Below are 72,089 nucleotides of genomic sequence, written 5' to 3'. Positions count from 1 at the left end.
CAAAGAAAGAGGTGGGTGATAAACTGGGCTCCCTTGGGGACCAAGACAGAGAAAGGCTTTGTTAACTAATAAGGTAGATATCTCAAAACTCCGAGGGAAGCTACTTGCTAGTGCTGTGTGGTAGATTACAGCTTCAAAACATAATAGCATCATAGGTCTTTTTCTATTTCAAAGTGGCAGGTTTTCATAGAAAATTGCCTTATTTATGTCAGAAATAGGCTGGCAGATATTTTTGATAGCAATGGCTACAAACCTATATATTTTATAGTGCATATTAAAGTATAGGCATAGTGCATTAAGCAAAACTGTCCCATGTAAGTTGGGAAAACCTCATTTAGTGACAGCCAAATTGTCATTTTTATATTTCCTTCTAGTATGTTTTTGCTTTTGCAAGGTAGGATCTTACAGGCTGACCTGGAACTCACTCTGTAGCTCCAGGCTGGTCTCTGGACCCTGATGATCTTCTGACCTCAGCCTGCAGAGTGCTGGGACTAAGGGTGTAAACCACATACCCAGCTTAGTATTTTTCTTTGTGAACATGCACATATATGTGTATGTATGTCTTGTTTGTTTATTTTATAAAAGATGACTCAAATTATAGGTTTGTATTTTGTTCTGATGATATGTATGAAATTTTTCCATGTTATTACATAATCTTCAAAATAACATTATGATATTTCATTATCTGGATCTGATGTGCTATGTTTGATCATGTTTTTATTGTTAAATACTTAGATTGGGCTGGAGAGATGGCTTGGTGGTTGAGCGCTTGCCTGGGAAGCCTAAGGACCCCAGTTCGAGGCTCGGTTCCCCAGGTCCCACGTTAGCCAGATGCACAAGGGGGCGCACGCGTCTGGAGTTCGTTTGCAGAGGCTGGAAGCCCTGGCGTGCCCATTCTCTCTCTCTCCCTCTATCTGTCTTTCTCTCTGTGTCTGTCGCTCTCAAAAAAAAAAAAAAAATTAAAAAAATTACTTAGATTATTTCCATCTTTTTACTGGTTAAAAATAATGGTGAGTTGAGACCCCTTCTGTCAAAAGACTCATTGCTAAGGATTCTTTCATTTCATTTTCTTGAATTCCAGGTAGATAATCATATATGAAAATGAGAAATGTTGCTATATTTCACATTATTTTCATTAATTATACCACTTATTTATTTATGTTTCTTGTCTTATTGCATTGGCCAGACATTTCAAAGCAATATTAAATAATTAGGCACCTAGAGGGCATACCTGTCTTGTTTTAATTTTTAATCTACTGTTTCTTTGCCATATTTCACATGCTTATATTTTATTTAAGGATTTTGCATTTATATTCATGGTGAAAATTGGTCTGTAGTTTTCTTTTTCTGTTTTTCTTTGTCAAGTTTTGTAATAGGGTTATGTGAGCTGTGTGAAATATAATAGGTTTCTCTTCTGCAGAGACATTTCCTGTGTCAGGAGGAGATAGCAATTTCCAACAGGCAAACATGCTGGATATTTGACAGGCTGGTTGGGTTGTTTTCTTTCAAAGATGCAGACAGAAGATACATAATTGAATTCTTACACTAAGCTCAAACTGGTTATCCTGTCAGGAGGCTGGCATGTAAAATGACGGGCAATTGCTTCAATTACAAGAATCGAAGCATTTAGACAATTCTCCCTCTTCTGTTAGAGATGCAGGCTCTGCCTCTGAGCCTGAAGCTGTCAGGAGTCCAATTTATCCACTTTCAGACTCAAGGAGTTTGCTGTGGGCCCTGGCCCTGTTGCTACTATACTGCTACTGTGTTAACTGTTATCCCTGTAGAGAGACATCACTGACCATTATATGCTTTTGTGTGGGCTCCTTGCAGAGATTTGCCTGTATGTTTGTAGAAAAGACACTAAACAGTCAAAACTAGCCTGTTTGTAGGATTCTCAGAGTTACTCCTCAGTACCCATCACTGGTAGCTCTCCAAATTCCAGGTCAGCTCAGGTAGGTTCTACTCTTTGGCCAAGTGCAAATATTACAGCCATTATCATAAAAAGGAAAATGTGTCCAGTATAATTTATTAATTTGCTTAGCACTATGCATGCTCCATCCTAAATATCTCAGGCATCCATTCTCCCCCTCCCAGCCATCAGATAGTGCACTAACACAGCCTTTCTCACTGTCCCCACTCTTCCTCTTTCTCTAGTTTCTCCATCCTCAGATCACCATAGTTATGTTTCTAAAGTTATGTTTTTTTAAATTTTGTGTGTATGTGGGGAGATGCTGGAAAATTCTCCTATCTCTGCTTCCCTTCTTGTGGTCAGAGTACTGGGATTAGAGACGCCTGCCAGAGTTTTTGGCTTTTTGTGTGGGGTCTGAGGATCAAACAAGGGAATTCAGGATTGATGGGCAAGTGCTTTATCCACTGACCCATCTCCCTAGGTCTGTCCCCCCGCCCCACACAGTGATATTTCTAAAGTCATCAATAACCTGATTTGGTTACCTTTTTTTTCTTTTTAACCTTAGTGATTGTTCCCTAAGGGATTCCAGAAAAAGTTAAGATTCCTTGGCATGGGCTACCCACCGAATCTGAAATATTTCCCTTTATAGCCCAATTTTCTGCTTCTCCTTCTTCTTTAAAAATATTTTTATTGGGCTGGAGAGATGGCTTAGCGGTTAAGCGCTTGCCTGTGAAGCCTAAGGACCCCGGTTCGAGGCTCGGTTCCCCGGGTCCCACGTTAGCCAGATGCACAAGGGGGCGCACGCGTCTGGAGTTCGTTTGCAGTGGCTGGAAGCCCTGGCGCGCCCATTCTCTCTCTCTCCCTCTATCTGTCTTTCTCTCTGTGTCTGTCGCTCTCAAATAAATAAATAAATTAATTAATTAAATTAAAAAAAATTAAAAAAAAATATTTTTATTTATTTATGAGAGAGAGGAAGAGAGAGAGAGAGAGAGAGGGAGAGAGAGGGGATGGGTGCACCAGGGCTTCCAACCTCTGCAAATGAACCCCAGATGCCATTGTGTGCATCTGGCTTACATGAGTCCTGAGGAATTGAACCTAGGTCCTTTGGCTTTGCAAGCAAGCATCTTGACTGCTAAGCCATCTTTCCAGCCCTGCTTCTTCTTTAATGTAATCTAGCTTTACAGTTATTCTGTTTCTGCACACAATGCTTTTCCTAGCACAAGCTGATTTTCTTCCTGTTGAAAATCTCCTACCCAGTTAACAACTATTTCTCATTCACATCTCAACTTTGACATCAGTTTTCATGAATGTTTCCTGTTCCCTCTGAGTCTAGTGGCTTATTTTCTTGTGACACCTGGTTTAGGCATATATAATCCTACTCTTCTTGGATGCTTCCTTAAACATCGAAAAGGCAGAGAAGACAGCAGTCATGTGTTCTGTTTTCCCCAATACTTAGCACAGATCTTAGCATAAAGTAGGTGCTCAATAAATAGCTGTTATTTTTTTTTATTTTTATTTTTTTACTAAACTGTGTGTTTTAGGGCATTCTCTAGTGACCCATTAAAAAGTTGATTTTCTGTCTTGGAAGGTGATTTCTAAGTGTAAAGAGAATTGAACTCAATTTTAACTTTCAAGTCTGAAGGATAACCCTATAGATGTTTCGTAAATGAAAGGGTTAGGTTGTATTCAATGCCTGGCACAGTGCAATAGAAAATTTGAAATAAAAAGACCATTGTATCCCCAACCCTTTACTTACTGCAATCCTACACACCCAAACCCACACACAGTCACACATGCACATGTGTTTTATTCTTCTTAATATACATATATATATATATATATATATATATATATATATATATATATATTTGACAGATAAAGAGGGAGAGAGAGAGAGAGAGAGAATGGGCATGCCAGGGCCTCTAGCCACTGCAAACAAATTCCAGACACATGTGCCCCATTGTGCATCTGGCTAACGTTGGTCCTGGGGAACTGAACCTGGGTCCTTTGGCTTTGCAGGCAAATGCCTTGACTACTAAGCCATCCCTCCAGCCCCATGTGTGTTTTATTTGAAAGAGACATGGAGAGAAAGAGGGAGAGAGAGAGAGAGAGAGAGAGAGAGTGAGAGAGAGAGAGTGAATAGGCACACTAGGACCTCTTTCTACTGCAAATGAAGCCCAGGTGCATGTGTCAGTTTGTGCATCTGGCATCTGGCTTTATGTAGGTAATGGGGAATCAAATACAGGCCAGGAGACTTTGCAAGCAAATGCCTTTATCCACTGAGCAATCTACCCCCCCTCTCTGTGTATGTATTTTGGCATAGGATCTCACTATGTAGTACAGACTGGTGCCTGGAATTAAAGATTCTACTACCTCAGCCTCCTGAATCTAGGATTACAGATGTCTGCTACCACACGTGGCTTTTGCAGGTATAAATTTTGGACAAGTGTTATTATCCCCTACCATCTCAATGCCACATTCGGAAAGACAGGACCACAATCCCTTCTTGCCTCATAGGGTTACTGGACTATTGTGATTAAACACAATGTATAAAGTGCCAAGCATGATACAAAGAGAAGTCTTGGTGTTTGAGGACAGCATGATACATTAATTTCAGCTGTTCTTGGCTGAGTACTTGCTACATTCAGGAGCTGCAAATGAATCATTTTATTTCACCTTCCTGATCATCTCAGTTAAAATATGCCTTTCTTTTCCTGTGAGGTCACCAAGCTTCACAGAGGTCAAGTAACTCATCCAATTATCATGCAGCTGATAAATGGCTGAGCCAAGCTTCCAATCCAACTAGAATAGTGGAAAAGTAGTAGGAATTGTTCCCAGGACACTCAGACCAAGTCTTGTTTCTTTGATTTACTAGTTATGCGATTCAAAGACATATCTCTTAGACTCCTGAGCCTTGACTTTCCAATCTGTCAAAAGGGAATAAAATATTTACCACATAGGGTTGTTGTGGGGATTGTAAATAGTTGGTAATTTACTGGGCTGTGTACATTAGTGGCTTGCCTTACTATGTATCATTTTTTTCTAGCACTCAATAGAAAGAACAGTTGTTTCAGTATTAATAACTTATGTTTTTTTTAATGCTAGACACGCTGGGTCATAGTGTAAGATCTGGAATATAGACTATGGAAGACTCAAGTTCAAGTATTGATTCAGGAATTTGGAGGAAATTATTTAATTTCTTATGTTTTAGTTCATTTACTTTAAAGGGCTCCTGTGCTTTCAGCTTGTTTGCGAGGTCTGAGAAATGGAATATGTACATCTTTCATCAGCTCCTGAAACATCAGATGATTAACAAATGACACAAAAGCAAGGTCTAAATTAGAAGTCATATTGATACCTCCCGCATGTTTAAAAAACACTTTAGTGTGAACTTGGCCAATCTTAGTCTCAAATTAGCACTTAATATTGATATTGTCTATTTCCATTTTTATAAAAGAGAGCATCATTGCCCAATCAATCTGTGTCATTTCTCCAGAGTTCTCCCAGCAGGTCTTCTTTTTTTTTTAAAAATTTTTATTAACATTTTCCATGATTATAAAATATATCCCATGGTAATTCCCTCCCTCCCCACCCCCACACTTTCCCGTTTGAAATTCCAGGTCTTATCCCTACATTGGAATTTTCACTTTAAGAGCAGCACTTTTTCCTCCATGGCATGGAGGAAGAGAACCAGAGAGAAGTTCGAGGCACCCAGGAAAGATGGAAAAAAGAACTGCTCACTTGCAGCTTGTAAGAAACAGCTCAGAGATCAGAGCCTGTGAAGAAGTTTAGCACAGAAAGCAGGCTGGGAATTTTAGTTTCTTAAGAATGCTGAGAGAGTTATTGAGCCAGCAAAATTGTGAGGACAATATCCATATTAAAAGACCTTTGTTCTTCTCTCACATTCCTGTGCTATGACCCAGAGTCAGCAGAATGGCTGGGATGGTTCCTTGGGTGTCCATATGGAATTTTGCACATACAAAACTGGCCATCAACTCTGCTCCATAAACCCCCATAACTGGGCAAGGTCATAGTAGAGGTGAATGACTTTTAAGGATAGCTAAAAGATCATTTGTACATCTTTCAAAAGCACTGAGTCCAGTTTCACCTATGGCTTTGCAAATGCATTTTAAGGAGAACCGTACTCCTTGAGAGAGGGCCTACAATTCCTCAGTGTTGTATACCTTTAAATATTATTTGATATCAACAATCAACAGCTTTGAGTTCTTTAAATATGTGACAACTGGGGAGATTGTGTTGTTTTACCAAGATCTGGCTAAGGCAGAGCCAGTACTTAACTTGTACCTACAAATCCCCCAGGTGTGAAGGAGGGGCTTGACCCACTCATCTATTTGTGTTGCTGGTGAAATGGGGTAAGCTCTTAGGACTGAGCACTGGCTTTGCAGATCTGGTTGAAATTCTAACTGTCCACTTACTGGCTAGGTTTTTGGAGGGATTGAATTTACCCTCAATTGTCTCCTTGGTGAAATAATTGTACCTATTTTTTCTAGGGTTATTTCAAGTGTTATAGGAGAAAATGCATCTCATATTGACAATGGATACTTAGGATCTCACCAAATGAAATGTCAAATTAGTAGTCAGGAGTCAGAACTGAACCTCCAAGATGCTTTAGAGCTGTTAATCCTAATGTGTACGAAGCTGGAGCAGTCAGAAGGGCTTGTTCAGAGTAGGCTGGAGAGAGGGGTTACAGTGTGTGCGGCTTTCTAATGTATCCACAGTGAGTATGATATTCTGTAAAATGTCATGTTCTAAATGCTTTATGTGGTGTAATTCATTTTGCCTTTACAATAACCCCATGAAGAGGGTTTATTGTTAACCTAGTTTACAGGTGAGCAAATAGCAATTTGTGGACATTGGAGAATTCACCCATGCCAGGCAGTCAGTCAGCAGACTTAAGTAAGCATTATGGCTCATGAGCCTCTAAACTCAACCACCAGACTAGAGTATATCTCTAGTACTCATTAATGAACAGTTTCTTTTCCTCAGTGCTATGAATATCTTGGGCCAGGTAATTCTTCATTACAGGGGGACCTGTCTTGAGAATTACAGGTTGTTTAAAAGCATTAGGTGGCAGTGCATTTACCCCATACTAGTTGTAAATGCCCAAAGTATCTCCAGATACTGCAGCAGAATGGAGTAACATTGATGAGAAGCTTGGCCTAGCCACCTTCCACCTGTGTGATGTTGGACAAATTGTATATCTTCTCATCTCATGGGCAAAAGAAAGACATTTTATCCAGGAAGACCAGGGATTAAAAGTGATGCATGTAAAGTTCTTGGATATAGTAAATGCTCAGCAAACAGTAGCTAGAATTAAGACACCATGTGACTTTAATGTAATAGCACATTATTTCTTATCATGGGAGAGATTTATCACACTCTTACATACACTGTTTCAGTAATCCCATGAGACAAATGGGGATTGTGATCTCAGATCATGACATTGAGACCCTCCCTTAGCAGAGAAATGTGTCAGTGAAGTAGATGGATCCCTTCCATGATTTAGATGATTTCTCTCAAGCTATTTACTTTTACAAAGTGGAATTGGAATCTTCTTTAATTTATGGACATTGGAGCAGTATTCTTATTCTCATTTCTTCCCATAATAGCAAGGTTAACATTTATTGAACCTTTACAGTGGATCAGAACCTGTGCTTAAATTTTTTCATGAATGTATTATTTGTCCCTTACAAAAATCATGAGAGTGCTGGAGAGATGGATTAGTGGTTAAAATGCTTGCCTGCAAAGCCTAAGGACCCAGGTTCTGGTCGCCAGATCCTACATAAGCCAGATCACAAGGTGATGCATGAGCACAAGGTGGTGTATGTGTCTGGAATTCAACTGTAGTGCCTAGAGGCTCTGGTGTGCCAATTCTCAATCTCTCTCTCATAAGAATAAAAAAATAAATTAATTAAAAATACTGAGATTAACCTGGCAGTAGGCTAATTTTAGTAATGGTCCAAGTTCCATTATGGCATATGGTATCTATCTGCTGACACTGAGTCTGGTCATGTGATTGCTTTGCCAGTGGGAAACTACTAAATTTGTTGCTTTTGGAGGTCTGAGCTGCTATGGGGAAATCCCACACCACCCTGCTGACAATGACTGTCTTGCTGATGACTCGACAATCCCAGACAACTAGTGGCTGACTCCTGCTGCAAGAGGGAGAACTTCTAAGACCAGAAGAGCGCCCCAAATGAACTCAGTCTCCGTTGTCAACCTAGAATCATGACATCATACATAAGAGTTGCTTTCAGCTTCTATATTTGGGTATGGTTATTGAGGATGCAGAGAAAAACTCTGAAATGGTGCCTTTGACAAACAAGGCACACAAGGTCCAAGAGGTTCAGAAAGTTTCTGTGGTCACACAGCTAGAAAATGACAGAGCTGCAGAAGGAGTTGGTTGATTACAGAATCCACACTGCTCTGGCATCTGTAGAGAGACATGTTTAGGGGAAAGAACACCAGAACATGAACCAAGCAGAGAGGCTGGGATAATTTTGGGGGAGGAAAGAAAGCCTTAGCTGGGGAGTGCTCAGCTGCATTCTTCATCTCTTTCACTCTTCCCTGAAGATACTTCCAACGAGAGAGAGAGGTTATTTTCATCGAAATGAGCTATGGCTAGAATTTCTCAGACCTGCTGCAAGCACAAAGGCAGGCATCGCTATAAGGTTCCCTAGTAGAACTTCACTGGTGAACTTTTCTGCCACAATTTTATTTATTTATTCATTTTGGTTTTTTTAAGGTAGGGTCTTTCCTAGGCCAGGCTGACAGAGAATTCACTATGTAGTCTTACATTGGCCTCAAACTTATTGGGATCCTCCTATCTCTGCCTCTCAAGTGCTAGGATTAGAGGTGTGCGCCACCACACTGGTTCCCTGTCACAATTCTTAATCCTTACATTTCCCAGCATGTTAGCTATTCCAAGCTTCTATTTCCTAAACAAGAGAACCACATTCACTTCCATGTTTTAGATACTTTAGGAGATGAAAAGTTTCCCTCTAATTCTCTTATTTCCCATCTGAGGTTGGTATTCTTTTTCTTTTATGTCTTCATTATCTAGCCCAGAATGTAGACAGTATAACATAGATAGGTGCAAAGTATTTCTCCAACAATAAGGCCCGTGTTCAAATCTTAGCTCTGCTTCCTAGGTGTGTGACACTGGTGGGAAACTTTTCTGAGACTCACTTTTATCAGCAAGAAAATGAGGGTAATCATTGCCTCTTTGACAGGGGTTGTTGTGAAAATGAAGTGAAATCGACTGTGCTGAAACCCTTGGGGCATTGTAAACATTGAAAGAACATTATCTTTCATTCTTTTTATGCTAACTCGTCTATGAATGGGGTGCAAGTGCTGGGCTTCATGGATATCACCAGATCACTGGGCCAGTTCTCCTCAATTATATATCTCATATGTGTCTCATTTACATGTATCCATCCTCCCAAGGAACGGTCCCAGAGCTTGGTTTTCTCTTTTAGTTATATCGAGTGTCTATTTTCCCCAGGTGCTATCTCTGCGATTAATGGCTACAGAATTTCTAGGGCTCAGGCAGGCTGGTTTTTCTTAGGTCCTATTCTGAATTTGTAATCTCAGCTGTCATCCACTTGGCCAGAGATTATTAAGCATTTCACAGGAAAGCATTTTCTTTAAAATGGTTCTAAAGCAGCCATGATTGAGAGAAGCCACTTACCCTGTATCACACTCCTGCTCCCTTGCCTGAGATCCAGCCAAGAGTCACTTATGACCTTGGCAAAGAGGAGACAGTTTGCCTCGATCCAAGCTCAATTATCAGGAGATAACCTCTGAAAGTTGGCTAAATAGGATTTCTCATTCCTACTATTTCTTTTTTTCTAAGCTTATCTGACAAAGGATTTGCTGCAGATGGCAAGGACAAATATGTACAATGATAGAGGAGAGCTTTCAGTTTTGTTGCAGAGAGATTGTACATCATCAACCCATAGATGTACACACACATTCTACTGCCTCCCAGAAAACTTCAAAAGCCCACTCCAGAGACTTGCTCAAAGACAGCATGGCCCGTTGGTTAGTATATAATGTAACACTTACTTTTATCCTTATAAATATTTTAACTTTTCTTTCACTTAGGATTGCCTGTTTCAAAGCCAAATTCTCTCTTTGTAACTTTGAATATCACCTTCTACCCAGCATTGGAGCACTTTTCCTTTCTGCCTAAGGCTTGTATTAGGGGAAAATGTGTCTCCTCTCTGTACCTTTTCCCATTGCTTCCAACTGAGCAGCTCACTATGAGCCTTCAGGAATTTCTTCAGTCTCAGTTTTAATGTTTTAATCTTCTCCACTTCTGAACACTCAGTTCTTAAGTCCAGTTTTAAATAATAGTTTGTATTTTCCCCACTGTTTGAACTTTCTTAGAAAGGTTAATTCAACAGACATCAACTGGTGGCTTCTTAGCCTCTGTACTAAGAATATATATTATACAGATATAGATACAGACCTGTATACATAGATATACAGATATGAATATGGTAAAGCCTTCAATTCTCCCAGGAAACTCCTTGCATTTCTGATATATATATGTATGTGGCAGAATTTATCATAATGTATTGTGATTATATTTTTGAGAAGCAGTACAGTGCAGTGATTAAAAACACATATCTGGAATCAAAATATCTGGTTTTTGCATCTTGATGCAATTTATTTCCTATGAAAATCCGAGTTAGTTAATCTTTGTTTTAGTTTCCTTATCTTCAAAGTCAGAATAATGTTCCATACAGTATAGTGTCCTGAGTTGAAGATGAGAGGATAGAACAGAAACAAGTATAACACAAATTCTCATAACATTTGGCATTATTGTTCAAATGATCCGATTCTGTTGTTTCCTAACTTTATCATGCCTTGGTTTACTTGAAAAAAAAAAAAGATACAATTTGAATAGAACATTGGCAAAAATGTATGAAGATTCTTGTATCTGAGATGACCAAGCTGAGGGGCTTAACCTGCCTGTTGCAGTCAGGTTCACATTGCTGGTAGAAATCACCTGACCAAGAGGAGCTTGTGGAAAAAAAAAGGATTTGTTTTGGCTTACAGACTGGAAGGGAAACTCAATGATGGCAGGGGAAAATGATAGCATGAGCAGAAGATGGACATCACCCCCTGGCCTACATAAGGTGGACAACAGCAACAGGAGAGTGTGGCCAACACTGGCAAGGGGAAACTGGCTATAATACCCATAAGCCCACTCCTAGCAAACACTGCCTTCAGAAGGAGTTACTTCCCAAATCTCTATCAGCTGGGAATCTAGCATTCAGAGCACCTAAGTTTATGGGGAACGCCTGAATCAAACCACCACATCCCGCCCCTCCCCCCCATAAATGGGTAACCATCCATGATGTAAAATTCTATAAATTCACTCCATGTTTAAAAGTTCCCATAATTTTAATCAGTTCTAATGATGTTCACACATTCCTATAGTTCAAGATCTTTTAACTGAGCCATAATACCAAAAAGTCCCCCAAAACCCATAGTGGCACAAAATAAACATTCACACTGCAAAAGATGGCATTAGGCATGACAAAGAAATATTCAACCAATACAAAATTTAAAACACCAGGGCAAACATCAAACTCTGTAACTCCAAGTCCAACATCTCTAGTCAGTGACAAATCTTCAAGTCCAATAACTCTAACTAGTAGCAAGTCTCTGGAGTTCCAATTCTGCCCCTTTAGGTAGGCTAATAACCATCATGGGAAACTTCATGTGGGCCCAGGAGCTTTCCATAGCAGCCATATTGTGGTCCTAGCATCTCTACTGGGTCTCCACTGCAACCCACGGTCCATCCTCATGGCTCCATTGGGTCTCCACACAGGCATCCAGCAAACCTGCTTCACACTGCCCATGGCCATTTCCAAAACCCAAGACCATGTGGCAAATTCAATGACCCTCTCTTTCCTCCATTTCTTTTTTTTTTAAAATTTTTTTTTGTTCATTATTTATTTATTTATTTGAGAGTGACAGACATAGAGAGAAAGACAGATAGAGGGAGAGAGAGAGAATGGGCACGCCAGGGCTTCCAGCCACTGCAAACGAACTCCAGACGCGTGCGCCCCCTTGTGCATCTGGCTAACGTGGGACCTGGGGAACTGAGCCTCGAACCGGGGTCCTTAGGCTTCACAGGCAAGCGCTTAACCACTAAGCCATCACTCCAGCCCTCTTTCCTCCATTTCTTATACTCCACAATGCCAGGTGGGGTGCTAATTTGTAAATCCAGTGTGTGGGGGGGAATAAAGCAGACTTTGAAGAATAGGATACCCCTTGAGCTTTCAGGCCTCTTCAAAAGAGCCTATATTCTTCCTATTGCCCCAATGCTGGTCAGCTAGCCCAATTTCAAAGGTTGTAATCTCTTATATAATTGCAGCTGAAGGGGGAGAAGTTTCAGCCCAAAGATTTAATTTCTGTGCCATATCTCTCTGCTCATACCATTCCATTTCTATGCAAAGTAACTTTGCTCAAATTCTCAGGACAGAGGCATAACAGCAAGCCTCTTACACAAACTGCTTCTAGCCCAGTCCATGCAAAGTTCTTTCTCACCCTCATAAGACAGACCTCACACTCCATAGTTCTTAGTGCATTCAGGTCTTTCAACTCTGACCAGAATAGTCCATCAAGCTGTACTTACAGCACTGCAAGGCATATCTTAGGCCAAGGTTTCAAATCCTTCTACATTCCTCTTGAAAATCAGCTCCAAAAGGCCAAAGTCACACAGTCAGGTGTTTAGCAGCAAATGAAACCACTCCTTGGTACCAACTTTACTGTTGCAGTCAGGTTCACATTGCTGGCAGAAATCACCCGACCAAGAGCAGCTTGTGAAAAAAAGGGGGTTATCTTGGCTTACAGACTGGAGGGGAAGTTCCATGATTTCAGGGGAAAATGATGGCATGAGAAGAGGGTGGACATCACCGCCTGGCCAACATAAGGTGGACAACAGAACAGGACAGTGTGGCCAACAATGGCAAGGGGAAACTGGGTATAGTACTCATAAGCCCACCCCTAACAATACACTGCTTCTGGGAGGTGTTAGTTCCCAAATCTCCATCACCTGGGAACCTAGCATTCGGAACACCTAAGTTTACGGGGGACACCTGAATGAAACCACCACAGCCTCACAACCTTCCTGCTTGCTCTGATGGCCAAAGGGATTAGACTTCCAGCCTACTTGTGACCCATGGGTGGGAAACTCTGTAATATGCTGGACTGTTAATCAAACATGGAAATTACTAGGTCTCTTGGTAACTTGTGTGCCCAATATAACTTTGATCCTCATGCAGGTACTTTATATCTCTGAACAAATAGAGGAAGGTAGAAAGATCTCATCTTTTTATTATTTTCTTGGGTGATGTGTTCATTGAGTGGGAAAACTATTAATTTTATTTGTCAAAATAATGAATTCTGTATTTCTCAACATTACTATTAATTCTGTCAGGTCACTATTGGGATTGAGACAAAAAAGGCCATCTTGAACGATGATTTCTCAAAAAATATTTGGGTAGGTAGCCTGAACTTCACATTGGATCAGCCAGAAATGTTTGGTCCTTTGCAGAGAGGATGGTAAGACCTGCTGGGCATAAATACTAGTTCCTTAGTAAGTAGCCTCTACCAGTGCCACCTACTTTAAGAAAAGGGAGAAGCATTTTGTTCAGCTGTGGCAAGCTGATTAACATTTTATATGATCCATGTTCCAAGAAGTAAGAATCAGTTCCAGGTTATAGACCAGACAAGAAACTCAATTTGCTCACTGGCAGACCCCTTTTACAATGGGGCAGTTGTGGAGATCAAAATTCCAGATAACTCACTTAATTGAAATGATCAAACATGTTTAAAAATGGGAGAAAATCTATATCAGTGATAGAAATCAAGGAAAAGTGTCATCCTAATGTATGAAAATAGACTTTCCAAGAAAGAGTATTGGTCCCTATTGAGCAAACATAAAGCAACTTACTGTTTTAGTTTAAACATTATTTAAATCTTATATGAAAAGTGTAAGTGTAGTATAAAGCTATGTTCATATCCTATATTTAGGTTCATTTATTGTTGTTTTGCTACATTTGTGGTCATTTTTATCTCTATCATCTATGTATCTATGTATCTATGTATCTATGTATCTATGTATCTATGTATCATCTATCTATCTATCTATCTATCTATCTATCTATCTATCTATCTATCTATCTATCTATCTATCTATCATCTATCTATCATCTATCCATCATCTATTTATTTGTCTATCTTATCTCTGGTGGTTTGAATGTCGTATCTCACATTGACTCATGTGTTTGGACACATATTCTCCAGTTGGTGGTGCTGTTTGGGCAGGTTGTGGGACCTTTAGGAAGTAGAGCATGTACTGGAGGAAGTGTGTTACTATAGGCAGGCCTTGAGGTTTTTTAGCCTGATTCCACTCACTGTTATCTCTCTCTACTTTCTCTCTGATGATGTGATGATGTGACAACTCGTTTTCTTCTCTTGCCATGATGCATTCTGACCTCTGGAACTGTAAGCTGACAATAAACTCTTCCTTCAGCTGCTTCTGGTTGGTTATTTTGTCCCAGCAACAAGATAGTAACTGGTACACTATTCTCTGTCTCCTATTTGTGTTCTATATTTACCTCTATCTATCTCTACCTTCTGTTCTGTTTGGTTCTTTCCTCTCCTCTTTTCTCTCCTCTCATTTTCTCCCTTTTCCTCCTTCCTTATGTTCCCTGTTCCTTTTCCTTCCCAGTTTCCTTTCATTTCCTCTTCCCTTCCTGGCACTCTTATTCCTCCTTCCCCATCCCCTTTTCTTTCTTATCCAATATACAGGCTATAATACCTTTGATAATTGGGGTTATGGATGAGCTTATTTTATGTTGTGTTTGTAATCTTTGTGTATGTATGATATGCATGTGGTGTGGAGACCAGAGATCAACATCGAGTGCTGGACCTCACCTTCCACCTTGTTTGAAGAGGGCTCTCTGATTCACTAGCGCATTTGCTAGGGATTCCCCTGTCTACACCTCCCATTTTACCATAGCTGCACTGGGATTACCAATGCTTGTGCTTCTGTGTCTGGATTTATGTGGGTTCTGGGAATCTGAACTCAGGTCTTCATGTTTGCTGAGTGTTGCAGTCAGGTTTGCATTGCTGATAGAAATCACCCAACCAGGAGCAGCTTGTGGGAAACAGAGATTTATTTTGCCTTACAGGCTCAAGGGGAAGCTCCATGATGGCAGGGGAAAGTGATGACATGAGTAGAGGATGGACATCACCCCCTGGCCAACATAAGGTGGACAATAGCAACAGGAGAGTGTGCCAAATAATGGCATGGGGAAAATGGTTATAACACCCATAATCCAGCCCCCAACAATACACTGCCTCCAGAAAGCATCAATTTCCAATTGCCACCAGCTGGGGAACTTAGCATCCAGAACACCAAAGTTTATGGAGGACATCTGACTCAAACCACCACACAGAGTATGTGCTTTTACCCATTGAGCCACCTCTTCATCCCCATTAGTTTATTTTTATACTACTTGTTCAGGTGTTTGCTTCAACTAGTTTATATATTATTTATTTATTTGAGAGAGGGAGAGAGAGGGAGAGAATGGGAATGCCAGAGCCTCCAACCACTGCAAACGAACTCTAGATGCATGCACCACCTTGTGCATCTGGCTCACATGGGTCTTGGGGAATTGAACCTGGGTCCTTTGGCTTTGCAGGCAAGTGCCTTAACCATTAAGCAATCCCTCCAGCCCCTAGGTATTTTTAATTTGCAAGGAGAGAGAAAGGGCATGCCAGAGTCTCGATGCAGTAAACAAACTCCAGATGTATGCACCATTTTGTGCATTTGGCTTTACATGGATACTGGGGTTCCAAAACCAATGGACACATTTCTTCTCCTTTCTGTTTTTTCCCTCTCTTTCTCCTTCATTCTCTTCCTTTTAATTTTGGTTAGCATGTACTAAGTGTACACACTAATGGTGTGAGCTGTTTACACACATGCACATGGTGTGCCTTCATCTAATCCAATTTACCTTTATTCTTGTCTTTCCCAACTCCTAGTAGCAATGAACACTTTTTCTTTCCTTGTCTTTTGGGTAGCAGTGGGTCAGGGTGGGGACTTGCTGATTCCTCACATCTCTAAATTGTTGTATTATCTTTATCTAATGGATTATTTAGTCCTCAAGCCCCTGTTCATGTTTTCTTGGTCTTCTCATACTTCACAGTCTTCCTGGAAAAGATCAGTTCCAGTCATGGTTTAAGTACTTACAATATGTTGATGACTTTACGTATTGCTAGATTCCTGCTGGGCTCATGCCTAGAGATGTCAAGCAGTTTATACGATATAGAATCAGCAAGGGAGAGAGTGACCTTCTCTTACTACTCTCCTCCCAAAACACTCCCCTGCCATATTCTCTGTTTAGTAAATAGCATCCTGCTCCTCAAAATATCTGGGTGTGACAACTGGGAGTTCATGGGGATGTAGATCATTGTGGATGCCCCACAGTCATCGAGCAGTACAGAACCCACTGCTGAAACAGTCATCTTTTTAAAATGAGAATTTTAATACATTAATATAATGTAATTTGATCATATTCCCATCTTATTACCCACTTTTGTCCACCCCCTGCCCCTACTCTATTGAGCACTGTCCTCTTTCCAAGTACTTCTTCTGTTTTGATGTCTCACTCTTTTTGCCCTTTTCCATTTTCTTTGTCAAACTGTTGATGGGCTCAGAATTGTGCCAGTCTTGTGGGTGTGATGGCATCCACTGTAATGTCATGAGTGCACCAGTCAGTTTATGTTCAGAAGACAGTGCCCCAAAGTACTTCTTCCCTCCTTGCGGCTCTTACATTCTTTCTGTCTTCTTTTGCGTGATGGTCCCTGAGTCTTGAATGGTATAATTCAGATGTTTTATTTAGTACTGAGCCCTCAACAGCCTTTTATTTTCAGTTTGATGAGTCTTGAATCTCCTTTATATCTCTATTGCCACATCCATAGAGAAGCTTCTTTGGCCAGAAATGAAAGCAGGATTACTATTCTTTCCACCACCTCCTCTGCAGGGTTCCCTGAGCCCTAGTAGGTGTGGTAGAGATGTCTTGACTATTGCTGCACACTAGATGGTCTTCTTGATGAGTCTGGGTCTCCCAAGTATAAAGCACCATCTGCAAAAGAAGGTTTCTTTAACGAAAAGTGAGAACAACCCTAAGATTCATGTCATCTTCTCCATTTCTGCTGTTCTGGGTGAGTCTCCCATTTCTTGTCTAGATTATGGTGAAAGCCTCTCAATGGGTCCCCTATCTTTAACCCTTGGCAATTAATTTTCCTCACTGCCTTTGGAATGGTCTGCATTAAAAGTATGCTCATTTTTAAATTATATTTTATTTGTTTGTTTGATAGAGAGAAAGAGGGAGGGAGGGGAAGAGAGAGAGAGAGAGAGAGAGAGAGAGAGAGAGAGAGAGAGAGAGAGAGAGAGAGAGAGAATGGGCACGGCAGGGCCTCCAGCCACTGCAAATGAACTCCAGATACATGTGCCCCCTTGTGCATGTGGCTTACATGGGTCCTGGAGAATTGAACCAGGATCCTTTGGCTTTTCAAGCAAATGCCTTAACTGCTAAGCCATCTCTCCAGCCATGCTCATATTTTTTTTTTTCTCCTGAATTTAGTTCTAAACTAAGATGCTTTCTCTGACCTAGCTCTGGTGCACTTTTCCTGCCTCATTTCTTATCATTCTTACATAATACACCTTTCCTTACATGTACTTTACACAGTTCTTTATCTTCCCTAATTCTATATTCTTTGATGAGGTGACATTCTTCTAGTAGCAACAGGTCAGTATTTCTGTCTAAACACATAATGGAATTAATGGATTTTATTTTGTTGGTATGTGTATTTGCTTTATGTGATTTTGTATATTAAGTTTCCAAAGATAATGATATATTTTGTTTAGAACTGAATAATAAAAGAAAGCACTGTTTCCTTTCCCTTTATGTCATACATGGAAAACCAAGACTAGAAAGATATTTTTCCTATGTTTGTTTATCTTGGCAGGGCTGGCATAAAACCCCTGTCATTTGGCATCTAGTTCAGGCCCTTTACTGGATCTGCCTAGGGTTCCACTTAACAGACACACTGCATATTGGTTTGACTAAATAGAATTTCTTAAACACAACTCACTATAAATTGCTACCAGCCTGCACAAAAGGGCAGATGGCAGTGTGGCTAATTAACCCAATGATGATTCTCAGGCAACCAGGCTTCATTAATATGGGTTCTGGCTTTATTTTCAGAAGTATTTCTAGATTCATAACTGGCCTGGTTGGAAGATTACTGTGAGTTTGAGTCCACCCTGAGCCTGGCTACATAGTGAATTCCAGGTCAGCCTGGACTAAAGTGAGACCCTACATCCGGAAAAAAAAAAAAATGGCCTGGAACCTCCACAGCCCCCACCTCTGGGAATGAGAAGGGTCAGCCTGCTCTTCCCGAAGTTCCTGTCTCCTTTAGCAGATTCCTCCCCAGACCTCTTCCCATCCATATTCTTCCAGTTCTTATTGATAGGTCTATGTATCTCAGTTCCTTGCCCCCATCAGCAGAGCCCTGAGGCAAAGGATCTATGTAAAAGACCAACAAATCCCCATTTGGATGAATTAAAGTTCAAAAGAAACGGTCCTTATTTTCTAAAGACAGACCTTAATTTAAAAGCACAGAATTACATTGTGTACAGAGTGTTTGGCTTCTGTCTGCCCATGCTGGTTGGGCACTAGGAGAAATGTACTTTGATCCCTCACAGACATATGGTGCTTGTGCCCATCAAACTCAAGGGAAAAATGATGCAACTTCATTTTACACTTCTGGACTTCTTGTCAGAAGCCACTCATTATTGTTGTCAGTATTATTGTCCTAGTGATCTGTATATTTAAATTGGACCTATATTTCATAGTATTAACCCAAGGAGGAAGATTCTATATAGAAGAAAGGACATTTGTTTTTTTATTTTATTGTCTACATACAGAATCCCTTTCTTGTTAGAGTTGATGTTTCTGAAGCTAGCCTCCGTGGTCTCTAAGTTGGCATGTCTTTTAAACTACACTCTGGAGCCAGTCATTAAAGGTAGAGTGTGATTCTTGAGCTCTTTCCTTGGCTGCTAGACTGCTAACTAAACAGGAAGACCAGATTTCATCAGTGCACACTGTCTGCTGTGTGGAAACATCACATTGAACTCCATTAATATGTACAATTAGCATGTTGATAAAAATAAACTAAAGAAAGAAAAAAAATCCCTTGGCTTTGGATCCAAGGAGTTCAGGGCTGATCTTGACAAGCATCATGTATGTGGAGTTACAGAAGCCTGATTGCAAGGCACTCAGCAAGCGCTCAAGCAAAACTAGTGCTGCAGGCAGCCAAGACTCCTTTGTGAAGCAGCTGAAATGTAAAGTAGAGAAAATATAGCACACTATCTTAAGGAAAAACGAAGAAAAGTCTTGTTTTCCAATAATGGCAGATGCTTGTGTATGTTGAACATGTTTTTAGATGCTCATATCAACAACTCACCATCTAGACCTATTTCATGAATAAAGGTAGAGATTTAGTTAGGTGTCTAGCCACGGTTGGATAATCATATACTCCAATACCCTCAAGAAGCCAGGTACCATGTTGGATCTGTGGACAAGGAGATGACTGCCATGGGTTATCTAAGTAAAAGAATGAGAAAGTCAACCACCACAACAGCTATCTTACTGATTCCAAGGGAAGAAAAATAAATTTCAGATCAACACTAGTCAAAATTGATATCAAGGATGCCTATATCAGTCTGGGCTTTCAGATCATCATTGGCAGAACTCTGACTCTAAACACCAGCTACAAAGACAAAACCAATAAATAAAAAACAGAAACAGAGGGACTCAATTAACTGAAATATGAAATGTGCCATATGACAGAATGAATGGCTGAATCTAGGAACTCAAACGATAGCCTTTGATTTTGCTTTCCTCTACCCAGAGTTATTCTTAGGAATTCCTCTTGTCTTAGTTTAGGTTGCCCACCCACTTCTACTACCACCATCACTGCCACAGCTAACCACTTAAACCAGACCCTGCATACAGTTATTACTTGGGAAACATGAAAATGCAATATTCACATATTCTGCTGTTGGTGGACATGAAAATGCAACATTCAGCTCTTCTGCTGCAAGAAGCACAATTGACTGACCTACCCACTCTGACCCTACTGGATCCACCATTATGTTCAAGCCAAAGCTACATCCCTTACAGGCTACTCTCAAGCTAGTGAATAAGCATTGTGAGACCACTAAATTGAGAATTGGGAACTGACGAGTGGATTTGACTTGAGAACTCCTCTCTGGCCTGACCAAACTTGTCTTGGCATTATGTTACCATCTGTGACTTAGACTGCCCCACCTTCTCTTCTTCCTTCTTCTTCATTATGTGGGCCTTGTACTCTGGTCTGAGGCTTCTTCCCATCTTTTCTAGATCCCTCTCCCTTTACCTTCACAGGTGTTTCTCCTGTAAAGTTTTCACATGTCCTCTTTCATCCAGGAACTTGCTTCTCAAAGATACCCAATAAAGACAGGAGACCATCCCAGGAAGCAAAGTGCAGGGAATACGAAGGCTGAGATGGAGATGGGAGAAACCCAGTAAAAGCCATACCAGTGAGCCGGTGACCACAGAGGTCAAAGCATGCTTTGATCTTCTTAGCAACTATATGACGTGTGCTGGGGGTTGCTCCACTAGGGGTAAGGCCACTAAGGGACTTATTTGCTGCTTTCCATTTCCTGTTGGCTAAAGATTGCTTGAGTGTGCCAAATTTCTTACACTCGAGTGTTGCAAAGAAGGGCTTGAGGAACCAGTGAAAACTCTCTGGTGGAGAATACTTTAGGTTGGAAACTATTACAGTGGTAGGCAAGTAGATGTGGTACAGGGCATCTGAAGTGCCTGTGATGCCTGTGGGGAGGTAGGAGAATGAAGGAAGAAGAGGAGAAGGCTAGGTAGATAGATAGACAGACAGCTACTGATGGCTTAAATTACCCTCAGGTCAGCAATTTCAAGGAATAGTCTTTCTTAAGAATTCAGCTCAAAAGGGCTGAACAATAGCTCAGCCAGTAAAGTTCACCCATGTGAAAACAAGTGCAAGGTGTGGTGGTATGGCACTTGCAATCCCAGCACAGGGATGCAAAACAGGTGGGTCCTTGGGTTTTATGGTCAGCCAGGCTAGTCTTCTGAGGGCCTCCAAGCCAATAAGAGACCATGTCTCTACAAAGGTGGATGACAACTTTAGAGGTTGAACCCTGGCCTCCAAAGACCACCACACATACACACGAAAGAAAATAGAATTCAGCTGAAGCATTTGGGGTACTTCTGAATGGCTGAACGTGTGTCACATGAGCATCCTTGAGCTAATCACTATAGCTGTAGGAATGAAGTGCTCTATTACATTAAATTATATGGTTGGGCTATTTCTCTAATGAATATAATGAGAAATGGGCAAGGATGGCTCCCTAAAGGAGCTGTCAATCAGATGAAAAAATACTGTGATCACTACCAGATGTCTCCTATGGTTTACAAGATGGAGGAGTGTTCCTCCTGGAAGAGAATTCTGACCCGTGTTCCGAAACCTCAATATTACATGGATTGTGAGCTGCCAAGTTCATACCAAAACAAACCAGAAGCAAATGCCAGATGTCACTTACTGACAGGTACATTATCCTTTTCTGCTCGTATGTGGAGTTTTGGTTAGGAATCTTTCACTGGCTGTATGCTCATGGGTTTAGAACTTGGTGGCCCAAGCCAGCCCAAAGCATCAGTCTCTGCTGGTTGATACCCCTGGAGAAAGGCTGGGGTCTACAGCTGCTTCCCACTGTTTTCCTCAGCCAGGAGCTTGGAACCATGTCTGTGTTTGGTTTGGGAAGTGGCCTCGGCCCAGCCCCTGCAGTGGGAAACAGGAGAAGTGTACAATTAGCAATTAACAGCTTTATCTCTATTCACCATGGAGGAGACATAATTAGCTGGTTCCATCTGCTACTGATACCTGCTGGAGTCAGCCACTCACACCTCAGCCAGATATTACAGGGAGTAGGAGGGCTTGAGAAGGAAACATTTCTAAAATAGCTCACGTTTTGTTGCTGCAGACACCTTGCCCTGTGGAGTTGGTGGTATCTAACTTTGCTTCCTTCAGGTGCATACAATTTGATGTCAGTTGGCAAGTAAAGGTGTGAATGGAAGAATATGGAAGCTGATGGTATGTATGGTTTTTCAAGGAGCTTTGATTTAGAGTCAAGATTTGGTGCATTTTCTGGAAATAGTGGGGATACTATCCTAATTGGGGCTGTGTCACAATAGAGGAGTTGATTATAGATACTGACATAGAAATTATTTCAGAGGGTAAAACCAATTTTGTAGGGAGCAGACAATGAGCTAATGGCTTTGTGTCCATTGGAGTAGATGACTTGTTTAAAGTTATGCAGCTAGGAACACAATGAGTTGGGTATTGCATCTGAGACTTTTTGATTCCCAAGCCCACCTTTCTTCCTTCCCTTCCACCTTCCTTCCTTCCTTTAAAAATATTTTTATCTATTTATGAGAGAGTGAGTGAGAGAGAGAGAGAGAGAGAGAGAGAGAGAGAGAGAGAGAGAGAGCAGAGCAGAGCAGAGCAGAGAGAGGTGGTGAGTAGGAGCATACCAGGACGTTTGCCACACACATATGCACCATTTCCATTTTGTGCCTCTGACTTTACATGGGTACTGGGGAATTGAACCTAGACCAGCAGATTTGCAAAGAAGTGCTTATAGCCCTGCATCATCTTCCCAGACCCCTTTCTTCCTCTTTCTTCCTTTCTTTCTTCCCTCCCTCCTTTCCTTCTTTCCCCTCCCTTCTGCCATACTTCCCTTCACCTTATCACTCCCTTATTTCTATCCCTTCCTTCCTTCCTCCCTCCCTTCTTTCTTTTTCCTGTCTGTGTTTGTGTGACAGGGTCTTGCTATGTATATCAGGCTGGCTTCAAATTTACAATGATCCTCCTGCTCCAGTCTCCTGAGTTCTGGGATTACAGGCATGTGCAACCATGCCCAGCCCAGCTCTAAGCTCTTTTTCCTAATCCTGCTGCAGCACTGTTGGCTATGAAGGTCCTCCTGGCCCTCACAGTCTTACAGGAATTAGGAGAGACTGCAACAACTTTTACGTCTTTCTTTGAGGATAAAATAGCTATGCAAAAATGATCTATTTGAAAAGAAATGTTTCCATTTACAAAATTAATAGTTTTAATATAAAAAGGTATGAGACAATATAGTTGGTCTACTCACAAGATAATAACTACATTCATGAAATAACTGACTCATAAGTAGAATTCTACAAGTAGCAATGCCTGGATGAGGGATATGTATTGTTAAGTTCTCAATAAGAAGATCACATCACCAGAACAAAATGATTCAAGGAGAATTTATTTTCAAGGGATATTTTCACAGATGTGTAAAAGTAGAGAAATCATAAAAAACAATGCAGTTATCGGGGCTAGTAGCAGTGAGATGACTATTTTCACTTTGGAGCTCTGGGAAAGAAGAGAGAGAGAGAGCAAGCATGTTGGGTATTGGTAGTTGGCTATTGGCCTACTAGAAGCCACCACTCATGGTAGATGACTTTGAAAGTTAGGGTCTAGGGGAACAAATGCCTGACCTCATAGTTCACCCTTTCCCTGACTTCCTATGAGATGCTCCCATGGATAGAACCAGTCAGAAACTGAAGGGCCTAAATAGGGCTGGGAGTAGGACATTGAAAGTGAGAGATCAACAATTAAGGAGGTCCTCACTCCTAGGATGAGGCATAGAGCACCCACTCCCAGGATGAAGCCTGGAGCACTCATTCACAGGATGAGCACTTGTATGGCTCTGAGCCTTGGTTTCCTTGGCAGTAGCACCTTTGACACCTCTTGTCCCACTCTTGGTCCAGCCATGAGAATGGAGTTCTGTGAGTGAGTGCATGCAGCGTATCTCCGAGTAGTACACGCGGGATGGGCAGGGGAGGGTCCAGAGAATTTAAAGACCTTCAGTGCGGAAAACAATGTAAAATCCTAAGATAAGCATCGCTCCTTTGCATAAGATTCATTTGATGGTGCGCTTTTCACCTTATTGGGAGAGAATGTCAGAAATCTAGATATGGGGCCTTCATGACATCTTTTATCTTGTGACAAGCTTCCATGTACCCTAACCATCTTAATCTTTAGAATTTATTGGAAGCAATGCTATTTCCCTTCAGGGACCTGGGCAGCTAGAGATGAAAGGAAACTTCCCCTTAGGAGTGTCCCCTGGGTTTGTACTACCTCCAGGCAAGTACACTCCCCTCCTCATGATTCTGTGATGGCTCTCAGGGCATTAATTTTCCCTTAACTCAGCTTCCTTATTAATTTTCCTAGGGACTTCAGCTCCTGGTAATTTAGCGATTCTCTTTGAGCTATTTTGAATCCTAGCTTTGCACTCAAACGCCTTCATTCTCCCATCTTTCCTCTTTTTTTCCATGGCCTTTTACCTGTGCCTAATTTTGTTGTCCTTGCCAGGCCATCTGCTGAGGGAGTTCTTTGTATGGGTTTTGCCCTATTGAAATTTTCACTAGCCCAAACCAAAGTCTTAGATGCATTAACAACTCCAACTCTTGTTTTGAGTTTTCCTCTTCTTCCCACATCTTAGACTTCTGTAGATTAATATCCTATCTTAGATCAGTGGTGGCTAAGTTTAAGTGCAGAATTTTATATTGAAAAACAAGCATACTTTATTTCTAATTAAAAAAAAACAACACTTGTAGCCGGGTGTGGTGGCGCATGCCTTTAATCCCAGCACTTGGGAGGCATGGGTAGGAGGATTGCCATGAGTTCGAGGCTACCCTGAGAATACAGGGTGAATTCCAGGTCAGCCTGGGCTAGAGTGAGATCCTACCTCGAAAAACCAAAAAAAAAAAAAAAAAAAAAGCAAAAAACTTGTGGAGAGATATGTGGGATCAGGGAGTTCTAGAACACACCATGTACATTTACTTTCCACTGGAGTATGTTAGCTATTCTTTTTAGTTCCTGTGATAAATTACAAGACCGAAGTAAGACAGGAGAGAAGTATGTTGATGGTTGAAGGGTTGTAGTCCATCAACAGGGAAGACCTGGCATCAGAAGCAGCTTTAGGTGGCTGGCCATATCACATTTGCAATCAGGACGGAGACTGAGTACCAGTGGAAGTGGAGCTGGCCTGCAACCTGGAAGACTGCCCACGTGGCAATGTGTTTGCCAGCTAAACCCATAACCAAAACCTTCCAACCCAGGGCTACCAACTGGACACCAAGTGTTCAAACATGAACCATTTCACATTCAATCTATAACATGAGGGGAGGGCAATTTGATACTTGCATTTTTTTTTCTTATATAAGGCAAGACAGGTCACTGGGGTAATAAACAGATTTGTCACGTTTTAGCTGTTTTTAGGAGTTTGGCAGTGCCAGCTGTCTCTCAGCACTTGAAGACCCTGGGATGCATTCCAGGACTCTGTGTATGCTGTTGGTCTCATGATACTGTCCATTCCACCAGGGAAAGCTGATCCCAGACATCTCCTTGTCTAAGCACTCCAGAGTAAAATTCTGGGGTCATTTTGAGTCAGTTTGGTTTTCTGTATTATAGTCATAAATTATTTAAGGCACTTCTGTGCTAGGCAAAGATTTGACAATAGAAAGTACATAGAATATTATATTGAAATGCAGCCAGTTAATGAGAACAAAAATATCCCAGTAAACCTGCACATTTACTTCAAACTGACCTTTAGCAGCTTTGAAAGTTGCTTTCAGCTGATATAAAGTCTTACATGGTGCACTGAAATATCCCTCAACACCAGTGTTAAAAATAGAAAACACAGTGACAATTATACCTGATTTGCCTTTTCATTTATTGAGAATAATGACTCCACACCTGCAATGTGTTATTTGTAAAGAATACCAGCTAGAAACCTCTTGCATCTTATCATTTAGAACAATTATATGTAAAAATTAGTGTAAAATTTATAATTCTAAACATCAGTTCATAAAAGATTTTTTTTGCCTTTCTTTGGAAGTCTTGCAACTTAGTCAAACTCAGTCCTGAAATCAACTCATATACTCTTTGCTTTCATAAATAATTTAAACTAAATCTGCTAGTTTGATATTACATGTTAAATGGGAACAAAGCAGAATTCATTTTAATATTATGAGATTGTTCCATGATCCTGTAGTATACTATTTAATAACACAGTATTATAGTAGAACAATTTTAAAAGAAAGAAGAATCCAGTTATTTATCAAATGATTAAAAACACTGAAGGATGTACAACAGTTTCAATTGATTATTTTATTTGATTAATTATGCACTTGACTGTATGAACAGATCATGTGTTGGTCCCATTCCCTTTATATTATGCTTTTATATCCTTTCTCCCTTACTCCCATTCCACTCAGGGCCCTCCTCAGTGGGGTTACTGCTATTCACCATGAGGTTATGAATGCAGCAGTGAGTTACTCTGTGTGTTTGTGTGGCGGGGCCGGGGGGGGGGGCGGGGAATGAGGGGATGGGCAGTGCCTCAGGATACTCCATCCTACACTGTGATTCTTACAATCTTACCACCTCCTCTTCCACAATGTTTCATGAGCATTGGTGGCTGTATTATAAATCTACTTTAGTGTTGAGCTCTCTGCAATCTTTGGATTCATGCTTTGATGAGTCTTGAGTGTCTATCACCATCTCCATGAAGCAGGTTGTCAGGCCAGTAGTGAGAGCAGAACTCATGTTTAAATTGCCATGTCCTCTGTAATGTCTCCTGGGCACTGGCAGATGTGCTAGATGTGTGGCTTGTCTCATGCTGCATCCATGATGCTCTTACTATTGGTTCGAAAATCTGTGTTTTTATTTTTAATAAGCAGTAAAAGCTGGGGAGAACCAAAATCCATCAATAAGACAAGAAAAGGTAGCCAACTGCCTAGCATGACATGAGTCACTTAAATTTATTCTTTCTTTCAAAAATGGATAGGAAAATACTGCTATAGTGGGGACAGGACATTATTTATCAGCTGTTTGCACCTGAGTGAGTTATTTAACCTCTCTGATTCATCATTTTTCTCATTGTGGATATGGAAAAACCGGCACCATTTTTTCCAGGTTGTTTTGATGATTACACAAACATATAAAATGATTTGTGCAGAATAGATTCTCATTAGATGATAATTATTATTATTGATAGACTCATTCATTTAACACCCTTATTGGGGACCTATAATATGTCAGATGTGGAGTCAAATACCTGAGTTAAAAGAATGAAAATATGAATTTCAACACTCTGGTTATAGATTAAAGATGACAACGCCATGTGAAGTGTGATAATTGAGCAGCAGCATTTTTTGGCTTATTGATTGTGAAAGAAAGGTTTTCCTGATATTCTTGTATTGCCAATACAAGTGGCTAATATGGATGGAAAGTTTCCTCTGTGTCTGCACCATATTGAATGCTTTACCTGTGCTGACATAACAAACATCTTCAAAGCATTTACCATTATCAGCACAGCTTCCATTCTGCAGGTGGAGACCTAGAAGCTGGAGAGGTGAAGGGGTAGAGCTGTAATGCATTCCAAAAATTAGAGTTCAGAGCCCACATATTTTTTTAATATCCATATATACACTCTTCAGAGTGTCTTTCTATGGAGGCAGTGAACAAAGACTCAATGTAGCTGAGGCTGGCCCAGAACTCATTCTTTTGCCTCAGCCTCACAAATTTGGGATTACAGGTGTGCTATCATGTGTGGCTTGGCAGTGTCCTAAAGGCTAAGAATATTGACAACTAGGGTTAGGATTATGCTCTTGATCCTTGGAAGAAGGCTCAAGGGTGGAGCATGATTGAAATTGGTGGGATAATTGATGAAGGATTTGACTGTGTCAGAGAGGTGGGGACAGGATGGAGAGAGTTTGGGACAGGGAAGCAACAGTATAACAAGGGGGAGAGGGAAAGAAGGCCATGGGATGATATTTGCAGATTTAGACTGAATTCAGCCATTATTCACTAGTCATCACCAGCAGCCTATAGAACTTTCAGGCCATCAGAAATATGATGGTACTCTGATCGTGATATTAGAAATTGAATTTAAGACTGACAGATATAGCTAAAATTATAAGTGGTCTACCTAGCAGGATGCTCTGGCATGATAAAAAGCACTTCAGTGTATTCTTTCTGAGGTGAGGCCTGTAGAAAACATTGCTTTACAGATGGAAGTGAGTCAGGTCCATCGGAATAGGTGGACCAGTTGCTGCAGCCCTGACAAAATCCTCACCATACAGAACTGTGATGTCCTAGAATTTCACTCCAGGGTATCTGAAGAATAAGGGAGTTGTGTACTAGGACCAGCTCAGAGTGAAATGGGATAAATTGGGGTACTCCTGTGAGCTGACCACTTTGAAACCCAAACTCTATGAAGGGTCGGTTTGGCAAACGTGTGCAGGATGAGGTGGGAAGGGTACAGCTTGGAAGCAGAGCTATTAGTAGATTAAGTTGGGATACAGGTGCCTCTTTTATTTCACTGTTCACTGTGGTGTCACTGGCAGAGACCTTAACATTTCTGTGGAATTGAAAGGAATGCACTTGTAGCTTCCAGCTCATATAGTCCTTATTCCTAAGATCTTGGAAGGAAGGAGAGTATTTCCTCTGGCATCTATGTGGGCTCTGATTGGCCATTTGTTCAACTTTAGAGTCATTATTGTATTTGTGGTGATTGGACACCTGGCTCACATGCTCACCCTCTTACCAGATGAGGCAAAACCATGCCTTGATAGTTCCAACATGTTAGGGAAGGACATCCTGCAAAAGCAGCACAAGAAAGAGCCCACCACTGTTGGGTAGAAATCTGTGCTTGTTTCCTCCAAGCTTATTGGAGTGTGAGCTGGGACCATCAGTGTGACTGTCACCTGGGAGCTTGAATATTTCTGGACTCCAGCTCTGACTCATGAATCAGAACTTCTGACACTTAAGTGTAGGCATATCTATTTGTACAACCTCCCAGGTAATTTTATGTCTGCTAAAAGTTGAGAACTATCCTTCCATTTTGTGGGTCCCTGTTACATTCTTCAAATCTAGTTTCTTCCTTCAATTGTTTTATTACATAGTGTCTGAACTCCAGAGACACATCACTCTTATATACTTGCATATGAGACCTTTGACCTTGAATATCAAACCAGTGAAGCCCAAGAAGTTCCTTACTCAGAAGGCGTCATCCATTGAGAAGAATCCCTTGCTACCTACTTTATATTTTCATTTTGGTGGCTGTAAGACAGCAGAGTATTAAAATATTTATTTTATTTTTCAGTATTCTTGTCTGGTAACATATCATTTACAAATCCATTTTATAATCATTTAAACAGTTTGCTTTGGGCCTATTTACATAATTCTGTGAGAAGCATGGAAAGAGGCAGTGTTTTGTATTTTCAGTAGTCAAATACTTGGGAAAACCACTTTCTAAGGTAATTACCACACTGATGTGCTGTGTGCTTGTGAAGAAGTGTGTCTTCCAGGCCTGGGGCCACTGGAATGTGGATAAAGTGCTTTTTACCTGGGAGAGGGAAACAGCTTTGTGGGATGCCTCACTGCTTGTACATATAATTTGCATGAATGCATAAGGTGGTTTCACATCCAGTGAGGACTAGCATCCTGGAATGTCAAATGAGGACTCGCATTTTTGGGGAAGGAGAACAGACCACCCTCCAGCAGCACTGGAGATGTGACTCTTGCCAAGGATCCAAGCAGAGAGAGTTATGGATCTTTGTGGCTGCCAGCATGGCTTTTAAAGGGGAAAGCTCTGTGGTTTTTAGGTGCCAGTTGTTGTGAACTTGGTGTTTAAATCTTGAAAGATTGCACATGAGAAAGCAGCAGTGAGTTTCCTCAGCAGAGGACTATGTCTGAGTGACTGTGCCCCTCTCTCTTGCCTGTTGTTCATCTAGACTTAAATCTTTTGGCTTTTAATTCCCATGCAGAATGTATTAGTTACTTCTCTCATGGCTGTGGCAGAATGCCTGACATAAACAACTTAAAGGGAAGTTTTTTTTTTGGCTTCTGGTTTCACAGAGTCTAGTCATGTTTGCTTGGCTTCATGCACTTGGATAGAACATCATGGTAAAGAGAACCCATGACTGAGAAGCTTTACCTCAGTGTAGGCAGAAAACAGAGAGAGGGGAAACAGGAAGAGGTAAGGACTTACTTCCTCCAAGGCATTCCCACTTCCTACTTCTCAATAATACCATCACATTATGAATCCATCAAGGGATACATCTGTTCATTAGAGATGAGCCTTTATTATCCAATTGCCTCTAGAAATGCCCTCACAGACACACCCAGAGGTGAGCTTTGCCATGTTTACTAACCATTTCTTAATCCATGTAAATTGGCAGTTTGAATTAACCATATTGCAGATTTTGTCATTTCTTTGGCCTTCTCCCATTTACTAATGACTCTCCATACAATTCAGGTTCTCATGGGTACCTTGTTCACAAGTGTAACTTGAACCCTGCAGAGATATTGACGGTATGCTTATTGTGCCTTACCATATGCAAGAGAGTGACTGGATACCCGTGATACAAAAATGAACAAACATTTATTATAGCACAGGGCTCTGCATGGGCTGAGTGCTAAGGTCACGCCTAAACTGTGCAGTCTAGCCATGCTTTGGTAGCCTATGTTCTGGAGGTTGAGGGAGACAAGATGAGGTCCTCTAAGGCAAATCTAAGGTACTCCAGGTAGCTCCTAACTTGGTCTGTGAGAATTGGAGGACTCTCCTATAGCTAGGATTTCTAGTGTCCATGGTGATGGGGTCTTCTGGAACCATCTGGCCACATTCTCTTGTACTATTGGGAGGTCCTTGGTCATGGAATTATGATTGTGGGTGGGCTCCATACCTGTCTGTCTCTCTCACAGGTCTTTGTGACTCATAGGAGTTCAGTGTCACTCTTGATAGGTTCCAGCACTCATCCTTGGTCACTTACCTTGAACTTGAAGCAATTGATTTGTTTGGTTCTTTGTAGAGGAGGTGAGGGTTGGGCACCACTGCTCCATCATCCTAAAATCTCTTCAGTTGCTGGTGGTTGACTTATCTTTTTTTCTCATGCTCTGAGGTCAGCTTTCTCCTCTCAATTGTGGAATGAAAATTTATTCTACAATACCATAGGGTCAATATCAACTTATCCATGTTCCTAGAGCTGTTATTTTCATCCATGCCTACCACACATTTGGGAAAGACTTGACTTACCCTCCTAGACTGACCTCACTTTCATACTTGACTTGTAGAATCACTTTCACTCCAAACCAACTTTTATTTGGATCCATGCAGACTCACACTTAGTTTGAATCCCAACTCTGGCTCTTGCTAGGTGTGTCATATTGAGCTAATTACTTAGCTTATGCAAGTTTTGTTATAATAATCGCTTTAATGAAGGTAGCAATAGTACTTAGAGGTTACAAGAAATAGACAAATTCCAGACAGAATTACTCATGTTTTAGATATGGTACTTGTTATTCATCATTAGCATCATATGCGTTAGCTACAACTATTATTGTTACTGTCTGTGAATGTTAGTAACTTTAACTTTTAGTAAAGAGCTCCAAGTGATACATGAGGTATATAGGAAACAAAAGATTGGAAAGTGCCCCATTTCTTCACTGGAGCTTTTTGCTGGTACATGGAAGGTATGAGAAATGCCATGTGCTTTTTTATGCTTTTTTGGGGGAGTGGAGGAGGTCATAGTAGGAGGTCAGGCTGCAATAAGTTCTTTTCTTCAGACTTCAATAGCCATGTGACTAAGGTGATTGAGTTACTCAGAATTAAGATACATTTTAGGTTGGAGTTTTAAAGAAATTATATATGTTTGATATTTTATTTATTTATTTATGAGAGAGAGAGAGAGAGAGAGAGAGAGAGAGAGAGAGAGAAAGTGCAGGGAGAGAGGCAGATAGAGAGAATGGGCATTCCAGGGCCTCCAGCAACTGAAAATGAACTCCAGACACATGTGCCACCTTTTGCATCTGGCTTTACGTGGGTACTAGGGAATTGAACCTGGGTCCTTTGCTTTGCAGGCAACTGCCTTAACCACTAAGCCATCTCTCCAGCCCTGGGATGGCATTTTTGAGCTGCCTTTAGCTGAGTTCAGGTGTCTAGCCTTTTGAGCCTTCTGCCAAACTCAAGAATTTCTGTTGCCCCTAGGATAATGCTCTAAAATGTTAGTAGTTAATTCACAATATATAGATAATAGAAAAAATTGCCCTATCACAGTCTGCTTTTATTTTCCTCTTTCTTCATTACCAGCATTACTGTTGCCATAAACATCATCTCCATTTTCCTCCTTTTCCTCATTAGTGTTTCCTTTCTTCCCTGTCCCCACCCTTTCCCTTCTCTTTCCTCCCTTTCCCTCCCCTCCCCTCCATTCCCTCCCCTTTCCTTCCTTTCCTTTCTTTTCCTTCAGACATGGTCTCAAGTAGCTGAGGCTGGCCTTAAACTTGCCATGTAGCTGAGGATGACCTGGAACGTCTGATTTGCTTGCATTTCCCTCTCAGGTGCTGGGATTACAGGAGTTCCTCCACATGCCTGGCTCCTTTATCTCTTCTCTTCTTTCCCCCTCTTTCCCATTTATTCACATTTCTTACTAGAGGCTTCCCTGCTATTTTATCCCTCAATATTACAAATAAGCATGCCCACAAACACTTCACAAATGATGGCATATTTATGGAGCTTGAAACCCTGAAATGCTTTATGAAAATAGCTATGTACCTTCAAAATTGTTCTAAATAGACATGTTTGCATCTTAGTCCTCATGGAGGTGACACCCTGTACTTTGTCAGTATGCAGTTAGGAGGGTATTTCCTAGCAATGGTAGATACAGCATCTTGCTGCCCTTTGGTGATATTTAAAAATGTTAATAATAAAAATTACACCAGAAATTCATGAATATATTCTTCTTTTAAAAGATTTATGATGCTGATGTACCTATGATACAGTTTTAATTCAAATCCCTCCACCTTTTGGAAATAAGTGTTGTTAACAACTTAATGTGGATTCTTCTTGTCCTTGAAAAAAATGTATGTAGGTATTTCTATACCTTTTCTAATAATATATATGGTATTTTTTATATCTTTACTGAGGAATACTTGACCTAGAATAAATAAACTAAACATACCATGCATAATCTGCTAAATTTTGGCATTTGTTTACAACTGTGGATCTGGCAACCCAATGGAGATAGTAAACATATTGATCATCCCTCACTATCCCACTTGGTCTTTCATAATCCCAACCCTCACACAATCATCGAGATTTCTTCTATCATTATACATTCTTTCAAATTTTTCAGAATTTTTATTTTTCCCATTTTCAGTTCTTTTTAATTTGCATATATTAATTAAACATAGTAATGGAGTTCATTGTGGTATTTTCATACATATTATTAGAATTTATTTAAATGAAATAGGATATATTCTTTTTCTGTTTTATAGTTATTTTGTCCAGAGTACGTATTTTGAAATTCATTCAATGTGCAGGTGTTGTTTGTGTTGATAACTTATGCCTCTTTATTCTTTTTTAAAAATATTTTTATTTATTTGAGAGGAAGATAGAAAGAGGCAGACAGAAAGAGAGTGAATGTGGATGCTCCAGAGCCTTTTGCCACTGCAAACAAACTCCAGACACATGTGCCACTTTGTACATCAGGCTTTACAAGCAAGCTCCTTCAACTGCTGAGTCATCTCTCCAGTCCCCTCTTTTATTACTTCTTTGTTGCTGAGGAATATGTCATTGTATGACAATCCTCCAGACCTTATACATTCACCCAGTGATGGATATCAGGATGTTTTAGTCCATTGTAAATAAAGTTGCCATCGTCATTTATTTACAAGTTTTTCTATCAACATATGCTTTCATTTCTCTAACCGCCTAGAAATGGAATGTATGGATCATATAATAGGTTTATTTTAACTACTAAGGGAACTAGAAAACTTGATTGTTTTCCACATTGACTGCATTGTTTCAATTTCTGTAAGCAGTATATGAGAATTTAAGTTCCTCCACATCCTTGCCCACACTAGTGATTTTTAAAATTTTATCTATTGTGATAGGTATGCAATTGTACCACCTTGTGGTTTTTATTTGCATTTTCCTAATGACTACTGATACTGAGTATGTTCAAATATGCTTGATTTACATCTGAGAGAAAGGGGTGGGGATGGGCACACCAGGACCTTTAGCCACTACCAAAGAATTCCAGATGCATCTCACTCTAAGTGGGTACTGGGGACTTGAACTCAGATCCTTAGGCTTTGCAGGTAAATGCCTTAACTGCTGAGCCATCTCTCCAGTCCCATTTTAATTTTTAACTTTGTTTTTAAAATGAACTTTTGAAAAATTATTAGGTTTTGAGAATTCTTGATCTATTTGGCAAGTAGCCCTTTAATCAAATATCATATTCAATTTCCAAATATTTTCCCATTTTGTGGCTTATCTTTTTATTCTTTTAATTACTTCCTCTGAGGAACAGAAGTTTAAAATTTTAATGAAGTCCAATGTATTAGCATTCTTATATAGATTATACTTGTGTTGAAGTATCTGAGAGATCTTTGCATAACTCAAGGTCATAAAAGTTTTCATTTATGCTTTTTTCCCTAAAAACTTTATAGTTTTAAGTTTTATAATTATACTTATAAACATTTTTGAATCAATATTTCATATGATGTGAGACATAGGTCAAAATTTATTCTATGAGCTGGAGAAATGGCTCAGTGGTTAAAGCTGCTGTTTGCAAAGCCTGATGGCCTGGATTCAATTCATCAGAACCCACATAAGCTAGATTCACAAAGGCAAATTATACTTATAAACATTTTTGAATCAATATTTCATATCATGTGAGACATAGGTCAAAATTTATTCTATGAGCTGGAGAAATTGCTCAGTGGTTAAAGCTGCTTGTTTGCAAAGCTTGATGGCCTGGGTTCAATTCATCAAAACCCACATAAGCTAGATTCACAAAGGCATCTGGAATTAGTTTGCAGTCATTGGAGGCCCTGGTGCCCCCATACTTGCTTCCTCTTATGCCTTTCTATCAAACAAGTAAATAAAATATTTAAAAAATGTTATTCTCATATTACTAGTTTCTGCATATGGATTTCTAAGTTTCCTACTCATTGAAAAGACTTGCATTTCTTCGCTGAATTGTTGAAAATCAGTTTCTAAAATGCAGGGATCTACTTGTGCACACTCTTATTGTTCTCTTTTTTATTCTTTAAAAAAATTTGTTTTATTTTTATTTATTTATTTGAGAGTGACAGACACAGAGAGAAAGAGGTAGGGAGAGAGCAAGAGTGTGTGTGTGTGTGTGTGTGTGTGTGTGTGTGTGAGAGAGAGAGAGAGAGAGAGAGAGAGAGAGAGAGAGAGAGAGAGAGAGAGAGAGAGAGAGACAGGGAGAATTTGTGCACCAGGGCTTCCATCCACTGCAAATGAACTCCAGATGCATGTGCCACCTTGCACATTTGGCTTACATGGGTCCTGGGGAATGGAGCCTCGAACCAGGGTCCTTAGGCTTTACAGGCGAGCGCTTAACTGCTAAGCAATCTCTCCAGCCCTCTTTTTTATTTTTATGCCAGCACCATACTGTCATCATTATTACATCTCTGTAAGTCTTGAAATTAGGTAATGTTGTTTTGGGTATTAGTCACAGAATATGTCCATATAAATTAAAGAATAGGTCCGTCAATGCCTACATGAAAAAACCCACTGAGATTTTGAATGGGATTTTTATTTTTAATTTTTTTATGATTAACAACTTCCATGATTGTAAACAATATTCCATGGTAATTCCCTCCCCCAACTTTCCCCTTTGAAACTCCACTCTCCATCATATCCCCTCCCCCTCTCAATCAGTCTCTCTTTTATTTTCATGTCATGATCATTTCCTCTTATTATGATGGTCTTGTGTAGGTAGTGTCAAGCACTGTGAGGTCATAGATATCCAGGCCATTTTGTGTCTTGAGGAGCACGTTGTCAGGAGTTCTACCCTCCCTTCAGCTCTTACATTCTTTCTGTCACCTCTTCCACAATGGACCCTGAGCCTTGGAAGGTGTGATAGAGATATTGCAGTGCTGAAAAATCCTCTGTTACTTTTTCTCAGCACCGTGATGCCTTCTGAGTCATCCCAAGGTCACTTCCATCTGAAAAGAGAAAGTTCTGTAATGAAAAAGTGAGAGTAGCATTAACATATGGGTATGAACTTTAAGAGAAGTGCTTACTGGGCAGTTTGGTGAGCATAGTATATACATTTAGCCAGACACCAGCAGATCAGGAATGTTATACCCCTAGGGCTCATGACTACCCTGTTGTAGGTTTTCAGTATCAGGGATGTGTTCCCTCCCATGCAGCAGACCTCCACTCAAATTAGAAGGCAGCTGGTTTCCCCCATAACAGACATGCCACTATTGCATCCATTGGCTCATTTGGCCTGGTTGGCCAAATACAAAGCTTGCAGTGTTGAATAGTATTATTTTAATAATAATGTAAATGTGGGTTGAAGTGACATTTTAAATATTGCTAATCTTCTAATCCACAAATACTATATTTATCTCAGCAATTACTTTATAGTTTCTTGTGTACATGTTTTATACATTTTAAGGTTTACTCTCAAGTCTTCCATATTTTGTAGTGTTATACATACTATGAATGTGTAATTATTTATTACTGGTAGATCAAGATGCATGCAATATTTTTTGTTGGTTTTATACCTTGCAATCTTACCAAACACACTTACTAGCTCAAATAGTGTTTATTTGGGCTTTGCTATATTTTCTACATTGTGTCACTTGAAAAGTAAGGCAGTTTTCAGTATTTTCTTTTCCATATGAATGCTCTTTACTTCTCTTATGTGCCATGGTTTTTGGAAAAATTTTCCAGGTAAATGTTAAATAAGAATAGATATTTTGTTACACTTAAATGGAAAATATTTCATAGTTAACTGTTATGTATCATGTTAGATAATTTTTTTATGTTGATGCTATTAACCAAGTCAATGAAGTTTCATTATATTCTTAGTTAACTGGAAATTTTAAAAGGTTCCCTTAAAGTTACAGATATATGCTGGATTTTGTCAATTAAATTTGTACCATATAGAGACAATAACATGTATTTTTGTAGTTTGTTTTAAAACCTAGATTGATTTTTGAATGTTAAACCAACCTTGCATTCCTGGGAAACCACATTTAGCATTATGTACTGAGTTATTGCTGATTTTGACTTAGTACATTTAAAAATTGTTGCATCTATGTTCATGAAGTTTCTCTTGCATTGTTAATGTCTGGTTTTGCTGTTAGGATAAAGTTGCCCTAATAAAAATCAATTGTTAAACATTCTCTACTTTTTCATTTTATGATAAAGTTTGTATAGACTTGCTAAATAAGTTTTCATGTGTATGTCTGTGCATATATGTGTATGTTGTATGTTTGTAGACATACATGTGCCATAGTGCACATGTGGAGGTTAGAGGATGTCCTTGGGGTGTGTGTACTCACCTTCCACCTTATTTGATACAAGGTCTCTCTTGTTCTGCTGCTATGAATGTAGGGCAGCTGGTCTGTGATATTTGAAATTCTCTTGACTCTGCCTCTCATTCCCATAGGCCCATTTGGATTACAGGTGCATGCACAGCTTACATCCACTTCCATGTGGGTTCTGTGGAGCCAAATCTCTGCCAGGCTTGTACAGTAAGCACTTTCAACCATTGAACCATTTCCAAGCCTGGACTTTCTGATTAATTTTTTTTTGTTTTTATTTATTTATTGACAATTTTTATACATGTATGAAATGCATTTGGTCACACTTTCCTCCTATTATCTTCTCTTGCCCCTTGTTCCACTTTCCTTCTCCTTTTCTTATATATTTAATAATATATATATATATATATATATATATATATATATATATATATATATATATATATATATAAATTCTATTTCCATAGAGAAACACAGCTTTCATTCAGAGAAGATATAAATTCAATAGTTCAATATTCCTGTTCTCTGAAAGGAGAGACACACTGAATTCATACTTAAAGTTTGTCTTTTTTTTGTTTCTATGACAAAATATCCAAGTCTGGTGTTTTATAAATAAAAGAGATGTATTTAGCTCATGGTCCCAAAGTGAAGACCATGGCACTGGTGTTGGCTCATCTCTGGTGTGGGCTCCTGCTTTATCACAATATGGTGCATTATATGGAATATGTAAAAGAGGGAGAGAGGTCACATGTTGAGACAGAAAACATAGGTGACTCAGGCCTGGAGTCCCTATTTTCATAACTTGCTCTCACAGGAACTAATTCAGGTCCCTCAAATACTGCCTTAATCCTCTCTGAGGGTGATGTCTCAAGTGACCTAATTACTTCCAATAGACCCTACTTCTTAAAAGTTCCTCTATGTCTTACTATCACCACATTGAGGACAAACTTCCTTAGTTGAGGACCAACACATGAGTTTTGAGGGGAGTGGATATACTCAGACCATAGTAATGTTTTTTAAAATATATTTTTAAATTTTTTATTGAGAGTTTCCATACTTATAGACAATAAACCATGATAATTCCATCCCTTTTCCCATTTTCCCCTTCATAAATCCACACTCTACCGTATGCCCTCTTTTTCTCCATTAGTTTCTCTTTTATTTTAGTGACATCATCTTTTCCTCCTATTATGATGGTCTTGTGTAGGTAGTGTTAGGCACTGTGAGGTCATGGATATCAAGGCTAATTTCCATCTGGACAATTGCATTGTAAGCAGTGCTACTCTTCCTTTGGCTCTTATATTCTTTTGGCCATCTCTTCCACAATGGACCCTGAGCTTTGGAAGGTGTGATAGAGATGTTTCAGTGCTGTACACTGCTCTGTCACATCTTCTTAGCACTATGGTGCCTTTTGGATCATCCTGGTGGTCACCATCATCTGAAAAGAGAAACTTCTCTAACCAAAAGTGAGAGTAGCATTAATATATGGGTATGAACATCAAGTAAAGTGCCTACAGGGCAGTTTGGTGAGCATAATATATTCATTTAGCAAGAAAAGAGCAGGTGTTATACTAGTAAGGCTCATGACCTCCCCCAACATAGGCTATTGATTAGATTTTCAGTGCCAGACATGTATTCCCTCCCATAGAGCAGGTCTCCAGTCCAAATAGAGATCAGTTGGCTTTCCCCATAACAGACATGCCACTCTTGTACCTGTTGGCTTATTTGGCCTGGTTAGAAAAACTTGAGGCTCTCAGTATCCACTGTTTTCACCACTGAGAGCATCTGTCTCCAATAGCGCAGCATGCAATGCAGCTTTTTCCAGCTTTCTGTTAGCTGTTCTATAGGGAGGATGTTTTCAGCTCAGCTCCAGTTTGATTTGTTGGTGACCTTGTAGCCCAGGCATTTGGAGTCTTCATCAGTACTTCAGCAATAATTATCATCTATTCCTGTTGGGAAACCAAGAACTTTCACAATAGCCTGTAATGTTTTGGGGGCACTAGTGACCTCCCTGGCCAACAACTCATTGGAAGGTATCCTATTCCTGGCACTGAAGGTTTTCTAGTAACAGTCTATGGCTTCTGGGTGTGCCATTATCCAAAAAAGTAGGTTATCCAAATTTTGATTAAACCTTTCCCCATCCTCTTACTCAATCTCTTCTGCAGGCCTTGCTTAGGCCATTCCACCAACAGTAATCTGATCTTCTACTTACATACATATAATAATATTCCCTTAAGTCCTCTACTCTCCTCCTCCCTTATAGCCCTTTTCTATCTTACTGGCCTGTGCTACCAAGTTTTAGTCCAACTTACACACATATCTAAATATTTGTAACTAGGATCCACATAATATAGAGAACATGAAATGTTTGCCTTTCTGGGCCTGCATTACCTCACTTAATATAATCCTTTCCATATCAATCCATTTTCCTGCAAATTTCATTTTTCTTTAGAGTTGAATAGAATTCCATTTTATAAATGTACCATATCTTCATTATCCATTCACCAGTTGAGGGACATCAAGGCTGGTTCCATTTCCTGGCTATTGTGGATAGAGTGCCAATAAACATGGTTTGTGCAAGTAGCTCTAAGGTAGTGAGAACAGTTCTTGGGATGTATGCCTAGGAGTGGTATAGCTGGGTCATATGGTGTATCTATTTTTAACTGTCTCAGGAACCTCCACACTGATTTCCACAATGGTTGTACCAGTTTACTTTCCCATCGACAGTGTAGAAGGGTTCCACTATTTCCTCATCCTTGCCAATATTTTTGTATGTATGTATATATACATATATATATATTTTTTAATTAACATTTTCCATGATTATATAACATATATATATAAATATAAATATAAATATAAATATAAATTTTTATTAAGATTTTCCACGATTATAAAAAATATCCCATGGTAATATCCTCCCTCCCCACCTCACTTTCCCCTTTGAAATTCCATTCTCCATCATATTACCTCCCCATCTCAATCATTGTACTTACATATATACAATATCAACGTATTAAGTACCATCCTCCCTTCCTTTCTCTTCCCTTTATATCTCCTTTTTAACTTATTGGCCTCTTGTACTAAGTATTTTCCTTCTCATGCACAAGCCCAATCATCTGTAGCAAGGATCCACATATGAGGGAGAACATGTGGCGCTTGGCTTTCTGGGCCTGGGTTACCTCACTTAGTATAATCCTTTCCAGACCATCCGTTTTTCTGCAAATTTCATAACTTCAGTTTTCTTTACTGCTGAGTAGAACTCCATTGTATAAATGTGTAAAATAATCTTCATTATCCACTCATCAGTTGAGGGACATCTAGGCTGGTTCCATTTCCCACCTATTATAAATTGAGCAGCAATAAACATGGTTGAGCACGTACTTCTAAGGAAATGAGATGAGTCCTTAGGATATATGCCTAGGAGTGCTATAGCTGGGTCATATGGTAGATCAATCTTTAGCTGTTTTAGGAACCTCCACACTTATTTCCACAATGGCTGGATTAGATTGCATTCCCACCAGCAGTGTAGAAGGGTTCCTCTTTTCCACATCGCCGCCAACATTTATGATCATTTGTTTTCATGATGGTGGCTAATCTGACAGGAGTGAGATGGAATCTCAATGTAGTTTTAATCTGCATTTCCCTGATGACTAGTGACGTAGAACATTTTTTTTTAGATGCTTATATGCCATTCGTATTTCTTCCTTTGAGAATGCTCTATTTAGCTCCATAGCCCATTTTTTGACTGGCTTGTTTGATTCCTTATTATTTAACTTTTTGAGTTCTTTCTATATCCCAGATATTAATCCTCTATCAGATATATAGCTGGCGAACATTTTTTCCCATTCTGTAGGTTGCCTCTTTGCTTTTTTTCACTGTGTCCTTTGCAGTGCAAAATCTTTGTAATATCATGAGGTCCCAGTGATTAATCTGTGGTTTTATTGCCTGAGCAATTGGGGTTGTATTCAGAAAGTCTTTGCCAAGATCAATATGTTGCAGGGTTTCCCCTACTTTTTCCTCTAGCAGTTTCAGAGTTTCAGGTCTGATGTTAAAGTCTTTAATCCACTTTGACTTAATTCTTGTGCATGGCGAGAGAGAAGAATCTATTTTCATCCTCCTACAGATATATATCCAGTTTTCCAAACACCATTTGCTGAGGAGGCTATCTTTTCTCCAATGAGTATTTTTGGCATTTTTATCAAATATCAGGTGGCTATAACTACTTGGGCTTGCATTGGATTCTCTATTCTGTTCCACTGATCTACATGTCTGTTTTTGTGCCAGTACCACACTGTTTTTGTTACTATGGCTCTGTAGTATAGGTTAAAATCAGGTATGGTGATACCACCAGCCTTATTTTTGTTGCTCAGTATTATTTTAGATATTCGAGGTTTTTTGTGATTCCAAATGAATTTTTGGATTGTTTTATCTATTTCCATGAAGAATGCTTTTGGAATTTTGATAGGGATTGCATTTAATGTGTAGATTGCTTTTAGTAAGATTGCCATTTTCACAATATTGATTCTTCCAATCCAGGAACAAGGGATGTTTTTCCACTTTCTAGTGTCTTCTGCAACTTCTCACTTGAGTGTTTTAAAGTTCTCATTGTAGAGATTCTTTACTTCCTTGGTTAGGTTTATTCAAGCTACTTTATTTTTTTGATGCAATTGTGAATGGGAGTGATTCTCTGATTTCATCCTCTGTGTGTTTGTTGTTAACATATATGAAGGCTACTGATTTCTGTCTATTTATTTTGTATCCTGCTACATGGCTGTATATTTTGATCATCTCTAACAGTTTGTTGGTAGAGTCTTTAGGGTCCTTTATGTATAGAATCATGTCATCTGCAAATAATGATAACTCGATCTCTTCCTTTCCAATTTGTATCCCTTTTATGTGTGTCTCTTGCCTTATTGCTATGGCTAAGACTTCCAAAACTATATTACATAAAAGTGGGGACAGTGGACACCCTTGTATTTTTCTTGATTTTAGTGGAAAAGCTTCCAGTTTTTCCCCATTTAGTAATATGTTGGCTGTAGGCTTGTCATAAATAACTTTTATTATATTGAGATATGTTCCTTCTATTCCCAGTATCTGTAGGACTTTTATCATGAAGGGATGTCAGAGTTTGTCAAATGCTTTCTCTGTGTCTAATGAGATGATCATGTGATTTTTGTCCTTTAACCCATTTATATAATGTATTACATTTATAGATTTGCGTATATTGAACCATCCCTGCATTTCTGGGATAAAGCCTACTTGGTCAGGGTGAATGATCTTTTTGATATATTCTGTATTCTGGTTGCAATATTTTGTTGAGAATTTTTGCATCTATGTTCATGAGGGAGATTGGTCTGTAATTTTCTTTTTTTGTTCTATTTTTGCCTGCTTTTGGTATCATGGTGATGCTGGCCTCATAGAAGGAGTTTGGTAGAATTTCTTCTTTATCTATTTCCTGGAAAAGCTTAAGAAGCAATTGTGTTAGCTCTTCCTTAAAGGTCTGGTAAAATTCAGCAGTGAATCCATCTGGGCCTGGGCATTTATTAGTTGGGAGATTATTGGTAACTGTTCGGATCTCCATGTTTGTTATAGGTCTATTTAAGTGATTAATCTCATTTTGATTTATTTTAGGTAGGTCATATGAATCAAGGACATCACCCATTTCTTTCAGATTTTCATACTTTGTGGAGTATATGCTTTTATAGTATGTCCCTATGATTTTTTGAATTTCTCTGGAATCTGTTGTGATGTTACCTTTTTTATCTCTGATTTTATTAATTTGTTCCTCTTCTCTCTTTCTTTTGGTCAGATTTGCTAATGGCTTATCAATCTTTTTTATCCTTTTAAAGAACCAACTCTTTGTTTCATTAATTCTAGGATTTTTTTTGGTTTGTTTCTATTTCATTAATTTCTGTCCTAATCTTCATTATTTCTTCCTGTCTATTGATTTTTGGTTTGCCTTGTTCTTCTTTTTCCATGGCTTTAAGGTGAAGTATTAGGTTGTTTATTTGCGACCTTTCTAATTTTTTTTTTTTTTTTTTAGTTTTTTTGAAGTAGTGTCTCTGGCCCAGGCTGACCTGGAATTCACTATGGAGTCTTAGAGTAGTCTTGAACTCACGGCGATCCTCCTACCTCTGCCACCCGAGTGCTGGGATTAAATGCATGCACCACCATGCCGGCTTCTAATTTCCTAATATAGGCATCTAAGGCTATAAATTTACTTCTTAGAACTGCCTTCATTGTGTCCCAGAGATTTTGATATGTTGTGTTCTCATTATCATTTGATTCTATAAATTTTTTGATTTCCTTCTTGATTTCTTCATTGACCCATTCATCATTTAGTAGTGTATTGTTTAGTTTCCATGATTTTGTGTGTGCTCTATAGCCTTTATTGCTACTGATTTGTAGTATTGTGGTCAGATAGAATGCATGGAATTATTTAAATTTTCCTGAATTTGTTAACATTTGCTTTGTGTCCTAATATATGGTCTACTTTAGAGAATGCTCCATGTGCTGCTGAAAAGAATGTATATTCCGCAGCCTTTGGATGAAATGTCCTGTATATATGATAGGTCCATTCCTTCTATGACCTCATTTAGTCTAGATGCCTCTCTGTTTATTTTTTCCCTGGGATGACCTGTCAATTGATGAGAGTGGGGTATTAAAGTCACCCACCACCACTGTGTTTGGTGTTATCTGTGACCTTTGTTCTAATAGTATTTGTTTGATGAATTTGGGAGCCCCCATGTTAGGTGCATATATGTTTAGGATTGTAATGTCCTCCTGTTGGAGTGTGTCCTTAATCAATATAAAGTGACCTTCCTTATCTTTCTTGACCAACATTGGACTGAAGTCTACCTTGTCAGATATTAGGATAGCAACCCCTACTTGTTTTCTAGGCCCATTTTCTTGAAACACCGTTTTCCAACCTTTCACCCTAAGATAATGTCTATCCTTTGTAGAAAGGTGAGTTTCTTGGAGACAACAAATTGTAGGATCCTGCTTTTTAACCCAGTCTGCAAACCCATGTCTTTTGGTTGGGCCATTGAGGCCATTGATATTAAGAGATATTATTGAAAGGTGTGTATTTATGTTTGCCTTTTTTTTTTTATGGTTCTGGTTCTAACTTTGCTTTCTTGTGTTAACTAATATTTGAGTATTGCTTGTTTTTTCTCGGTTCTTTATATGTGTGCTTTTCCTTTTTTTCAGCATGGAGGATCCTATCAAGTATTTTCTGTAGAGCTGATTTTGTCTTAAAATACTCCTTTAACCTGCTTTTGTCATGGAATGTCCTTATTTCTCCGTCTATTTGAATGGATAGTTTTGCAGGATAAAGTAACCTTGGTTGACAGTTGTTATCTTTCATAACTTGGAATACATCACTCCAAGCCCTTCTGGCTTTTAAATAATCTACTGTAATTCTGATGGGCTTGCCTTTGTAGGTAACTTGATTTTTTTCTCTAAATGTTTTCAGTATTTTTTCCTTGGTTTGTGTGTTTGGTAGTTTGATTGTAATATGGCAAGGAGAGGTTCTTTACAGGTTTTGTCTGGCTGGTGTTCTAAAGGATTCCTGTATCTGCATTGGCACCTCTTTCCCAATTTGGGGGAAGTTTTGTTCTATGATTTTGTTGAAGATGCCTACTATGCTGGGCAAAGGCGGTGGGGGAAGGGAGGGAGCCGCAGCTGTTCTAGTTCTCTCCCTGTTCCACATGTTCTTCTACTTTGTGATCTGCTCCTCCGTTGCTCACTGTCACTCTCCCTTCACGTTTCTTGAGTTGTGGAGAGCTCCGGTGTGAGAGGAAGCTCCCCTTACCTGGCTTTTCCTGCCTGCTGGTGGTTTTCTGGTGCACTGCCGCCTCCGCAGTCGGTGGACCTGCCAGGGCCACTTTTGCTGGCCTGTGCGGGCTCTGGATATTTTCTACTTCTCCACTGCCATTTCGATTTCCTATACACCTCACTTTTTAGTAAAAGTGTATATTTTGCTGAGTTTTTTTTTGGTCTTTTTCCTCCCTAGGTTGCTTTGGCATGGTACCTAAGCCGCCATCTTAACTGGAAGTTCCTTGCCAATATTTATTGTCATTTATTTTCTTTATGATAGCCATTCTGACAGGAATGAGATGGAATCTCAAAGTTGTTTTAATTTGCACTTCCCTGATGGCTAAGGATGTAGAACAATTTTTTTCAGATGTTTATATGCCATCTGTATTTCTTTTTTTTTGTTTTGTTTGAGAATTCTCTATTCAGTTTTATAGCCTAGTTTTTAATTGGGCTATTTGATTTCTTATTATTTAGTTTTGAATTTTTTGTATTCCTAGATATTTATTCCCTGCCAGTTGTATAGTTGGAAAAGATTTTCTCCCATTCTGTAGGTTGCCTCTTTGCTCTATTCACAGTGTCCTTTGCTGTACAAAACCTTTGCAATTTCATGAGGTTCCAGCAGCTGATTAGTGGTTTTATTTCCTGAGCAACTGGGGATATATTTAGAAAGTCATTGCTTATTTCAATATGTTGAACGGTTTCTCCTACTTTTTGCTCTAGCGGTTTCAGAGTTTCATGTCTGATATTAAGTTCTTTGATCCATTTGGACTTAGTTATTATGCATGGATAAAGATAAGAATGTACTTTCATCCTTCTACATACAGATTTCTAGTTTTCCTAGTACCATTTGTTAAAGAATCTGTCTTTTCTCCAATGCATTTTTTGGGGGGGGGGCATTTTTGTTGGAAATCAAATGGCTGTGGAAGTCTGTATTTACATCTGAGTCCTCTATTCTGTTCCATCTATGTTTTTTTTTTTTTTTTTGTTGTTGTTTGTTTGTTCTTGGCAGCACCATGCTATTTTTGTTACTATGGCTTTGTAATATAGCTTAAAATCAGCTATGGTGATACCACCAGACTTATATTTGTTGCTTGCTCATAATTGTTTTCAATTTTGGAGGTTTTTGTACTTCCAAATGAATTATAGGATTGCTTTTCCTTTTTCCATGAAGAATGCTATTGGAATTTTGATGAGGATTGTATTAAATGCATAGATTGCTTTTGGTATGATTGACATTTACATAATATTGGTCCTTCCAATACAAGAACATGGGATGTCTTTCCATTTCTTAATGTCTTTTGCAATATCTTGCTTGAGTGTTTTGAAGTTTTTATTGTAGAGATCCTTCACTTCTTTGGTTAGATTTATTCCAAGGTACATTTTAAAAAATATATTATATATAATCTGTTCCTCTGACCTTGCTTAGGCCTTTTCCCTCCCTGTATGTAGTCTGTTCTTCTACTTACATATATATAATAGCATCCCCTTAAGACCTTCCCTCTACTCAGTCCCTTATAACCTTTTTCTATCTTATGGGCCTCTGCTACTGATTTTTGGTTCCAGATCACATACAATTCTATTCATTTGTAACTAGGATCCACTTATAAGTGAGAACATGCAATGTTTGGGTTTCTAGGCTTGAGTTATCTCACTTAGTATAATCCTTTCCAGATCCATCCATTTCCCTGAAAATTTCATAATTTCATTTTTCTTTACCACTGAATAGAACTCCACTGTGTAGATGTACTACATCTTTATTATCCATTCATCTGTGGATGGACATCTAGGCTGGTTCCATTTCCCAGCTATTGTGAATAGAGCAGCAATAAACATGGTTGTACAAGTATCTCTAAGGTAGTTAGAAGAGTCATTAGGATATATGCCTAGGAATGCTATAGCTGGATATGTGGTAAATCTATTTTTAGCTGTCTCAAGAACCTCCACACTGATTTCCACAATGGCTGTACCAGATTACATTCCCACCAGCCATGCAGAAGGGTTCCCCTTTTACCACATCCTCGCCAACATTTATTGTCATTTGTTTTCTTGATGGTAGCCATTCTGATGGGAGAGAGATGGAATCTTAAGGTAGTTTTAATTTGCATTTCCCTGATGGCTAAGGATGTAGAACACTTTTTTAGATGTTTATATGCCATCTGTATTTCTCCTGATGATAACTCCCTATTTAGTTCCATAGCCCCCCATTTTTTTACTATTTTGTGTTTTGAGGTAGGGTCTCACTCTAGCCCAGGTTGACCTCGAATTCACTATGGAGTCTCAGGGTGGCCTCAAACTCATGGTGATCTTCCTATCTCTGCCTCCCAAGTGCTGGATTAAAGGCGTGCACCACCATGCCTGGCCGTAGCCCATTTTTTGATTGGGTTGTTTGATTTCTTATTGTTCTGTTTTTTGGATTCTTTGTTTATTCTGGATATTAATCCTTTGTCAGATGCATAGGTGGCAAAGATTTTCTCCCATTCCACATGTTGTCTCTTTGCTCTATTCACAGTGTCCTTGGCTACACAAAAAGCTTTATAATTTTATGAGATCCTAGTAGTTGATTAGTGGTTTTATTTTCTGAGCAATTGGGGTTATAGTCAGAAAGTCATTACGTATGCCAATGTGTTGAAGGGTTTCCCCTACCTTTTCTTCTAGCAATTTCAGAGTTTTAGGTCTGATGTTAAGGTCTCTGATCAACTTGGATTTGGTTCTTGTGAATGGAGAAAGACAAGGATTTATTTTCATCTTTCTTCATATATATATCCAGTTTTCCCAGCACCACTTGTTGATGAGGCTGTCTTTTCTCCATTGAATATTTTTGGCATTTTTGTCCAAAATCAGATGGTTGTAGCTGCCTGGATTAACATATGGGTCCTCTTTTCTGTTCCATTGATCTTCATGTCTGTCTTTGTGCCAATACCATGCTGTTTTTGTTACTATGGCTTTGTAATATAGCTTAAAATCGGGTATGGTGATGAGAATAGCCCTAATTTCATTGCTCAAAATTATTTTGGCTACTCGAGGATTTTTGTGCTTCCAAATGAATTTTAGGATTTTTTTTCTATTCCTGTGAAGAAAGCCATTGGAATTTTAATGGGGATTGCATTAAATGTGTAGATCGCTTTTGGCAAGATTGACATTTTCACAATATATTCTTCCAATCCAAGAACATGGGATGTCTTTCCATTTCCTTTTGTCTTCTGCAGTTTCTTAATTGAGAAAATACTGTTTTAAAATTCTCATTGTAGAGCTACTTTTCTTCCTTAGTTAAATTTATTCCAAGGTCCTTCATTGTTTTTTTTTGATGCAATTGTGAATGGGAGACATTTTCTGATTTCATTCTCTGCATGCTTGTTGTTAGTATATAGGAAAGCTATTGATTTATTTTGTATACTGCTCTGTTGCTAAAAGTGTTTATCAGCTCTAGATGTTTGCTGGTAGAATTTTTAGGGTCTTTTATGTATCAAATCATATAATCTGCAAATAGTGATAATTTGATCTCTTCCTTTCCAATTTGTATCCTTTTTTTTTTGTTTTTTTTTTTTTGTTTTTTTTTTTTGTTTTTTCGAGGTAGGGTCTCACTCTGGCTCAGGCTGACCTGGAATTCACTATGTAGTCTCAGGGTGACCTTGAATTCACAGTGATCCTCCTACCTCTGCCTCCCGAGTGCTGGGATTAAAGGCGTGCACCACCACGCTGGGCAATTTGTATCCCTTTTGTGAGTGTCTGTTGCCTTATTGCTATAGCTAAGACTTCCAATACTATATTAAATAAAAGTGGGGAAAGTGGACACCCTTTATCCCCCCTGAATTTAGTGGAAAAGTTTCGAGATTTTCACATTTAGTATTCTGTTGGCTGTAGGTTTGTCATAAATAGCTTTTATTATGTTGAGATATGTTCTTTCTATTCCCAGTTTCTGTAATACTTTTATCATGAAAGGATGTTGGATTTTTTTTTTTTTTTGGTTTTATGATTTATGGTCTCACTCTAGTTCAGACTGACCTGGAATTCACTGTGGAGTCTTAGGGAGGCCTTGAACTCATGTGATCCTCCTACCTCTGCCTCCCGAGTGCTGGGATTAAAGCCGAGTGCCACTACGCCTGGTTGGATGTTGGTTTAGTTGAAATCCTTTTCTGCATCTATTGAGATGATCATTTGATTTTTGTCCTTCAGACCATTTATATGATGTATTACATTTCTTGATTTGTGTAAGTGGAACTATCCCTGCATCCCTGTGATAAAGCCAACTTAGCAGGGTGAATAATCTTTTTGATATATTCTTGTATTCTGTTTGCCAATATTTTGTTCAGAATTTTTGCATTTATGCTCATGAGGGAGATTGGTCTGTAATTTTCTTTTTTTGTCCTGTCTTTGCCTGGTGTTGGCATGAGGGTGATGCTGGCTTTATAGAAGGAGTTCAGTAGAATTCCTTCCTTTTCTTTTTTTTGGAAAAGTTTGAGAAGCATTGGTGTTCTGCCATGAATGTCTGGTAAAATTCACCAGCGAATCTATCTGGGTCTGTGCTTTTTTTAGTTGGGAGACTTTGTAACTACTTGGATTTCTGTACTTTTATAGATCTATTTAAATGGGTTATCTCATCTTGATTTAATTTTAGTGGGTCATATGAGTCAAAGAAATCATCCATTTCTTTCAGATTTTCAAACTTAGAGGTATATATATTCTTACAGTATGTCCTTGTAATTGTCTGAATTTCTTTGGTATCTGTTGTAATGGTGACTTTTTCATCTCTAATTTTATTAATTTTTGTGTCTCCTCTCTTTCTTCTGGTCAAATTTGCTAAGGGGTTATCAATTCTGTTTATCCTCTCAAAGAACCATCTCTTTTATTATTTTCATTGATTTTTTTGGATTTTTTTTGTTTATATTTCATTAATTTCTGCCCTAATCTTTATGATTTCTTCTCATCTACTGATTTTTGGTTTGTCTTGTTCTTTTTCCAAGGCCTTAAGGTGAAGCATTATATTGTTTATTTGTGAACTGTCTAATTTATTAATATAGGCCCTTAGAGCTATAAATTTCCCTCTTAGGACTGCCTCATTGTGTCCCAAAGTTTTGCTATGTTGTATTATTATCATCATTTCATTTTATAAATTTATTGATTTCATTTTCATTTCTTCAAGAACTCATTGATCATTCAATAGGGTACTGTTTAGTGTCCATGAATTTCTATATGCTCTGTTGCTTTTCTGGTTGCTGATTTGCTGTTTAATCCCATTGTGGTCAGATAGATTACAAGGGATTATTTCGATTTTCCTGTATTTGTGGAGATTGCTTTGTGTCCTTATATATGGTTTATTTTAGAGAATGTTCCATGTGCTGCTGAGAAAAATGTGTATTCTGCTGCATTTGGATGGAATGTTCAATAGATATCTGTTAGATCCATTTCTTCCATGACTTCATTTAATTAAGATATCTCTCTGTTTATTTATTTATTTTTTTTGCTGGGATGACCTGTCAATTGATGAGAGTTGGGTATTGAAGTCTCTCACTACAATTGTGTTTGATTTTTATCTGTGACCGTAAGTCTAATAGTGTTTGTTTGATGAAACTGGGAGCCCCCATGTTTGTTGCACATATGTTTAGGGTTGTAATGTCTTCCTGCTGGAGTGTTCCTTTAATCAGTATAAAATGACCTTTATATTTCCTTACTAATGTTGGTTTCAAGTTTACCCTGTCAGATATTAGGATAACCACTCCTGCTTGATTCTTAGGCCCATTTGCTTGAAATACCACTTTCCATCCTTTCACCCTAAGGCAGTGTCTATCTTTTATTGAAAGATGAGTTTCCTGGAGGCAACAAATGGCAGAATACTGCCTTTTAATCCAATCTGCATGTCTGTGTCTTTTGGATGGTGCATTGAGGCCATTGATATTAAGAGTTATTATTGAAAGGTGTACATTTATTCTTGCCATTCTTCTTATTTTGTAGTGTTTCATGTTTTCCCTTTACTCATTTGTTTTAACTTATTTGACTGTGGTTTACTTTTTTCCTATTTCACACAGAAGTCTGTGTATGTTTTGGTTTCTCTTCAACATTAAGAATTCCTTCAAGTATTTTCTGTAGAGCTTGTCCAGTTATTACAAATTCTTTTACCCTGTTTTTGTTGTGTGGAATGTCCTTATTTCTCCATCAGTTTGGATGAATAGCTTTGCAGGATAATATAATCTAGATTGACAGTTGTTGTTTTCTGAAGTTGGAATACATCATTCTCAAGCCCTTCTGCCTAATAAAGTTTGTGTTGAGTAGTCTGAAGTCATTCTGATGGGCTTACCTTCGTAGGTGTCTTGCTTTTTCTCTCTAACTGCTTTCAATATATTTTCTTTGGTTTGTGTGTTTAGTAGTTTAATTATAACATGGCGAGGAGAGGTTCTTTCCAGGCTATGTCTGTTTGGCGTTCTACAAGCTTCTTGTATCTGCATTGGCATTTCTTTCCCAATTTGGGGAAAATTTTCTTCTATGATTTTGTTGAAAATACCTAGTAAGCCTCTGGATTGAAATTCTTCTTCTGCTGTACCCTTAATTCTTATGTTTGATCTTTTCATGGTGTCCCAGATATGTTGAAATACCTATTCATACATTGCTATTAGCTTGCCTTTCTCTTTGTTGGACTGTAATAGATATGCAACCTGGTCTTCTAGGTTAGATATTTTGTTCTCTCCTTCATCCATTCTACTGGTGATACTTTCTACAGAGTTTCTTATTTCATTGACTGTATTCTTCAGAGTCAGGATTTCAGCCTGGATTTTCTTCAGTATATCTATTTCCTTACTCATGCCTTCTTATGACCTCTTTATTTCATGAAGCTTATTTCCTGTGTTCTCTTTCATAAGTTTGTTTTCTTCTTTGATTCCTTTCATTTCTTCTCTGATTTCTTTGAGTATAGACACCATCATTTTCTTGAAATCTTTGTCAGGCATTTCATCTAAAACTGTCTCAATGTTGATCATTTTTGATGGATTTATAGTTTTTGGTCGGACTGTATTGTCCTGATTCTTTGAGTTTCTTGTATTATATTGTAGCGACTTTTGCATCCTGAATTGATTTGATGCTTGGGTTTTCTACTTATCTGCAGTGTTCCCGGTCATGGCTATCCACCTCTATATTCCCTCATGATATGAGTTCAAGGTGCCAGGTGTAGCTCTTATTCCTCAATTTAGCCACAGAAGTAATCTTAGTAGTTGAGTTTGCTTGCTAAGCAAGCATTCTAGTGGAGTGGGTGGAGTTATTTACTGGCAAATTCTAAACTTCAACTGAGTAACACATATAATCAATAAAAACCAGCACAAAGTATGCATTTGTGGGGATTTAAACAGATAGTTGTATAAAGTAAAAATCCCTAAGGATATATGTTGTTCTACAACCTTAATCTTGTCAGGTGGGAGGTAGAGATTTCTGTTCTGAGTTGGGGTCCAGGTCAACCTGGATCTGGGTCAGACCCTGTCCCCAATAATGACAGAAGGAAGAAAAAGAAGGCCCTATATATATGAAAGCATCAATACTCAACCCCAAAATATAGGTCATTTGAAAATGGTAAAGCCAATCAAGAATATATACCATATAACCTGCCATGACAAGGAAAGAGAGATTAGCTTTTGCAGTACAGGCCTGTGTACATTTTCTTTTTATGTCGGCCTTGTTACATTTTGGGGTGGCTTCCAATCTCACCAATGCTGAGTGCCCACCTCAATCCCTCCATGTTGTGTTGTGTAGCTGTACCTCTGACCTCTGCTGGCCACATTGCTACTGGGGGCTGAATGCTGGAGGTTTGTGGTTCTGATGATGCAGGATGGGAGAGTTCAGACTTCTGGAGTTGCTCGCACTTTCAGTAGCTCTTTAGTTGATCTCAGCTGTCTTTCCTTTAGATTTCTTAACTTTGCAAGAAGGGTGATGAAGTTGAAAAATCTGTTGCTTGATTTCTGCTGCTGCTGCCTGGTGAGCCTGGCAGGTGATGTTGAGCAGTGTGTGGATCAAGGGCCATGAGCGACTCAGTGGGACTCTTCATTTTCATCCTTTCTGTTGGATCTTGGTCTCTCCGGCTTCTCCACTGTGTCTAAGAATAACCTATATGCCTTCAATTTTCAGAAGAAGAATGTATTTTGCTGGGGTTTTGCTTAAATCCCTCCCTAGGCTAGTTTGGCATGGCTCCTATGCTGCCATCTTACCTGGTAGTCAAGGTACATTTTTTGAGGCAAGTTGAACAGGAGTGATTCCCTGATTTCATCTTCTGCTTGTTTGCTGTTAGTGTATAGAATAGTACTGATTTCTGTGTATTTATTTTGTATCCTTCTACATTACTAAAAGTGTTTATCTGCTCTAAGTTTGCTGGAAGAGTATGTAGGATCCTTTATGAATAGAATCATATAATCTGCAAATAATTATGATTTGATATTCCTTTTTATTTTGTTTCCCTTTATGAGTGTATTTTGTCTTATGGCTATAGCTAAGACTTCTAGTACTATATTAAATGAAAGTGGGGAGAGTGTATAGCCTTGTCATTTTCTCAATTTTAGTTGAAAAGCTTTAAGTTTTTCCCCATTTAGTATTATGTTGACTGTATGTTTGTCATAAGTAGTCTTTATCATGTTGGGATATGTTCCTTCCATTCTCAGTTTCTGTAGGACTTTTACCATTAAGGGATATTGGATTTCGTCAAATGCCTTTTCTGCATCTATTGAGATGAACATGTGATTTTTGTCCTTCAGTCCACTTATATAGTGTATTACATTTATTGATTTGCATATGTTGAACCATCCCTGCATCTCTGGGATAGATAAAACCTACTTGGTTGGGGTGACTGATTTTTCTGGTAAATTCTTGTATTCTGTTTGCCAATATTTTGTTCAGGATATTTGCATCTATGTTCATGAGGGACATTGGTCAGAAATTTTTTTTTCTGCCTTTGGTTTTGGTATCAGGATGATGCTGGCTTTGTAGAAAGAGTTCAGTAGAATTCCTTCCTGTTCATTTTATGGAAAAGTTTGAGAAGAAATGATATTAGTTCTTCCATGAAGGTCTGGTAAAATTCACCAGTGAATCCATCTGGGCCTGGACTTTTTTTTAGTTGGGAGATATTTTGTAACTGCATTGGTCTTCATACTTGTTATAGGTCTATTTAAATGGTTTATCTTGTCTTGATTTAATTTTGGTAGGTCATATAAATCAAGGAAATCATCAATTTCATTCAGATTTTCAAATTTGGAGGCATATATATTCTTAAAGTATGTAATTGTCTGAATTTCTTTGGTATCTGTGTAATGGTACCTTTTTCATTTCTAATTTTATTAATTTTTGTCTCTTCTATCTTTCTTATGGTCATATTTGCTAAGGGTTTATCAGTCTTATTTATCCTTTCAGAGAACCAACTCTTCATTTCATTGATTCTTTGGATTGTTTCTTTGGCTTCTATTTCATTAATTTCTGCCATAATCTTTGTTATTTCTTCCCATCTACTGAGTTTTGGTTTTCCTTGTTCTTCTTTTTCCAAGGCCTTAAGGTGAAGCATTAAGTTGTTTACTTGTGACCTTTCTAATTTATTCATATAGGCACTTAAAGCTATAAATTTCCTGCTCAGGACTGCCTTCATTGTGTCCCAGAGTTTTGGTATGTTGTGTTCTCATGATCACTTGAGTCTATGAAGTTTTTGATTTCTTCAATGACCCAATTCATCATTCAGTAGTGTACTGTTTAGTATCCATGATTTTGTGTATATTCTGTAGTTTTTCTTTTTGCTGATTTGTAGTTAAACCCCATTGTGATCAGAGAGAGTATGAAGAATTATTTAAATTTTCCTGAATTTGTTAAGATTTTCATTGTTCTATAATATATGATCTATTTTAGAGCATGTTCCATGTGTTTCTGAGAAAAATGTGTATTCCACAGCATTTGCATGGAATGTTCTGTAGATATTGGCTAGGTCCATTTGTTCCATAACATCATTTAATACAGATGTCTCTCTGTTTATTTTTTGTCAGGATGACCTGTCAATTGATGAGAATAGGATATTAAAGTCACCCACTACAATTGTGTTTGTTGTTATCTGTGACCTTATGTCTAATAGTGTTTGTTTGATGAAATTGGGAGCCCCTAAGTTAGGTGCACATATCTTAGGATGGTTATGCATTTTTTTCTAGGCCCATTTGCTTGAAATGCCATTTTACATCCTTTCACTACAAGGTAGTGTCTTTCTTTTATTGAGAGATGAGTTTCTTGGTTTGTGTGTTTGGTAGTTTGATTGAAGCATGGCAAGCAGAGGGTTTTTCCCTCTTTTGTCTGATGTTTTAAAAGTTTGTTATATCTTCATTGACATTTCTCTTCCAATTTGGGGAAATTTTTCTTCCATGATTTTTATTGAAAACAACTACTATGCCTTTGGAATGAAATTCTGATCTGTCTTCTACACCCTGAATTCTTATGTTTCATCTTTTCATAGTGTCCCAAATATCTTGAAATTCCCATTTATACCTTCCTATTAGCTTGTCTTTCTCTTTGTTGAACTGTATCAGACCTGCCTACCACCTGGTCTTCTGGTTTAGATATTATGTTATTTCCTTTATCCATTTTACTGGTGAGACTTTTCCCACAAAGATTTTTATCTGACTTACTGTGTTTTTCACTGCTACTATTTCTGCCTGTTTTTTTTCTTCCATCTTTTTATTTCTTTACTCGTGTCTTGTGTTGACCTCCTTATTTATTAAGCTGATTCCCTGTGTTCTCTCTCCTAGGAGTTTGTTTTCTTTTGATTTCTTTGAGTATAGATAAAATCAGTTTTTCAAAATCTGTATTAGGCATTTCATCTAAAATAGTCTCATGGGGATCATTTTGGATGGATTTATAATTTTGGGTGGGATTGTATTGTCTTGATTCATTGTGTTTCTTGTATTATAATATAGAGATTTTTTTGCATCCTGAGTTAATTTGATGCTTGGGTTTTCTAATTATCTGCAATGTTCTTAGCTGTATAAATCTCACTTTATCTACCATCAGGGTAGGAGTCTAAGGTGCCAATTGTAGCTCTTGTACTCCAAAAAGTCAGCAGAAGTAATCCTAGGTGCTGAGTTTGCTTGCTATTCAAGTATTCTAGTGGACTGGGTGAAGCAGTTTATTGGCAAACTCTAAAATTCAACTGAGCAATATACACATTCAATAAAATCCAGTGCAGAATATTTATACAAGAGGGGATGAAAACAAACAGATAACCCTATAAAGCCTAAGTCTCTAAGGGTGTGTGTTGCTCTTCACCCTTAATACTGTCAACTAGGAGGTTGATATTTCTGTTCTGAAATGGGTTCCAGGTCAGCCTGGGGCTGAGTAAGACCCTGCCCCCAATAAGGACAGAAGAAAAAGACAGAGGCCCTATGAATCTGAACGCATCAAAGGCAACAATTGATAGTCCCCTAATACAGCTTAATTGAGAATGGTAAAGCCAACCAAGAATGTATAACATATAACTTTTCCTGACAGAGAAAGAGAGATTAGCACTTCCAGTGCAGGTCTAAGTACTCGCTTTTTGTCATTTGGCCCTATTACCTTTTGAAGTGGTTTCCAATCTCACCAATGCTGAATGCCCTCCTAGATTCCTCTGTGTTGCTCTGTGGATCTGGTGTTCTGCTCAGGTGTGCTGGATGCCCTGCAGCTCAGCACTGAATGTGCTCTTTGGTGGTTCATGGCCCTGACGATTGAGGGTAGGAGTGCAGGAAGGCTGGAGCTGTACTGGAACTGCTTAGCTGGTCCCACTTGTGTTCTCCTTCAGCAGCTGTTCAGCTTTCCCCTGCTATCTTCCCCTTTAGGTTTCTTGACTTTGGGAGGAGGCTGCTGTGAGTAGAATATCACCTCACTTGGTTTCTGCTCCTGTAGCTCTATATTGGGCAGGCGTGCAGGTGTGCACTTGAATGGGGCACTGGTGCCTAGGTGGGATTCTGGCTGGTTTCCTCCTTCTGGAATATCTTTGTCTCCCCTGCTTCTCTGTTGTGGTTTATAATAACTTATACACTTTCACTTTTCATAACAAGAGTGTGTTTTGCTTAAATCCCTCCCTATGCTCTTTTGGTTTTGTTTCTGTGCTACCATCTTACCCAGAACTCCCTTTAAATATTTTTATTTATTTATTTGCAAGGAGATGTGTGTGTGTGTGTGTGTGTGTGTGTGTGTGTGTGTGTGTGTGTGTGAGAGAGAGAGAGAGAGAGAGAGAGAGAGAGAGAGAGAATGGGCATTCTAAGGCCTCTAGCTTCTGCAAACAAATCCCAGATACATACACCATTTTATACATCTGGTTTTATGTGGATACTGGGGAAATTGAACCCAGGTTGCCCAGGTTGTTAGGCTTTGTAGGTAACTGTCTTAACTGCTAAGCCATATCTCTAGCCCAGAAATTTGAAATTTTATTTCTCATTCAAAAATATGTGTTCTTCTACCCTGCCTTCTCAAAAGTGTGTGTGTGTGTCGGGCTGGAGAGATGGCTTAGTGGTTAAGCGCTTGCCTGTGAGGCCTAAGGACTCTGGTTCGAGGCTCGATACCTCAGGACTCACGTTATCCAGATGCGCAAGGGGGCGCATGCATCTGGAGTTCATTTGCAGTGGCTGGAGGCCCTGGCGTGCCCATTCTCTCTCTCTATCTGCCTCTTCCTCTCTCTGTCTGTTGCTCTCAAATAAATAAATAATAAATTTAAAAAGTGTGTGTGTATATATATACACACCTTTACTCACACTTAGGTTTTTGATTAATATACTTCTCTTGGTGATGTGCTTGCTTTGGCAGCACATATACTTCTCTAGTGAAAACAATATTATTAAGTTTCATAATCTTTCTTTTTTATGTGTAATTTTTTTTCATGAGAGAGAGAGAAAGAGAGAGAGAGAGAGAGAGAGAGAGAGAGAGAGAGAGAGAACATGCCAGGGCCTCCAGCCACTGCAACCAGACTCCAGATGTGTGTGCCACCTTGTGTGCATGCGTGACCTTGAATGCTTATGTAACCTTGTGCATCAGGCTTATGTAGGACCTGGAGGGTCAAACATAGATCCTTAGCCTTTGCAAGCAGGCATCTTAATTACTAAGTCATCTTTCCAGTCTGAAGTTCCATAATCTTTAGTTGAAGTAAGCCACCCACATAATTTTTAAGACAAAATATTTTATTTCCTGAGCTTTCTTCCGTGAACTATCCTAACTTTGTTCCCATCAATTCCATTATATGTGAATGTGTTGTTGGGAACATTGTCACCACTATGATCCTGTTTCGCAGGGTCTGTCTTCCCGCATGAGACAGACATGCTCAGTAGAGGCATTAGAATAAGGCATAACAGTACAGTAAAAACTTAAAGCATTGGTGAAAGTGGAGAAGATATTCCAAGATTCTCTTCAATTTTGGTATGAAGGTAGAAGATTAAAGCCCACAACATCCCCATATATCTTCTTCCTTCAGAACATCTGTCTCACACCATAAGGATGGATCTGGAAGGCACTTCTGAGCCACGTATTCTGTTCCCTCCTCAGCTGATGGCTAGTTTAACTAAGGTGGTACACTTACCCTAAATGCAGCAGTGATGGTATATGGATTGGTAATATTCTTCATCCTAGGAACTTGGAATTGGCTTTAGAGATATAATTTATTTTATATTGCTTATTTTAAAACAAGAGTGTACAAAGTTATTTGGCTGTCTAAGTTAGCAAGCACTAATCTGAGAGAAAAATAAGGTGGACACACACAAGTAGAGATGAAATAAAACCTGGACTCAGAAAGGCAGTTGAGGAAGTGAGAGAAAGTGGGAGGTATGAATAGAGAGAAAAAGAAGCAGGAGGGTAGGGAGAGAAGTTGGATCGGGGAGAGGGAAGTCTGGAGTGTTTTTGAGTACTTTCCAGTTTCTGGTTCCAGATCCTTGTTGGGAGGCTTGGCTGTACTTTGTTACTTTCAGTTTCAAGTTTGAGGGAAGAAAAGAACCTTAATTAAGACACATTTGTATATGAGCTCCTCTGTACATGTAGAATAACAAATATGCGTAAATGGTGAGTTACCTGGGTTTTAGTTGTCTGTGACCAGGTGGGGCTGTACACCAGAACTCACCAGAAAACTGAACTGATCAAGTCAGTTTCTGCAAATGCAGATCATTTTGTATGTTCTGGGAAGTTTTATGTTCTGGGAACATGTTTGATGTTCTGGGAAGTTTTATGTTCCTCAGCAGAAAGGTGTGGCATGTATGGAGACACCAGCACTTCAGATAGATGGTCTAATGGGAGGGGAGACCTGGATGTAGTGCTAGATGCATTTGTGTGTATGTGTGTGTGTGTGTGGGGGGGGTCATTCCAGATCTGCTAACAGGAAAAACTTGAGGTTGATAGTGGTTCTCTGATCTTGTATCACAGTTCATGAAATGATGACTGCCATGACCTGAGGTAAGAGAACAGAGGTTTTAACACACCAATGCTCCACAGCACACACTACTATTAGGAAACAATTGCTACTTGGGCTATGGTTTTCAGAGGCAAGCTTTATGATGTGACACAAGAAATGTCTGACATTGCCCAAAAGGCAGACCAGTTTTTAAGCCCAGGTCTTTGAGTCAAAAGACATTTCTTTCTCCAAAGTGTGTTTTATATGGTTTTTCTCTACATCAATGCCAATGGCAGAAAGAACTCATCTGGTAAAGCCATGAAGTTTGAGGACTTAAAAAAAAACTTCGTTATACAGTGTTACATAAGGCTATTTTCATGCAAATGTTTTAGGTACCTTGAGCATAACCCACTCACTCCTTTTTTTTGCCCCTTTCCCCTCCCACGAGTCTGCTTTCTTCTCTAGAGAGTTTTGCTTCTCTTTCATGTTGTCTTTATATATACAATTTTATGTATGTATAAAGCCCGACCCACAGATGAGAGAAAATGCATAACATTTTTTTCTCTGAGGCTTAGTTGCCTAATATGATTATCTTTACTTGCAACCATTTTCCTGCAAGCAACATAAATTTCAGTCTTCTTTATGGAAGAAAAAAAATCCATTGTGCTTATCAAACATTTTCTTCATGTGTTCCTATGTTGATGGACATCTAGGTTGGTACCATAACTTATTCTTCATGTATAGTGCTACAATAAACATTGATGTGTAGGCTTATCTGTAATTTGTTGGCTTGGAGTCTTTTGGGTAAATTCCCAGGAGCAGTATGTCTGAATCATGTGATTGGTCTACTTTTGGTTTTTGAGAAACCTCTGTATTGATTTTCACAGTGGCTGGATTTGTTATGTTTCCACCAGCAGTGTTTAAATGTTCCCTTTGTCTATATCCTCACCAGCATTTGTTGATACGCACATCAGTATATATTGCCGAATGACTTGGATGAGGTGGAATCTCTGTAGTTTTTATGTGCATTTCTGAGACAGTGAGTGATGCTGAACACATTTTATATGTTCACAGGTCATTTGTACTTCGCCTTTAAGACTATATTGTTATCTTATTAGTCCATTTACTGGCTGGATTGTTTTTTTTTTAGTGTCTAGTTTTTATGAATTATTTGTATATTGTAGATATTAATCCATTGTCAGATGTATAAATAGCAAAGATTTTTTCCCATTCTGTTGGCTGTCTCCTCACATGATTTCTTCTCTTACTTTGTGGAAACCTTTTATTTTCAGGAAATCTCAGTTGTCACTTGGTACTAGTTCCTGTGTGATTTGAGTTCTGGTCAGAAAGTGTTTGTTTATGTGAATATTATAAAGGGCTTTCTCTACTTTTCCTGCTATCATTGTTAGAGTTTAAGGTCCCACATTAAGTTCTTTATTCCATTTGGAATTGATTTTTCATAGAGAGGCAGGGATCTAGGTTTTATTCTTCTACATGCCCAGTACATATGCAGTTTTGCCAGCACCATTTGTTGAAGAGGCTGTCTTTACTCCAATGTATTTTTTTCATCTTTGTCAAGATTCAGGCAGCTGTGGCTGCATGAGTTTATATCTGGGTTCTCTGTTCTGTTCCATTGATCTATGTACTTATTTTTTTGGTGCCAGTACCATGCTGTTTTTATTGCTATGGCTCTGTGGTACAACTTGAAATTGGATTTGGTGAGACCACTGACATTATATCGTTTTGCTCAGAGTTTCTTTGGCTCTCTAGGGTTGCTTATGCATCCATGTGAATTTTAATATTGCCTTTTGTCTGTTTCTGTGAAGAATTACATTGGAATTTTGATCAGGACTACATTGAACCTGCATATTGCGTTTGCTAGTATAGTGATTTTTAAATTAGTTTTCAAATCTATGATCATAGGAGCCCTTTCTATCTTCTAGTATCTTCCTCACTTTCTTTCTTCAGTGTTTTTAAGTTTTAATTCCAGAGGTCTTTCACCTTTTTAGCTATCCCTATATATTTTTTTAAGCAATTATGCATGGAATTGTTTTTCCGATTTCTTTCTCAGCATGTTTGGTACTAATTTTTGCATGTTAATTTTTGTATCCTGCCACTTGCTAAAAGTGTTTATCAGATCTAAGAGTTATCTGGTGTATTCTGTAGGGTTTCTTAGGTGTGGAATCCTATCATCTGCAAGTAAGGATATTTTGTCTTCTTCCTTTCTTTTTTTAAAAATATATTTTATTTATTCATTTGAGAGAAACAGGGAGAGGGAGAAGAAGGGAGGGAGGGAGGGAGGGAGAGAGAGAGAGAGAGAGAGAGAGAGAGAGAGAGAGAGAGAGAGAGAGAATGGGCATGTCAGGGCCTCTAGCCACTGCAAATGAACTCCAGATGTATGTTTCCCCTTGTGCATCTCACTTATGTGGGTCCTGGAGAATAGAACTAGGATCCTTTGGCTTTGTAGGCAAATGCCTTAACTGCTAAGGCCTCTATCCAGCCCCTTTTCTTTTTTAAAATATATTTTATTTATTTATGAGAGAGAGAGAGAAGAAGAGAGAGAATGAGCTGCCAGGGCCTTCAGCCACTGCTAATGAACTACAGATGCATGTGCCTCCTTATGCATCTGGCTTAAATGGTTACTTGGCCAGGCCAATCGAACCTGTGTCCCTAGGCCTCACAGGCAAACACCTTAACTGCTAAGTCATCTCTCCAGTCCCAAGTTTTTCCTTTCTTATCTGTATCTCTTTGTTTCCTTTTCTTGTTTCATTGTTCTAAGTTCAGAATTTTGTGATGATTAGTTAAGGATATTCATATTTACAAACACCCAATAAATTGTGGTTGCTTCTACCATTTCTTTTCTTTCTCCTATACCTTCTTATTCCTCCCATCTTTTCTCCCTTTCTCTCTCTTCCTTCTGTATGTGTGTATGCAGGTGCATGTATGCCAGCGTGTGCATGTGGAAGTCAAAGGACAACCTTAGGTGTCAGCCTTCACCTTCCACCTTGTTTGAGGCAGAGTCTTTTGCTTGCTGCTGTATCTGCCAGGTTAACTGGCCTGAGAGCTTCCAGGGATTTTCCTGTCTCTATCTCCCATTTCACTGTAGGACTGCTACTACACCTGGCTTTTATGTGGATTTTGGGACTATGAGCCATCTCCCAATCCCTCTCTCTTCTTTTTTCTTTTTCTTCTTCTTCTACCTCTTCTTCTTCCTTCTTCTCTTAGCTTCTTGGGTTGCTGTTAGTATTGTTGCTATTGCTGTTACTTAAGGTGTGAGTGGCAGACCCTTGATGGCTGTTATTTCCTGTTATGCAGGAAAATGAAATTCCTAACATTTTTTTACCACCCTAATTCAATCCTTTGCAAACTGACCAAACAGAGCTGCTATATTTTGTTTCCTAATCACCAGAAATGGCACTCTATAGTATGTTCTATATTTTGTTTCCTAATCACCAGAAATGGCACTCTATAGTATGTTCTGCAAAATGCCCTCTTGTGGTCACGATCAAAAAACTAGAGAAAGCCAGGTTTGGTGGCACAAAGCAGGTTTGAGAGGCAGAAGTAGGAGGATTGCCATGAGTTCGAGGCCACCCTGAGACTACATAGTGAATTCCAGGTTAGCCTGGGCTAGAATTTCAGTTGAAAATGGTCTTTACAACTTGATTCCATTCCAAGAACTAGTATCTCATCAAAACCTCCTGACCAGACCTCCATCTCATTTTCTAAGGAGTGCTTCTAAGACTGAGGAGCTTTCTTTCATTGCCAACCATCCACTGCTGCCCGGTTTTGATTACATGCACTGGTACAAGCCATGCTTCAGTGGAGTTTGAGTCTTTCAGTCTTCCTTCAGTGGATGTGTAGTGAATTGAATCCCTTCCTCTTAGCAGGAGCCAGCTCAGGTGTAATCTGTGAGCCTAACTTTGTAGCTTCCCCCACTCTGCTCTTCCAGCTGTTCTACATAGAACATGGATATACTCTAGTATACTGTTCATTTGTTCCTGTGCTTGCTCTAATGTCTCAGTGGCCCTTATAAAAGATATGTCATTTACAATTGGTCACCTACTCCCTGAGCTGGTCAGACAGTGCCGAATGAGTGTGGTTCCATCTGTTCGTTAATCTGAAAATGTCATTATTTCTAGTAATGCAATCTAAGCTTGAATTAATTCGGTTTTCCCTTTGAAGTAAAATAACATGCTGGTTCAATGAAAACCCTTACATTCTTTTCACATAAAATATGTATTTTCTTTTATTCCTGTGAAGTAGATTTTTGGACCTCTCTTCATTAATCTATTTATTTCTATTACAAATGACTTCCTTTGTGTGCCATCAAAGAGTCTATTAAAAATCTTAACATCAGTGCACCCTGAGGCTACCTATTTCTTATAGGATAATATAGGACCATAATGCCCTTGAATGACATAGAAATTCTCTCATGACTTGATTTTCAAATCATGGCACAAAGCTCTTTCATTCTACATGTTAGCCTCTCTAAACTCTAAAGAAGTAGCCACACATACTTTGTACATGCCATTCCCTCTGATTAAAATGTCTGTGCTTCCCTTGTGTGCTGGTGAACATCTGTTTATCCAAAAAAACCCAGTTCAAATATCCCCTCCATAAATCCTCCCATGACTCCACCTCTACTCCTGTAGGACAGCTAATAGTGCAGTGGATTTTCCTTCACACAAAGATAGGATCATAGCTGGAGTCAGGTGCTAAGAAAAGATATTTTTATAAACTTACATATTTCCAGGAATACTAGTATCATTTATTATCTGTAGCATTTTTTTAATGCTGTGATTGTTCTAGCACTAAGGACTTGCATGGACTATCACTTCTTGGGTTCACAATGTAACTAATCTCCTGTGTCTATGTCTCTCTGACTGAGGGTTTCTGTTGCCTTGGAAAGTTGCTCAACCAGTGTTGTTTAGGATGGGTTTAAAGTACCAGAGAATCAACAATTTTAATGATGGATAGCAGTTGGTGGAGATATACTCAACTTTTGACTTTACTCCTATTTGCCAGTGGTCCCAGATGGCCACTGTATTCCACTGCTCACTAATGTGCTTATACTTGTTTCCTTCCACCCCTATGTAACTGCCTCCCTTTCTCACCAGTGCTTACTGCTATCACCTCCTAAATAAGCCTTGCCCTTGAATCCTACTTTCAGGCTCTATTTAAGAGGAAACTCAAAGTAAAAGTCATCTGATTTATTCAAGTCACCCTTCCAGCAGAGCCAGAATTAAAGCCTAGCTGTGTGCCAGTTGTCTCTCTCCTGAGACTTGGGAAGAGGAGGAATCTGGGTAGCTGGGTCTCAGAAATCCCTGTGAGTCAAAGTATTCACAGGTCTGAACCCCAACATGATTACCCATTCCTACCTTTATCCAACACTTGAACACGAGCCAGTGCACATGGCTCCGAAGGGCAGTAAAGTGACACTGAATAATTGAATTCTGAACAAGCCAGCCTAATGCAAATATCTGACAAATTGATTTAATTGCATTCACATACAATAAGGCTGAGCTCTAAAAGGTCAGCTAGAAAATGGGAAAGGACCCCTGGGAACTTCCAGAGAAAGGCTGAGTTTAATACACATTCATCACATTTTATCATCTAATTAGTCCACACAATGCCAAATGAATAGACGGGGACTTAAAGCAGTGTATTGATTGATTATTTGCTTGGCATCTATCATATCACCTTAAGGCTGTCCCTGTCATGGGCAGAAGTTATTTAGTGGCTCAGCAGAAATGGTTGCACTTTTAGACAAATTGTTTTTCTATGAGGGATTTGAGGCTCCAAAAACATTTTTATTCAGGCATAGAGGCAGCCTCTAAGGGCTACTATTGAACAGTTTGCTACAAAGGCAGACACTGGAAACTTTCTCTGGGCCTCCTCCCTTCTGTACAAGGAGCATTTAAAACTGGTACGGCATAGCATGCCCTGTTAAGCTGTGAAATGTTTAATTCAGATAGTTAACTTATATCAGCTTTGCATGGAAATACCTGAGCAGAGAAACTATTCTGGAGAAGTTAATGAGGATTCTTTAAAATGGATTCTGCACATTTATCCCATTGGAAATGAAATTGTGGGTTTCAGTCTAACAGCTTGCATGGTGGATTTGGGCTCAGTTGAAATGCTGACACTTCCTTGTCCTAGTCCAGGATGCTGACTCTGAGAGGAGCCAGGACTTTACAGGGGGCATAACAAGACAAGCTGTGGTCAACATGATATGCTAATCATTTCCTTTCTTCCTAGTATCCCTTGGAAAGCTCTCAGTGTTATCTCTCTGAGCTTTAGTTTCCTCATCAGTAATACTGAGATGGCTTCACGTGGTACAGTTGGAATGAGCTTATATATCCAAAATTGTTTTTAATTAAATTTCCATAAACATCTGAAATTTTATTGCTATAGGTGTACCTACAGCTCTGGTGTGTGGTGCATCATTATTTAAGAGATTTTCTTTAATCTGAGCCCTTATTCTACTCCTATATTTATCTTTATGTTTATAGCCAAACTTCTGTAAAGTTTTCTGCATTTCTCAATGAACCTTGAAATGTTCAATTCACATCACAATTCCCTGATATCAGGGCTTACCTACCTCTATTGCCACTACTCTTATTAGGGTTATCAGTGCCCTTCATGTCATTAAGTGTAATGCCAGCCTTTAAGAACTTATTATACAACAGTTATCATTGGACAATGCTAATAAGCTCCCTTTAGGGAACTGTCTATTGCTCGTTTTGCTTTCTTCTCACCTCACTAATATTTACCATTCACTTTACTTTATATCATCTTCTTTTGCTTTTCATTTTATGCTAGTCATTCTTTTCAGTTGTAGTGACAAAACACCCGAGACAAGTCCCATAGGATGAGAACTTGTTTGTTTCAGAGGTTTCAATCTGTGGTCCTTATGCATCATTGTCCCTGGGGGTGGTGAGGCAGAACATTATAGTGGAAGACTTGTGGGGGAGCAAAACTAATCACCTCATCGCAGGTAAAAGGAGAGAGGGTGGGAGAGAGAGAGGAAGAGAGAACTAGGGATTAATATGTCCTTTACCTGCATACCCTCAATGACTTACTTCAACTTGATTCTACCTACTAAAGTGTTCACCAACTCCCAGTAGCCCAGTTGTGAATCCACCAACAAATTAATCTGCTTATGAGATCAGAGCCTTCATGATACATTCTCCCCACCTCTGAGCCCTGCTGTATCAGGGAACATGCTGTGAACACTTGAGCTTTTGGGAGATATTTCAGATCAATATCCTTGTACATAAGATTCCAAAGTTTTTTTCCAACATTGTCTTACCTCACATGTTTCCATAACTTAAATTGTCAGTGAGATGATGACTTTGAATCTTCCATTTTTTTCTTCATGTCTCTGGATCCATGGCCTTTATGGGTTTTATCAACTCTCACAATGGTTTTCCTGTCTGTTTCCATACTTGAGTGGTCTCCTTTTCTTTCCACATCTTTCTCACCTTACAAACTACAATATTTCTAAGCTGTGGATTCTCCAAACCTCGACTTTTTTTTTTTATGAATTAGAAGTGTTTCAAGTAATTCTTTTTTCCTAAACTGATTGAAAACAAACAAACAAAAACCCCTCACAGTTCTTTATGTAGTAGAACTAGGAAAGAATTGAAGATCCAAAGAAAAGTCTGTGAGAAGTATCTGCTAACTCTAGTCAGAGTTGATCAAATCAAGTCATCACATCTAGAGGAGATGTAGCCACACAAATCGCAGTCAGCATGTGGAGTCCTCCAAATATAAGTGCCACATATGGTGTCTGAAAGACTAGGAGTTTGAGTGGGCTGTAGAACCATTCTGGAGTCCATTGAAATGCCACACAGTGGTGGGAGGTGATGTAGGAACTGTGTAGGCATGAAACATCAACAAGAAGCAAGATACGGATGTAGCAGAGAGGAGAGGAGAGAGAAAGGAGCAGAAGAAAAATAAATAAAAAGTCATAAAATTGAATTTCGGAAGATTCAGCCTTTCACAGTAAACTAAACAGGGCAATTTTCTTCAGTGCAAATAAGCAAAGATACCACATGAAGGAGAGAAATGCTAATATGGAGAGGAGGCTGTATAGCATAGCAGAGAAGACACATTCTGAGAAAGAATACCTAATGCTGAGAGGCCAGCTGTCCTAACTCACTCCCAGCCTTCCCTCCACTCTATCCCTTAGTCCATAGCTTCTCCAGATAACATGACTCCTGTCCAAAGTTAAACAAAATCTGGAAAAGAAAAGAAAGGATAAATGTAGAATATAGCCTAAAAAAACCTATGTAGCTATTCAGGGGGATAATATAAATATTTAGCTACAAAATCAAATTCATAAATGAAAATCTACTAAGAGAAATGAAGTACAAGGAGCAGGCACTAAACCACTCTGGGGCGTATACACTAAGGAGCGTAAGTTCTGCTACAGAGATGCCGCATATTCTTGCATATGGCTGATGTGTTCCCAATAGCTCAGGAGTGAAACTAGCTAAGATGCCCATCAGCAGATGAATGGATAAAGGAAATGTGGTAATACACACAATGAAATTTAATTTGGCCAACAATGAAGGATGAAATCATGTCATTTTCAGGAAAATGTTTGGTAATGGACGTTATTATTTTCAAGGAGGTAACTCAGACTTAGAAAGGCTAATGCTGCATGCTTTCTTTCCCATACAGACTGTGTGTGCATGCATGCGCGCGCGGACGCGCGCGTGTGTGTGTGTAAGAGAGAGAGACAAAAAAGAGAGGTATAGGTCATGAAACTAGAAGAGTAACTGTGAGAGGGTGGAAAGAGGTTTTCAGAGGCAGGAGAGAAAGAAGATAATAGAATATGTGTGATATGGAAGAGGATTGGAGGCTAGTTGGGGAAGGAAGAGGATAGCAGGAGAAATCTGGGGGATGAGGATAGGAGTGAGAGAGGGGATCAACAAAAATAAGCTATATACAAATCTGTCATAATGAAATCCACTACTTTGTGTGAAGTTAAAAAATTAACCAACCAAAATCCATAAAAGGACCAAAAAAGTAAAAGAAAAAAATGACTATAAGACTAAAGAAGAAGATGGAAGTTTAAAAATAATCTTAAAATTCAAAATAAAAGCTTCTCAATGAGAAGAATCCACATTTGTTACTGAAAACAGGAAGTAATATGATAGGTTTCAGAAGTTTGAAAAAAAATTACATAAAAGGAACAAAGAGAGGGCTGGCGAGATGGCTCAGTGGGTAAGAATACTTGCCCTTGTAAGCATGAGGGCCTCAAAGGGGCCGATTCACACGCTGTTCCCCAGAAACCACTCATGGCTTTAATCTCATGCTATGGAGAGCCAAGACCAGAGAATTGCCGGGGCTCACAAAAACCACAGCTCTGCGTTCAGAGAAAGACTTCATTTCAAGAAAATTACCAGGATACGCAACAAGGAAAGATGCTCTGTGCTCTCCTCTGGTCTCTGTGTATGTGTGCATGTAGAGCAGTGCATCTCCATTCACATACCACCCTACGCATACCACACCACACATGCTGTTCAAGTATATACACAAAAAAGAACCAAGAGAGATAACTGAAGGAAAATTAAGTTGCCCTATACATAAAATTGCCAGTCCTGGAAAAGGGTAGCTGAATACATGGGATTAAAAAAATTCAACAACCTTATAGGAAAATTCTTCTCAAGTAAAGAAAAAATTGGTATTTGTGACTTGGCAGATGAGAAGTGTACCATGGGACCACCAATACTTGGCCTTTGGAGTTGATATATTGATTAGGAAATATGGATAAAAAATGATCAATACATGATTTGGTCAAATTACTGGGTGTCAAGTATGGAGAAGTCAATCCTTGGGACCCATGCACATTAGAGAAAAATACCAGGACAGAGAAAGGAGGAGCTTACTTACTACTGTGAGATGTGACAGAGATATTTTGGAAACATCCAAGTGTGAAGATGTGGCATTCAGAAATAATATAGTCATGATAATTAGCCATAAGCCAGCTCTCGTTAGAACTTTCACTATGCAAAGCTGATTAAAAAGCAAAATACTGGGCTGGAGAGAAGGCTTAGCAGTTAAGGTGCTTCCCAGGTTTGATTCTCCAGGTCCCATGTAAGCCATATGCACATGGTGGCACATGTGTCTGGAGTTTGTTTACAGTGGCTAGAGGCCCTGGTGTGCCCATTCTTTCACTTTCTCTCTCTCTGTCTCAAATAAATAAATAAAAATAAATCATAAAAAAGCAAAATAAATGAATGTATGATATAAAATTAAAGAATAACAAAAATAGCTAGCTATGGTGGTATATGCCTCTAATTCCAGCACCTGAGAGGCAGAGATAAGAGGATCCCTATGAGTTTGAGGCCATCGTGGGACTACATAGTGAATTTCAGGACAGCCTGGGCTAGAGTAAGATCCCTACCTTGAAAAAAAAGAAAGGAAAAATAGAAAAAAATTCAAGTAAATTTTAGCAAACTTCTGGGTTATTCATCCCAAATTGGGTAATACTTTCACCCTATGACACATGAGATTAAAAACAACATGATGATCTAGTGAGGAGGTATCTGACCCTGAGAGAGTGGTAGAGGTAGGAGGAATAATATGAGTTCGAGTTCGAGACTACCCTGAGACTACATAGTGAATTCTAGATCAGTCTCGACTAGAGTGAGACCTTATCTTGAAAAACAAAAAACAAAAAAGTGACTAATTTTGATATGATACATTTAAAATTATAGGTTAGGGGGCTAGGGAGGTGGCTGACTCAGTTGGTAGAGTGTGTGGTACATAAACATGAGACCTGAGTTCAGATTTCCCAGCACCCACTAAAGATGCTAGGTAGGGTGAATGCACCTGTAATCCCAGCTCTGAAGCGGCTGAATCTTTTGGTCCGGACTCTCATGTTTTTCCTTCCACACCTTTTCAGCGGGCTTCTGCCCTGGAGATTTCCCTATCTTTCCATTCTTTCATCTCTTTCTTGCTGGGCAAGGAAGAGAATTCCCTTCTGATTTGAGACTTTCTTGCCTTCTCCTAGATACCAATTCTCCCTAAATAAAATCTCATAATTCATAATTTATCTTTCTTGCAGTCTGTTTTGTCAATTCTTTGTTAAAATGGGCAGGAATCTAAAAGTTGAGGTTTATATACACAAGCCTGGGGGGGCTGAACCCCCAAATCCTGCATCAGTGGTAGATTGTCAAGCTAACTATACAGTTGTCACATAACCCAACATTCTCACTTTTGAGTATGTCTGCAGAAGTTATATAGATTTCTGAAGTGATCAGTCATCACTTCAGCCATCCACTAAGAGGTGTTTATGGTAGTAGGGATTTAAAGATGATCTAGATGGATGAGGTTCAAATAATGAGTAAAATGATGGTGTGCACAGCATGGTATAGTTTTAACGTTAGAATCATCAGACTAAATGCACCTTGATTGGTTGTAGGGTGTAAAAATATAAAAAAGAAGAGATCCATGGCAGGATACCAGTCATGTGAGTTAAATATATATGTTCATAAAACAACATTGTCAGTTTCACAAGGACACATGGAAACGAAAGATGACACATCTAACACATTTGAATAGTTGCCAAAGGGAAGGAGAAGGAGAGGGGATTGGAGGGGATTTGACAATGAAAGAGAATGAAGAAATACATAATGTAAGAGGAGGGTCCTGCCAGACATATGATGCAGATATCAACAGTAATACGAGTAACTCGATACCTAAATTCCATTAGCAAAAATAGAAGGCCAACCAGATAGTAGAAAATAATCATGAAGACCCCAATGTGATAAAATACTCAAGCTTCAAAGACAAAGATCACTGTCCTTGTCAAGCAGAAAGGGGAGATAAGTATGAACATCAAGGATGTCTGTGATGGGACAGGAGGCCTTCAGACTAACTTCTACATCCACTGCATTGGCTATGGCTCTTCCATCCTTCACATGGGTAAGGGACCATAGCCTGGGTACCAGGAATGCTCAGCACTCCCTAGATGAGTCAGGTATCCCTACTATTGCCTGAACAGGGCAGGAACTTCAGGTATTTGAAATGATGATTCAGAATTTATGTCTATTTCAAAAAACAGGCTGTCAGGGATTTTCACCTGACCTCCTATCTGTCTCTCCATTTAATTAACTCCCAAATCCCAGTCCACAATGACACTGACGTAACTACTTATTTGATGTAGTGTTCTTTTAGGATAAAAGCACCAACACTATTACCTATGGTGTTATTACTGAAAAACGGTTGGAGATACTTCTTTTTAAAAATGTTTATTATTATTCTTTTTAACCAGATGTTTCATATGGATACATGTGTTGGCACCCTCTTTTTCTTCGTCCCTGCCCCCATTCCATTGGGGACCCTCATCAGTGGGGTTGCAGGTATTCCCTATGGAGTTGTGGTTTATGTGTTGTGGGAGAAGCATTCAGT

This window comes from Jaculus jaculus, chromosome 12 (assembly GCF_020740685.1).
Source record: "Jaculus jaculus isolate mJacJac1 chromosome 12, mJacJac1.mat.Y.cur, whole genome shotgun sequence".
Classification (NCBI taxonomy): Eukaryota; Metazoa; Chordata; class Mammalia; order Rodentia; family Dipodidae; genus Jaculus; species Jaculus jaculus.
The sequence above is the reverse complement of the archived record's forward strand: the minus strand, read 5'-3'. Positions refer to the sequence as shown.